Raw genomic sequence first — 72089 nt, forward strand, 5'->3', positions numbered from 1 at the left:
AGTTAAGGATTTAAAAATTAAACTGGATGTTATCAGAGAGAGAGACAAACCATGAGAGACTCTTAGGTATAGGGAACAAACTAAGGGTTGCTGGAGGGGTGGTGGGTGGGGGGTAACTGGGTGATGGGCATTAAGAAAGACACATGATGTGATGGGCATTAGGTGTTATATGCAACTGATCAATTATTGAACTCTACATCTGAAACTAATGATGTATGATATGTTGGCTGATTTAATTTGAATGAAAAAATAAGTCATGAATACTATTTGAGCCCTAAATATTTAATTTGTTTAGTCCTTTCTTGCTCTTTTCTCTATTTAATGATGGAAAATTTCAAACCAAAAGGTTAAAGAATTGTGTACTCACCACCTAGATTCCATAATTAATATTTTATTGTATTTGTTCTAATAAATATCTATCCACTTATCCATTCCTACATTTAATCCATCTTATTTTTATTCACTTTAAATTGCAGACATCAGAAAACATCACTCTTATAAATTTCATAATGTGGTGACAATATTTATTTACTAAGATAAAATCTAAATATAGTGAAATGTACAAATCTTAAGTGATCAATTTTGACAAATGGATGAACAATGGACGTCAATATACAGAAAATTACTATCAATGCAGAAAGTTGCCTCATACTTCTTCCCAGTCTATTCATGGCAACCACTGGCCTAATTTTTCTTAACAATAGATTTTTTTCCCTGTTCTTTAAAATCACATATATATAATGTACTTGTATGGACTATTTTGTGTTCATATTGAATATTATTATTCATCAGTATAATGTTTTTAAGGTTTTTCCATGTTGCTGCATATATCAGGAGTTTCCTCCTTTTTGTGGCTGAATTGCATGCCAAAGTTTGGGTACTGTTGCTGTTTCCAGGTGTTTGCTATTGTGTATAAGAAGCATGGATCAAAAGATGAGCCCCATCTGAAGATTCAAAGACCTGAATCAGAAAGAGTTTTAATGCTTCATTATCAAAATTCCCCATTCAGACATCTCTCATATTAGTGATTTTGGCAAGTTAGGTGGTAGGAAAACCCTTTGCAATTTAGACAAAGAGAGACCAGGATATCTAAAACTTGCATTGTATGCAGAAATGAAGGGCTAAGAATCCTTTTTTTTGTGAGAGAGAGAAAGAGGAGAGAGAGAGAGAGAGAGAGAGAGAGAGAATCGTTTTTGTCAGATTTTGTTCCTGATTAAAAAAAGCTGGTGGTATCCCTAACGGAATGAAATAATGATATATCTGGCAGATATTCTGTTTAAGAAAGGTATGTTGGCTACAAAGTCATGTTTTACTTCAGAAAAGTTTTTTTTTTAATATTTGACCATTCACATTTAGATCTGAAAGGCTTCAATAGTTGATTATTTTATATTATACAATATAGGGACCAACACACACACACACACACACACACACACACACACACACGTTTGTATATATTTTTCCGTACTGATCTAAGAACATTTTTTGAGTTTTTAAAGTGAGCTTTATTATTTTTATTTTTTAAATAAATTTATTTTTTATTGGTGTTCAATTTACCAACATACAGAATAACACCCAGTGCTCATCCCGTCAAGTGCCCCCCTCAGTGCCTGTCACACAGTCACCCCCATCCCCCGCCCTCCTCCCCTTCCACCACCCCTAGTTCATTTCCCAGAGTTAGGAGTCTTTATGTTCTGTCTCCTTTTCTGATATTTCCCACACATTTCTTCTCCCTTCCCTTATATTCCCTTTCACTATTATTTATATTCCCCAAATGAATGAGAACATACACTGTTTGTCCTTCTACGATTAACTTACTGCACTCAGCATAATACCCTCCAGTTCCATCCACGTTGAAGCAAATGGTGGGTATTTGTCGTTTCTAATGGCTGAGTAATATTCCATTGTATACATAGACCACATCTTTTTTATCCATTCATCTTTCGATGTTTATAGCAGCAATGGCCACAATAGCCAAACTGTGGAAGGAGCCTCAGTGTCTAAGAACATTTTTGAAATGACTATTTTACCATAGATGTACAGTATGTCATAATTCATGTGGTTTGGCTATATGTGTGGATCTATGTCTGTATTTTCTGTTTTTCCACTGGTTTTGTTTTGTTTTGTTTTTGAGTTTAGGGATGGAGTTAGGTGAATCCTTGAATGAAAAGTTTTTTTAAAGAGATTATTTATTTGACAGAGAGCAAAAGAGATAGAGCACAAGCAGGGGGAACAGCAAAGGGAGACAGAGAAGCAGGCTGCTTTTTCAGCAGGTAGCCCAATATGGGTCTTGATCCCAAGACTCTAGGATCATGACCTGAGACAAAGGCAAACAGAGGCTTAATCCACTGAGCCACTCAGGCACCTTTTGAGTGGAAAAGTTCATTTTTTAAAAAGGATTTTATTTATTTACTCATGAGAGACCCAAAGAGAGAGAGGGGGGGGGGCAGATACATAGGCAGAGGGAGAAGCAAGCTCCCCAGCAGAGAGCTCGATGTGGGGCTCGATGTGGGGCTTGATCCCAGGGACTCCAGGATCACTCCCTGGGCCAAAGACAGGCAATTAACCGCTGGGCCACCCAGGAGTCCATTAATTATGTATTTTAATTTCAATATCTAGTCTATTTATAGTTAATATAATTATTATTCTATCTGGGTTTCACTTGGTTTATAAATCTCTTTTTATGCTACATTAAAGTCAATCAAATATTTAGTCATTCAATATTTTACCCTCTAAAAATATTATATAGTATTATTTTACAATTCTTGACTATACAATGGATTACAAAATGCTCTTTTAACTTTATAAACTCCTCTCTTCTCCCTTCTTCATTACTTTTTTTGTATATTTTTTATTGGAGTTCGATTTGCCAACGTATAGCATAATACCCAGTGCTCATCCTGTCTAGTGCCCCTCTCAGTGCCCGCCACCCAGTCACCCCATACCCCTGCCCACCTCCCTTTCCACTACCCCTTGTTCATTTCCCAGAGTTAGGTGTCTCATGTTCTGTCACCCTTACTGATATTTCCCACTCATTTTTTCTCCTTTCCCCTTTATTCACCTTCACTATTATTTATATTCCCCAAATGAATGAGACCATATAATGTTTGGCCTTCCCCGATTGACTTATTTCACTCAGCATAATACCCTCCAGGTCCATCCACGTCGAAGCAAATGGTGGGTATTTGTCGTTTCTAATGGCTGAGTAATATTCCATTGTATACATAAACCACATCTTTATCCATTCATCTTTCGATGGACACCAAGGCTCCTTCCACAGTTTGGCTATTGTGGACATTGCTACTATAAACATCGGGGTGCAGGTGTCCCGCATTTCATTGCATCTGTATCTTTGGGGTAAATCCCAAGCAGTGCAATTGCTGGGTCGTAGAGCAAGTATATTTTTAACTCCTTGAGGAACCTCCACAGAAAGATGCAAAAATTCTCAACAAGATATTAGCCTATAGGATTGCCGGGATGCAAGGTTTTCCACACTCATAAAGCAATCAATGTGATAGATCATATCAACAAGTGAAAAAACAAGAGCCATATGATCCTCTCAATAGATGCAGAGAAAGCATTTGACAAAATACAGCATCCATTCCTGATCAAAACTCTTCAGAGGGCTATGGAAAGAGGAAACATTCTTCAGCATCTTAAAAGCCATCTACGAATAGTCCACAGCAAATATCATTCTCAATGGGGAAACACTGAGAGCCTTTCCCTTAAGATCAGGAACAAGACAGGGATGTCCACTCTCACCACTGCTATTCAACATAGTACTAGAAGTCCTAGCCTCAGCAATCAGGTAACAAAAAGAAATAAAAGGCATTCAAATTGGCAAAGAAGAAGTAAAACTCTCCCTCTTGGCAGATGACATGATACTGTACTTAAAAAACCCAAAAGACTCCACTCCAAGATCGCTAGAACTCATACAGCAATTTGGCAGTGTGGCAAGATACAAAATCAATGCCCAGAAATCAGTGGCATTTCTCTACACTAACAATGAGGCTGAAGACAGAGAAATTAAGGAGTCAATCCCATTTCATTTCTAATGGCTGAGTAATATTCCATTGTATACAAAGACCACATCTTTATCCATTCATCTATCCATGAACACCAAGGCTCCTTCCACAGTTTGGCTATTGTGGACATTATTGCTATAAACATTGGGGTGCAGATGTCCTGCCATTTCACTGCATCTGTATCTTTGGGGTAAATCCCCAGCAGTGCAATTGCTGGGCCGTAGGGCAGATCTATTTTTAACTCTTTGAGGAACCTCCACACAGTTTTCCAGAGTGGCTGTTCCAGTTCACATTCCCACCAACAGTGCAAGAGGGTTCCTCTTTCTCCACATCCTCTCCAACATTTGTGGTTTCCTGCCTTGTTAATTTTCCCCATTCTCACTGGTGTGAGGTGGTATCTCATTGTGGTTTTGATTTGTATTTCCGTGATGGCCAGTGATGCGGAGCATTTTCTCTTGTGCCTGTTGGCCATGTCTATGTCTTCCTCTGTGAGATTTCTGTTCCTGCCTTTTGCCCATTTTATGATTGGATTGTTTGTTTCTTTGCTGTTGAGTTTAATAAGTTCTTTATAGATCTTGGATACTAGCCCTTTATCTGATATGTCATTGGCAAATATCTTCTCCCATTCTGTAGGTTGTCTTTTAGTTTTGTTGACTTTTTCTTTTGCTGTGCAAAAAGCTTCTTATCTTGATGAAGTCCCAATAGTTCATTTTTGCCTTTGTTTCTCTTGCCTTCATGGATGTATCTTGCAAGAAGTTGCTGTGGCCAAGTTCAAAAAGGGTGTTGCCTGTGTTCTCCTCTAGGATTTTGATGGATTCTTGTCTCAGATTAAGATCTTTCATCCATTTTGAGTTTATCTTTGTGTGTGGTGTAAAAGAATGGTCCAGTTTCATTCTTCTGCATGTGGATGTCCAATTTTCCAGCACCATTTATTGAAGAGACTGTCTTTTTTTCCAGTGGACAGTATTTCCTCCTTTGTCGAATATTAGTTGACCATAAAGTTGAGGGTCCTCTTCTGGATTCTCTATTCTGTTCCACTGATCTATGTGTCTTTTTTTGTGCCAGTACCACACTGTCTTGATGACCACAGCTTTGTAGTACACCCTGAAATAAATCTCGCATTCTGATGCCCCAACCTATAGTTTTCTTTTGTAAAATTTCCCTGGCTATTTGGAGTCATTTCTGATTCCACACAAATCTTAAAATAATTTGTTCCAACTCTCTGAAGAAAGTGCATGGTATTTTGATAGGGATTGCATTAAATGTGTAAATTGCCCTGGGTAACATTGATATTTTCACAATATTAATTCTGCCAATCCATGAGCAAGGAATATTTTTCCATCTCTTTGTGTCCTCCTCAATTTCTTTCAGAAGTGTTCTGTAGTTTTTAGGGTATAGATCCTTCACCTATTTAGTTAGGTGTAATTGGTATCTTATGCTTTTGGGTGTAATTGTAAATGGGATTGACTACTTAATCTCTCTTTCTTCAGTCTCATTGTTAGTGTATAGAAATGCCACTGACTTCTGGGCATTGATTTTGTATCCTGCCACACTCCCAAATTGCTGTATGAGTTCTAGCAATCTTTGGGTAGAATCTTTTGGGTTTTCTATATAGAGTATCATGTCATCTGCCAAGAGGGAGAGTTTTACTTCTTCTTTGCCAATTTGAATGCCTTTTATTTCTTTTTGTTGCCTGATTGCTGAGGCTAGGACTTCTAGTACTATGTTGAATAGCAGTGGTGTGAGCGGACATCCCTGTCGTGTTCCTGATCTTAGGGGAAAGGCTCTCAGTGTTTCCCCTTTGAGAATGATATTTGCTCTGGGCTTTTCGTAGATGGCTTTTAAGATGCTGAGGAATATTCCCTCTATCCTTATACTCTGAAGAGTTTTGATCAGGAATGGATGCTGTATTTTGTCAAATGCTTTCTCTGCATCTATTGAGAGGATCTGATGGTTCTTGTTGTTTCTCTTGCTCATATGATCAATCACATTGATTGTTTTACGAGTCTCAGGCATTTTTCTACAATATTGCTTTCACCCCCAATTCTCTGTTCTACTTTAAATATTCTAATTCAAAATTGTTAGATATCTTCACTTTCTTCTACATGTCTCAAATATAAATGTTCAATTACCAAAAAAATAAATGTTCAATTACCTAATTTTGGTACTTATTTTTATATATTTACTATAAACATATGTTTGCTATTGGTCCATCTTCCTACTTTTTACTTGATCATTCAGACTGTTATACTATATATGTAGTTATTAATTTTAACTATGGCTTCTTTTATTTCTATAATTTTGGGGTGTTTTTCAAAATATTTTATTTATTTATTCATGAGAGACACAGAAAGAGAGAGAGAGATTGGCAGAGACACAGGCAGAGGGAGAAGCAGGCTCCTTGTCGGGATCCTGATGTGGGACTTGATCCCAGGACTCCAGTATCACACCCTGGGTCCATGGAAGGCCCTAAAGTGCTGAGCCACCCAGAGATCCCAATTTTTGGGTATTTTATGCATTCTTCACCCTTGAAAATGCTTCATAGTTTTACCTTTTATATTTATTTTCTATTTTAACAGACAGTAACAATCAAAATTAGAATTGAGAATATTAACTTACCAATGTCTTTGACATCTATAGAAAAAAAACTTGAGCAATTTAAAATATCATGCTGTACAGAAAAGTGCCAGTTAGAAGTGTCAACCATTTCAAAATTTCAATCATGAATGTAGCAAGTATAATGCTATTGAGATTATTTTATACAAAATACATAAGTAGCATTTTTCATACATATAAATATATACAGATAGAGATATAGATAAATATTTCAAAATACCAGTGAATGGTATTTTAAACAGATATGGCTAAGAAATAGACTGAGGCATCTGGGTGCACATCAAGAGTAATGTGCTTATGTCACTTTTTCAGTGTTCAGTAATCTTGAAAAAGGATGTCACAATGGGCTCATTCAAAATATCAATGTTTCTCCAAATTTTCAGGTTAATATAACTTTATGAGATAATGATCTAAGTTAGAGAGAAAACTATCTGCAAACACCTTCCTGGAGACAATCCGACCCATCTTTCTGGAAAGAGGCAAGACTGACTATGGGCAAAAATAGTGTTCATGTGGCAGACAAAATGCTGTATGGACTCTAATTAGGACCATGAGCTCTCCTGTTGTCCTTACCCATAAATGTCCTCCCATGTGTCTGTTTCCAAACTTGGTTTTTAGTAGTTAAATATGGACAAATAGATCTGAACACTGCTCTGAATGAACCACTTTTTAAAAACTCTGGTTACAGTTCTACATGTTTTGGCTGGTAAACGTGTGAATCACATAACATGTTCTCAGCAGCTTCCCCATCCCAAAGCCAGAAAGTGCTTCTAGGAATGAGCACATGGGATGAAGAGAAAGACTAACAGGACACAGTTTATACCGTAGGGCCAGTTCTTCATAAGGCATAGCCCTTTGTGTTCATGATAATTTGCTAATGGTTCTTATTTTTTCTCAGCCATTAGCTTACCCTTTTTTTCATGAAATTTTTAAACTTGCCAAATATCAGAATGTTTTTGTGTATACTAAAGGCACCTTGATCATGGATTGGCTTAATCCTTTCAAATCCCAATGATGTCGACAGGGAAACAGGTGGTAACAGTGAGTAAATGTTGAGCTATATTTTGTTCTATCTCCATAGCAACAAGATAGAAAAAGGTCTATAGGATACATTGTTTCCAGAAAGGAAGAAAAGAAAATGAGATGTTCCTTGCTTCTTTCCATGTGTCCTTAAGTCTCATTTCTAGCCTTTTCCTCTAGAAAAAAAAGTAAGGAACAAAGGTACAAAACAATCTATTTATTATACAAATAATGTCATGTAGGCTCTGTGAAGATATCTTAAGTTTAGGGTCTTTTTTATCATCTTCCTCTCATACGACAGAAGGTTGTATTATCAGTACCAATTCTTGATTATCACTTTCTTACTAGAATATTTTAATGCCCCATCCAATGTGCAGACATGTGACTTACCTTTAGAATTAAGCAGAAATTATGAATGCCACACCCATGCATAAATCTAAGAATCCTTACACGCTTCTGTGGTTGGTTTTGCTCCTCCTGTCACCAAATGGCATATCCTTCAACCAGATTCCTAGAATAAAGAACATGTGAAGAATTGCACATTACCCACATTAGACACAAAGCCACTATTTATGTGAAGAAGAAAATAATGTTTGTAATTATGAATACCAGAAACCTTGAAGTCATTTCTTACTATAGTAATAACTTAGTGAAAACTAGTGAACAAAGGAATAGGCATTAGTTATGGGGCCCTCCAGAACAAACAACTGAAAGATTCCTACCAGGTTAAAAAATAGGCAATTACACAGTTGCTACTAATGCCTAGAAAATGCAGTTAGCCTTAACTTTGGTTATTAATTGATTGATATACTTGGCAGCTCCCACATTTGGGGCATAAATACTCATGATTGTTAGGTCCTCTTGTTGGATAAATCCTTTAAGTATGATATAAGATTCTGCACAGCAAAAGAAAAAGTCAACAAAACTAAAAGACAACCTACAGAATGGGAGAAGATATTTGCAAATGACCTATCTGATAAAAGGCTAGTATCCAAGATCTATAAAGAACTTATTAAACTCAACAGCAAAGAAACAAACAATCCAATCATAAAATGGGCAGAAGACATGAATAGAAATCTCACAGAGGAAGACATAGACATGGCCAACAAGGACATGAGAAAATGCTCATCACTGGCCATCAGGGAAATACAAATCAAAACCACCATGAGATACCACCTCACACCAGTGAGAATGGGGAAAATTAACAAGGCAGGAAACCACAAATGTTGGAGAGGATGTGGAGAAAAGAGGAAACCTCTTGCACTGTTGGTGGGAATGTGAATTGGTACAGCCACTCTGGAAAACTGTGTGGAGGTTCCTCAAAGAGTTAAAAATAGATCTGCCCTATGACCCAGCAATTGCACTGCTGGGGATTTACCCTAAAGATACAGATGCAGTGAAACGCCGGGACACCTGCACCCTGATGTTTATAGCAGCAATGTCCACAATGGGCAAACTGTGGGAGGAGCCTCGATGTCCATTGAAAGATGAGTGGATAAAGAAGATGTGGTCTATGTATACAATGGAATATTACTCAGCTATTAGAAACAACAAATACCCACCATTTGCTTTGACGTAGATGGAACTGGAGGGTCTATGGTGAGTGAAATAAGTCAATCAGAGAAGGACAAACATATGGTCTCATTCATTTGGGGAATTTAAAAAATAGTGAAAGGGAATAAAGGGGAAAGGAGAGAAAATGAGTGGGAAATATCAGAGTGTGACAGAACATGAGAGACTCCTAATTCTGGGAAATGAACAAGGGGTGGTGGGAAGTGAGGTGGGTAGGGGGTTGGGGTGACTAGGTGACAGTCACTGAGGGGGGCACCTGATGGGATGAGCACTGGGTGTTATGGTATATGCTGGCAAACTGAACTCCAACAAAAAGAAATTAAAAAAAAGAAAATTCAGTAAGTCATGTTTTTATTGATAAAACATTTTCTAAAACTTTTGTGTGTGATAAACGTATATTTATAGGGTGTTATAAACGTATATGTTTAGGCAAAGAAAATTGGGATTGTAAAGCTAAGTAGCATACCTTGGCTATTGTTAGTTACTGTAGAAGATATAATATGAAAGAGAAAATTTCAGAAAATAAGCTGTGAATTTGCCAGCAAGATTGAAAGATGGAATTGTTTATCGTCTCTAAACAATGAAAGGTAAAACTGAAAAAGAAAGATCAAAACTAAGAGTTAAAGCAAAGACCAAATCAAGGGTATGGCCTCACACCCTTTGTTACAACCTCTGAAATGACGAAAGAGAATTTAGTCAACATTTTTAGTTGCAAAAACTCTCTCAGGTAACAAAAAAAGACTAAAAGTGTGACTCTTTTGGAAGCACTGATCACCTTAAATTACATCAATTTACTTCAGATTACTTTAAGCCACAGTGGAGTGTGTCTTGGAAAAACTGTGCGTGGTAGTTACTGGCACATTGGAATTATACAGAATAAAAGGTAAACGTGTTTACAAAGAACTTACTGTCAAAAAGCCAGCAGCCTGTATTAAAATACTCTGGCTATCTGAGACTTAAAATGATCTTTGGGCCCCCAATAATCTCCCTTCTCCAAAGAGGAAATATTTTTTAATGCCCTATGCCCTAATGCCCCTGGCAAGGGGGTTGATGAAGATTTGTGAACTTCTCAGAAGGTAGAACCAAGAGTCACAGACAATGGAAACCTGATTCAGGAGAGCAGACACTGGGACTTAATAAAAAAAGACTGTCTACCAATTAGCTAGTGGGGATAGAAAGATTTCAGAATCCCTACAATGAAAGCTGAGTGTGTTCCAATCTTCCCCTTTTGGAAGGAGAGCATTTACTGAGATGATCTGGCCCTGACATTTTATACTGATTGTATGCTGGGTAGATAGCTTATTTTTTAATATCTCTGGATAACAAAGAATCAATAAAGTCTAGAATGTTGCCATGTGATCCAGAACTTTGACTATGATAGCATGATTGGATGGCACTTTGGATATTAAAGGAGTGGGTGAATTCTGCACACTTGAGGGAAGGAAGTAATATTGTAATAAGGGTTGGATTGTGTTAGTTTCCATTGTTGTACTTAATTCTTCCTTCCCCACCTCCATGCAAAAGAGATACACACTATGCCCAATAGAAATTGGCTACTGCTCTGTCTTTGGTTTGTAAGTTGAGGTGAATGCTACATCCAACCAGATATTTCACTCATCCAAGGATGAATACCTTTATTTTTACTAGATAAATGTGACATGTATTTGAACTGGATCTTAGAAGATACATAAAGGAAAGCTGTAGTTGATCACTGTTGATATGTATATGAGCAAGATAAAATGTTTTTTATTTTAAGTTCAATGACATTTGGGGGGGTGTCTTTGATATTGCATAAAATGAAAGACAACTAATATAAGTGCTTTATACTTCATTTTTTCAGCTTTGTTTTCAGGAACAAAAATCTCAGAAAAAGGGACCTTAGCACTTCATTTTGTCATACAGCTCAAGTTTCAGACATCCCAGTCTTTCTCTGTGCAAATCAGCAAATCACATAGGTTTTAGTTTGCTTGTTTTCTTTCAGCCTTAAGGGGAAAAAAAAGGTGGTGAGAAATCCTGTATGATTTGTCCTATGTGAGGGGTAGCCCTGCATAATATATCTGAACTACAGGGGCCTGAGAAAGGAATGTGTGTATTAGGTCCTGGTAGGATATGAGTTCTGAACCAGATGAAAAGGCCACTATGGGAGAAAAAAAAATGTACCCACTAGGGAGAATGGTTACCTACTATAGACACATTAAGTGCATGCATTTTAAAGGATATTGGAAACCAGGATTTCACTCTTTGAGAATGGATTTTCACACATTCCACACCTGGTGCTGGACACTGTCCTTGGGTACTTTTTTCACCTTGTTGAGGCTCCCACACCCTGTACTGGATCACCACAACTGCTTCCAAAATTTAAGATGTTAATAATAGGGAAAACTGGATATGCAGTATTTGGGAATGTTCTATACTATTTTGGCAACTTTTCTATAAATTTAAAGCAAACAGTCACCTTTCCTCATCTTGCCTTCAATCAATCAGAGCAGGCAAGGTACAGCAAGAGGAAATGCTCCTGAAAAACCCTCCAAAATGAAGTGGCACCTCTTTCCACCCCGCTCAACTATAAAAGAGGCAAGGCAGAAAGAAGATGCTATAGTGCATCAAAAAGAGTGAGCAGGCAGCTTTTCAGAATTATAATTCCATGTATTTTTTCCCGAAAATATTTTTAAATCAAAATACACCAACTCAGAGTCTCTTTGCAATTGTCTGACATACACAGCCTGTTGTAAGCACTTTATTCCTGCCCCATGTGCAGATAGTGATTCTTAAAATTGACAGTAGGAACAATAGGTCATATCAAGAATTTACTCACAGTTTGTACACCTAAAGGAACTAAAAAAAGATGAACAAACAGAGCCAAAGTAAGTAGAAGGAAGGAAATCGTAAAGATCAGAGCAGACATATATGACAAAGAGATGAAAAAATAATGAAACAAAAAGCTGGTTCTTTTTTTAAAAGATTTTCTTTATTTATTCATGAGAGACAGAGAGAGAAAAAAGAGAGAGAGAGAGAGAGAGGCAGAGACACAGGCAGAGGAAGAAACAGGCTTCATGCAGGGAGCCTGACGTGGGATTCAATCCTGGGTCTCCGGGATGAGGCCCTGGACTGAAGGCGGCACTAAACCGTTGAGCCACCCAGGCTGCCCAAAGAGCTGGTTCTTTGAAAAAATAAACAAAATTGATAATCCATAGCCAGACTCATGAAGAAAAAATAGAGGAAGGACTCAAATAAGTGAAATCAGAAGTGAAAGACAAGTAACAATTGACACCACAGAAAAACAAAAATGATTATAAGACTACAGAAATTATAGAACAAATTGGATAATCTGGATGAAATGGATAAATTCCTATAAACATACAATCTTGCAAAACTGAATCAGAAAGAAATAGAAAATTTGAATAGATCAATTACTAGTAATAAAATTGAATTGGCAATGAAAAGCTATCAAAAAATAGTCCATGGGTACATGGATTCTCAGGCAAACTCTATCAAACATTTAAACAAAAGCTAATATCTAGTATCCTCAAAATATTCCAAAAAATAGAAGAGCAAGGGAAGCTTCCAAATTCATTCTATGAGGCCAGCATTACCCTGATACCAAAACTAGACAAAGACACCACAAGAAAACAAAACAAAACAAAAACAAAACCACAAAAAACAAATAAAACAACTATAAGCCAGTATCTCTGAGTAACAAAGAAACAAAAATCCTCAATAAAATATTAGCAAACCACATTCAACAATACATTAAAAAGGTCATTCAACACAATAATGTGGGATTTCTTCCAGGGATCCAAGGATGGTTAAACATTCACAAATCAGTCACTGTGACATACCTCATCAACAAAAAAGAGAATAAAAATTATATGGTCATTTCAATAGAGGAAGAAAAAGCATTTGACAAAATTCAGCATTCATTCATGATAAGAAGTCTAAACAAAGTAGTTTTTGAGATAACATACCTCAACATAATAAAGGTCACATATGAAAAATCCACAGCTGGCATAATACTCAAGAGGGACAAACTGATAGCTTTTCTTCTAATATCAGGAAAAAGACAAGGATGCCTACTCCCACCATTTTTATTTAACATAGTACTGGAAGTCCTAGCCAATGCAATTAGACAAGAAAAGAAATAAGAGGTATCCGTATTGATAAGGAAGAAGTTAATCTGTCACTATATGCAGATGGTATAATACTATACATAGCCCTAAAGACTCCTCTGAAAAACTATTAGAAGTAAAATAAATTCAATAACAATTCTTTTTTTAATAATAAATGTATTTTTTATTGGTGATAAATTTGCCAACATACAGAATAACACCCAGTGCTCATCCCATCAAGTGCCCCCCTCAGTGCCCGTCACCCATTCACCCCCACCCCCCCCCCGTCCTCCTTCCCTTGCACCACCCCTAGTTCATTTCCCAGAGTTAGGAGTCTTTATGTTCAATAACAATTCTGAATACAAAATCAGTACCCAGAAATTGTTGGCATTTTTCTACACTAATAATGAAAGAGCAGAAAGAGAAATTAAAACAAGAAACAATTCCATGTGCAATTAATAAAAAATAATAAAATACCTAGGAATAAACTTAACCAAGAAGGTGAAAGACCTGTACTCTGAAAACTATAAAACACTGATGAGAGAATTGAGGATTACCCAAATGGAAAAGTATTTCATGCTCATAGACTAGAAGAATTAATATTTTTTAAAATGTCCATACTAGCCAAAGAAATCTCCAGATTCAATGCAATTCCTATCAAAATATCGACAACTTTTTCACAGAACTAAAGCATAGTAATAGGGATGCCTGAGTGGCTCAGTGGTTCAGCAGCTGCCTTCAGCTCAGGGCATGATCCCAGAGTTCCAGGATCAAGTCCCACATTGAACTCCACACAGAGAGCTTATTTCTTTCTTTGCCTATGTCTCTGCCTCTCTTTGTGTGTCTCTCATGAATAAATAAATAAAATCTTAAAAAATCATAGTGATAAAGTTTTTATGCAATCACAAAAGACCTCAAAAAGTGAAAGCAATCTTGAGAAAGAAGCACAAAGCTGGAGGTATCATAAATCCAGATTTCAAGATATACTACAAAGCTATAGTAATCAAAAAGGTCTGGTACTTTTAGGGCATATCTATTTTTAACTCTTTGAGGAACCTCCACACAATTTTCCAGAGTGGCTGCACCAGTTCACATTCCCACCAACAGTGCAGGAGGGTTCCCCTCTCTCCACATCCCAGCAATTGCACTGCTGGGGATTTACCCCAAAGATACAGATGCAATGAAACGCCGGGACACCTGCACCCCGATGTTTATAGCAGCAATGTCCACAATAGCCAAACTGTGGAAGGAGCCTCGGTGTCCATCAAAAGATGAATGGATAAAGAAGATGTGGTCTATGTATACAATGGAATATTACTCAACCATTAGAAACGACAAATACCCACCATTTGCTTCAATGTAGATGGAACTGGAAGGTATTGTGCTGAGTGAAATAAGCCAATCGGAGAAGGACAAACATTATATGGTCTCATTCATTTGGGGAATATAAAAAATAGTGACAGGGAATAAAAGGGAAAGGAGAAAAAATGAGTGGGAAATATCAGAAAGGGAGACAGAACATGAAAGACTCCTAAATCTGGGAAACGAACTAGGGGTGGTGGAAGGGGAGGTGGGCAGGGGGTGGGGGTGACTGGGTGATGGGCACTGAGGGGGGCACTTGACGGGATGAGCACTGGGTGTTATTCTATATGTTGGCAAATTGAACACCAATAAAAATAAATTTATAAAAAAAAGGTCTGGTACTCACACAAAAATAGATGCATGGATCAATGGAACAGAAAAGACAGCCCAGAGATGAACTCATTATTATATGGTTAATTAATTTGACAAGAATTTGCAAGAATATACAATGGGAAAACAGTCTGTTCAATAAATGGTGCTAGGGAAACTCCTACATCCATGCAAAACAATGAAACCAGACTACTTTCTTATGTTATACACAAAAATAAAGTCAAAATGGCTTAAAGATCTAATAAGGAGTTCATATCCAAAACACAAGGATATCCAAAATATATATGGAAATTATGTGACTCAACACCAACAAAAGAAATAATCTGATTTAAAAATGGTTAGATGGGGCACCTGAGTGGCTAAGTTAGTTCAGCCTTTGACTTTGGTTTCAGCTCAGGTAATGATCTCAGGGTCATGGGATTCGTGCTCAGCAGTGAATTTGCTTGAAATCCTCTCTCCCTCTCCCTCTACCCTCCCCCCCACTCATGTTCCCTCCCTCTCTCTCAAATAAATAAATAAACAAAAACCTTAAAAATGGGCATATGACCTAAATATATTTTTACAAAAAACCCATACAAATGGCTAAGAAAATCATGAGAAGTTATCTCAACACCACTAATCAACAGGAAAATGTAAATCAAAACCATAATGAAATATCACCTTACATCTCTCAGAATGGCTAGTATCAAATAACAACAACCGCAACAAGAAAGGACAAGTATTTCCAAGGATGTGGAGAAAAATGAATCTTTGTGCACTGTTGGTGGAAATATAAATTGAAGGTCTTTCAAAAAATTAAAAATAGAAATATCATAGGAGGGATCCCTGGGTGGTGCAGCGGTTTAGCGCCTGCCTTTGGCCCAGGGCGCGATCCTGGAGACCCAGGATCGAATCCCATGTCGGGCTCCTGGTGCATGGAGCCTGCTTCTCCCTCTGCCTGTGTCTCTGCCTCTCTCTCTCTCTCTCTGTGACTATCATAAATAAATAAAAATTAAAAAAATAAATAAAGATTTAAAAAAAAAGAAATATCATAGGAGCCAATAATCCAACTCTTGGGCATTTACTCCAAGGAAATAAGAACACTAGTTTATATATATATATATGTATACACACACACACACACACACACACATATATATATGCATCCCTATGTTTATTGCAGAATTACTTACAATAGCCAACTTATGGAAGCAACCCAAGTGTCTATCAATAAACAAATGGAGGGCAGCCCAGGTGGCTCAGTGGTTTAGTGCTGCCTTTGGCCCAGGTTGTGATCCTGGAGACCCGGGATCGAGTCCCACATAAGGCTCCCTGCTTGGAGCCTGCTTCTCCCTCTGCCTGTGTCTCTGCCTCTCTCTCTCTCTTTCTCTCTCTCTCTCCCCCTCTCTCTGTCTCTCATGAATAAATAAATAAAATCTTAAAAAACAAAACAAAAAACAAATGGATAAGGAAGATGTGGTATATACACACAATTTAATATTAGTCATAAAAAAAGAATGAGGTCTTGCCATTCAAAACAACATGGATGGACCTAGAGGGTATAATGCTAAGTGAAATAAATCAGGCTGAGAAAGACATATACCATATGATTTCAATAATATGGGATAAAAAATCAAATGAATAAACAAATAGCAGAATCAGATCTGTAAATACAGAGAAAAATTGATGTTTGCCAGAGAGAAGGGGGATGGGAAGAAGGGCAAAATAGGTGAAAGGTAGTTGAAAATACGAGCTTTCATTTATGAAATGAATAAATCATAGGAATAGAAGACAGCATATGGATTATGATGAATGATATTGTAAAAGCATTGTATGGTGACAGATGGTAGCTAGATTTGTAGTGAGCATAGCATAAGGTAGGGAAAAGTGGGATCACTGTGTTGTGCACTTGAAACTAATGTAACATTGTATGTCAACTATACTCAAATAAAAAATAAGTTCTACAAATTCCAATAATGATAATTTTAAAAGATCTTGACTCCCAGTGTGATATCTGGACTTCCTTATGTCTGAATGACCTATAAATCTTTCAGGACAGCAAACAAGTACTTAGGCTGCAGGATGGCCTCCAGATCTCTCTCTCTCTCTCTCTCTCTCTCTCTCACACACACACACACACACACACACACACACACACACACACACACATATTTACCTGACAGGAATGGCTGTGACAAACAGCTTTTCTCTAGAGCAATTTAAGAAAACTGTGGATCCAATTTCAAGCATACTGCCTTGGGTTAGGATGAGTCATACACACTATCCCCTTGGCCTCTCATTTCTGCCTCTCCTTAGAGAAAAATATCTGGGCAGCAGCACGCTGAGATAAGGAACAGGGCCACTAGTGAGCAGAGTACAGATTTTGAAGGTGGGGTTTAGCTCTCCTGAAGGACTTTCTCCATTCAGTCCTCCTGAAATTTTATACCCACATGCCTGAAGTCAACCTTTATGAACGTGCAGCTGTCACACTCTCCCACATAATTTTTCATAGATTGTCAAGGTAAATTATTTTATCCTATATCTAAGCTATATCCCCCAACAAACTTCAACACCTGCAGTTATGTTTCATGTGTAAACGGAAATGTGAGGGACAGCTGAAGAATTAATTAGAAGTCATACATAGGACTCCACCTACAAAGACTAATTTTAAAAATGTCCTACTAATAAACATGAGCTCAAAAAGAGGAGGGGTCAGGCAGAGAAAGGAGACAAATGAACAGGCACTCTTCCTCTCTGTCCTTGCCTTCTATGAGTCAAAGGCAGACACAGATGCAGCACAGAGACCTCATATGACCATGCCAAACCTCTCTCTCTGTCTCTTTTCTGTATCTTTCTCTGTCTCTTTCCTTGCATTCTCAAAACCCCTAACCAACTTTCTCCAGCACTCATCTAAAACACAAAGCTGGTGCCCTGAAAGTTCTGATGCCAACCTTTGTTCATAATCTGATTAATCCAATTAAAACATCCTTGAATATTAGAGATATTGCATTTATTCTCTCCAAGTGCCCTGCATACATTGAAACCATCTGGGGCCTAGCCATATTCTATGGAGAATGTGGCCAATGTGGGCAGCCAACTCACTTGGAGTTCAAAATTATTCTTCTTCAGTTATAGCACCTTAAGTTTATTACTCATTCTCTTTGTGCCATTATAACTTATTACCTGGGTTTACTCATTCACTGGATTGCTACTTATGTGAGTTGTTCCCATGGCTCGTTCATGAGACAGGCAGTGGGTAGGCATATTGGGTATATCCTCTCATAAGAGTCAATTTGCTTGGTATATACTTACAGTGACAGTTTATCAGGAGCAAGGACCATGTAAGAGAAGGCAGTGCCAGTATCCCTCTATCCATTCTGTGCTATAATTTTCCTATTTCTTTTTTATTTTATTTTATTTTATTTTATTTTATTATTTTTTTAATAATAAATTTATTTTTTATTGGTGTTCAATTTGCCAACATACAGAATAACACTTTGACCCTTGTCTTCACATATTCCTCTAGCCCTCTGTTCTCAGTTAAGAATACAGTACTAAGAAAGCCCTCCAGCACATAAAGAATCTTCACACTTCAGAAGGATATCTCCAATGCAGAGCGGTCATCTCCCACAGCATGGTATAATTCTTATCCCTAAAATAAGCTCAATGCAAACATTCTGGTATATATTCAGTGAGTTCATAAGCCATATCCTAAGTGCCACATTCAGGAAACGGTACCAAAGGATGAAAATGAGAAATGGGACTGACAGTGAGCACAGCCTAGATTTCTGCTCTTAGTTTTCCTTCCTCTCTGTTTTTCTCTTTAATCAATTTCTTCACCCAACAAATTTTAAGGTCCCATTTATTAAATTGCAGTAATTATCATTCATTCTAAATCACGAGGGGGGAACTTGACGGGATGAGCTCTGGGTGTTATTCTGCATGTTGGTAAATTGAACACCAATAAAAAATTAATTTATTAAAAAATAAATAAATAAAATAAAAATACCAGAGCTTCTTCTTTTTTCTTTTTTTCTTTTTCTTTTTTTATTTTTATTGGTATTAAATTTGCCAACATATAGAATAACACCCAGTGCTCATCCCGTCAAGTGCCCCTCTCAGTGCCCGTCACCCAGTCACCCACATCTCCTGCCCACTTCCTTTCCTACCACCTCTTGTTCATTTCCCAGAGTTAGGAGTCTCTCATGTTCTGTCTCCCTTTCTGATATTTCCCACTCATTTTTCTCCTTTCCCCGTTACTCCCTTTCACTAGTTTTTATATTCCCCAAATGAATGAGACCATATAATGTTTGTCCTTCTCTGATTGACTTATTTCACTCAGCATAATACCCTCCAGGTCCATCCAGGTCGAAGCAAATGGTGGGTATTTGTCATTACCAGAGCTTCAACATGTTTATTCTATCAAAAAATTAGAGCCCTCATTGTCTATACCAAATTATACTATCCCACAGTTCACTCTTTTTTTTTTTTTCTAGCAGGAGAAGGCTGTTTGTGGGAACTCACGCTTATGATCATCTCTTTTGTGACACCTCGAACAAGCTGCATTAACACCCATAAAAGCAGAGACAGGGAGGGAAGGCAGGAATTGGCAAGCAAGGTGGTCTTGCACTCTCAATTAGTGTGTATGAGATGGGAGAAGATAAGAACCTTCAGTGCAAAAAGATTAAAAACAACCTTCCAACAAGCCTCCTAGACCAGAGGAACTACTGTTGCTTTCTCCTTAAATAGTAACACAGGATGTTCTTCACCAGCTTTGATTTTGCAGAGATGGGCTTGAAACCCTCAGAACCCCACTCTCAAAGATCAATTATTTTTTCAAAAACTAAAGTATAGGGGCAGCCCTGGTAGCCCAGTGGTTTAGAGCTGCCTTCAGCCCAGGGCATGATCCAGGATCGAGTCCCACGTCAGGCTCCCTGCATGTAGCCTGCTTCTCCCTCTGCCTCTGTCTCTGCCTCTCTCTCTCTGTGTCTCTCATGAATAAATAAATAAAATCTTTAAAAAAGTATATATTATATCCATTAAATACAAAATATTAACTAAACAGCTTAACAAAGTTTAACCTAAATGTGCAACCATGCAGTTAGCTATCTAGATAAAGATAAAGAGCAACTCCCAATTCTCAGGGAAGTCCCTTGGTGTCTGGCTGGTGGTCTTCTGAAGTTGAGCATTATTCTGACTTCTATTGCCTAGATTTGTTTTGAATGGTTTTGATCCTCCCATAAGTCATGAGGTATGTAGTCCTTTTCATTCAACATTTTTCCATCAGATTCATCTACAGTATTATGTGTATCTGTAGTTTTTTCATTGCTCTGTAGTAATCCATTGTGTGACTATCCCACAATTAATTGCTCCCTGTCTTTACTGATGAATAGCAGGATTATTTCTAATCTTTAGATATTATAAATGAAGTTGCTACACATTATTGTAAATGCTTTTTTGATGAACAATCATTTCTCTTGAGTATATAGTCAGGTCACAGGGCATATGTATACTTAGTTGTACCAGATACTGCCAAACATTTTCTCAAAGTGGTTGTAACACTTTTCAGACTGACTAGTAGAACACAAGAGTTTAATTTCCTCCACAGTTAGCATTGGCAATCCTTTTAATCATAGTTATTTAAGTGGATATATATATATAGATATATAGATATAGATATATCTTTATTTACATTTCTCTGATGACTAATAATGTTGCATATCTCATATGTTCATTGGCCTTTTCAGTATCATCATTTTGAACTCTCTGATCATACCTTTTGCTCATTTTAAATGTGGTTACCTGACTTTTTCTTATCGATTAGAAGGCATTTTTAAAAATAAGTTCTGGTGATAAGTCCTTTAGGGATACAAAGTTCTTAACTTCAAAAAAATTATTTATTTGAGAGAGAGCATGAGCAGGGGGAACAGAGAGGGAGAAGGAGAAGTAGTCTCCACTGAGCATGAAGCCCAATCTGGGGCTTGATCCCAGGACCCTGAGATAATGACCTGATCCAAAATTACATGCTTAACCAACTGAACCACCCAGGTGGCCCATAAAGTTATTAGTTTTAATAATGTCTAAGCTGTCAATCTTTAAAAGAAATTGTTGCCATAAAAATATTGTAAAATAAATATTTCCATAGCTCAATGTCATAGAGATGTTTTCTTAGTCCTCATTATACCTAGAAGTTTGGGTTTTGTTTGTTTGTTTGTTTTAGCTTTCACACCTAGAACCCTAAGACATTTGGATTTATTGTATATGGTATGACCTGAAGTGGGCAGATACATTTTATTTTCTTACCTGTATATTGATGTCTGTTAAAAGACCTTTAGTACCTCATTGCTATTCTCCTGCCAGACAAAGTTTCTTAAAATTGGCACTGAGTGGGGCACTTGATGGGATGAGCACTGGGTGTTATTCTATGTGTTGGCAAATTGAACACCAATAAAAAATAAATTTATAAAAAAATTAGAAGCAGAAATAAGGATTAAAGTAAATTCAAATCCTTTCCTCTAGGAGCTCCATTAAATTCTCAAAGTGAGAATCTCTGAAAGATCCACACTCATCCCTGATGGGAGTGGAGGGGAGGAATGCAACCATTGTGAAACACACGGAAAGCCCTCTCCATAGGATAGCTATTCTCCAGAGGGAAGGACTTTTTGAAAGCATGATTCTAAAACCTTATCCAAGCTAGGAACAGGGGATTATTCTCCTCTCCATCCCCCTCTAGCCTTTCTGTCCCACCTAAGATAAAAACAAAACAAAATGAAAACCATAGTCAACATCAGATTCACAGAAATAGATTTAAAATATCACTCATGTGGAATTTAAGAAATAAAACAGAAGATCATAGGGGACGGGAGGAAAAATAAAATAAGATGAATTCAGACAGGGGGAAAATAATAAAAGACTCTTAACAATAGGAAACAAACTGAGACTTGCTATAGAGGAGGTGGCTGGGGAGATGGGTAAATGGGTGATGGGCATTAAGGAGGGCAAAAGATGTACTGAGCAGTGACTATTATACGCAATGGATGAATAATGGAAATGTACATCTGAAACTAATGGTACATGATATGTTAACTAATTGGATTTAAATAAGTTAAACAATTTAAAAGAAAATGCCATAACTAACAAAAGGAGTACAAATTAGGTCACAGGATTGAGGGAATATTTGTGAAGGCCACAACTCTCAAACACAAGCAAACTGAAAGCTCAATATTTACTCAAGATCATAGAATATTTGCCCTCTTGCAGACCAAATGACCACAGCAAGGCAGTCCCAATATAATATTGTGGATTACTGCTGAAACAGCTGCAAGATACAAATGTTCTAAGTAGTAAGACACACGGAATTCCCAAAGCTAAAACAGGAGACAAAAACAAAGTCATAAAGGAATTTGAAGACTCTGGTACCTATAGCTACAGCAAACATTAACCTAAACACAACTTCTGGCCAAATTAACACCAATCCTTACACAAAGTCCCACTTACCTCAGTTCCTAATAGCTGATATACCATATCTAGTTTTCAAAACAAAATCCATGCTATAAGAAGAAAAAACACAGAATGCATAAATAATGTAATTATCTGAACCAGACTCAGATATGACACAGATGTTGAAATTATCAGACAAGGAATTTAAAATAGCTGTACTTAATATAGAATGCATTCTAATGGATAAATAGACAATATGCAAGAAGAGATGGTCAATGTAAGTAGGCACATGAAAATTCTAAGAAAAGAATCAAAAGAAAATACTAGATATAGCAAACACAGTAACAGATATGAAGAATGTCTTTGACAGGCTTTTGACATGGTTGAGGAAAGAATCAATGAACTCAAATGAAAGTTAACAGAAAATTTACAACTTAAATGCAAAGAGAAAAAAAGAATGAACAACAGAAAAGAAAACAGAATAGAACATTCAAGGACTATGTGACAGTAACAGAGGACATAATGATATGCACAGAAACAAAACTTCACCAAAACACTACTTGAATTACAAAAATGAATTCAGTAGAGTTACAGGATACAAAATCAATATGGAGAGAGAGAGAGAGAGAGAGAGAGAAAGAGATCTTTCATTACTATACATTAATAGAAAAGTAGCAGAAAGAAATTAAGAAAATAATCCCATTAATGATTGCATCAAAAATAATAAAAATAATAAAATATCTAAGGGGCACCTGGGTGGCTCAGTGGTTGAGGGTCTGCCTTTGGCTCAGGTCATGATCCTGGGATCCTGGGATCATGGGATCGAGTCCTGCATCAGGCTCCCCACAGGCAGCCTGCTTATCCCTCTGCCTATGTCTCTGCCTTTCTCTTTGTGTCTCTCATGAATAAATAAGTAAAATCTCTAATAATGATTTATCTTCAGCAAATGGGTTTTGGGACAACTGCACAGCCAAAGACAGAAACAGGATTCATTACAAAAGTAAACTGGAAAGGTTAAAGACCTAACTGTCAAACCTGAAACCATAAAATTCCTAAAAGAAAATACAGGAAGTAATCTATTGGATATCAGCTTTAGCAATGTTTTTCTGGATGTGTATCTCCAGTCTAGGAAAACAAAAGCAAAATAAACACTTGGGATGACATCAAAATAAAAAGATTTTTCACTCTGAAGAAATCTATTGACAAAATATAAAAGCAATCTACTAAATGGGAAATGGTATTTGCAAATGATATATCCCTTTCTCTGCCTCTCTCTCTCTCTCTCTCTCTCTCTCTCTATCTCTCTGTGTGTCTCTCATGAATAAATACATAAAATATTTTTAAAAAAGGAAAGAGGACCTGACTAGATATTTTTCCATAAAAGACGAATGTGGAACAGACACATGAAAAGATGTTCAACACTATTAATCATCCAGAAAATGCAAACCATTAAAACCACAATGATATATAACCTCAAACCACTCAGAATGGCTGTTAAAAAAAAAAACAAGACAGACAGACAGCAAGAATGGAAGGAAGGAAGGAAGGAAGGAAGGAAGGAAGGAAGGAAGGAAGGAAGGAAGGAAGAAGGAAGGAGGGAACAAAAGTGGAAAAATGGACAAGTACTGGTAAGGATGTGGAGAAAAAAACAACCATTTCTTGTGCATTGTTATTTAAAATATAAATTGGTGCAGCCACTATGGAAAATAATATGTAGGTATCTTAAAAAGTTAAAAATAGAAATGTCATATTACTCAGTAACTCCACTTTTGGAGAGTTATTCAAAGAAAATGAAAACAATTTGAGAGGTGTGTGTACCCTATGTTTAATGTAGTATTATTTACAATAGCCAAGATATAGGGTCAACCTAAGTATCCATTGATAGATGAATGGGTAAAGAAGATGTGGCATACATGTACAAAGAAATATTTTTCAGCCATAAAAATTAAATAATCCCTTTTGTAACAACATGGATGAGCCTAGAAATTATGCTAAGTGAAATAAGTCAGACTGAGAAAGAAGAATACTATGTGATTTAACTTAGATGTGGAATTAAAAAAATAAAAACAAAAAACAAAAAATGGACAAAGAAACAAACTCATAGAGAAAACATGGGCAGTTGCCAGAGGAAAGGGAATGGGAAGATAGGTGAAATGGGTGAAGGGGATTAAGGGGTACAAACTTTTAGTTCTAAAACAAATATTATATCACAAGGTTGAAAAGTAGTATAGCATAAAAATATATTTAAAAATGCTGTAATTGTATGGTGACAGAAGTTAACTGCACTTACTGTGACAGGCATTTTGTAATGTACATAATTGTCAAATCACTATGTTGTAAACCTGAAACTAACATAATACTATATGTAAACTATACTTCATTTAAAAAAATGAGAAATTGAATTCCAGGCTTTTAGTTATGGAATGAATAAGTCCACTGGAATAAAAGGTACAGCACAGCATTGTATGGTCACAGATATCAGTTACACTTGTAAACATAGTAGTATAATGTAAAGACTTGTCAAATCACTATGTTGAACATATAAAAGTAATGCAGCATTGTTTGTCAACTACTAAACTATTGTTTGTCAACTTCAAGTTTTGAAGTATAGTTTTAAAAATATAATTTATAAATATATATAATTTAAAAATTATGTGACAATATGAAAAAGAATAATATTTTTCTAATAATAAATTTTTTAAAATTTTTATTTATTTATGATAGTCACAGAGAGAGAGAGAGAGGCAGAGACACAGGCAGAGGGAGAAGCAGGCTCCATGCACTGGGAGCCCGACGTGGGACTCGATCCCAGGTCTCCAGGATCGCGCCCTGGGCCAAAGGCAGGCGCCAAACCGCTGCACCACCCAGGGATCCCTAATAAATTTATTTATTATTTAACACCAATAAAGGTGTTCAATTTGCCAACATACAGAATAACACCCAGTGCTCATCCCGTCAAGTGCCCCCCTCAGTGTCCGTCACCCATTCATCCCCACCCCCCGCCCTCCTCCCCTTCCACCACCCCTAGTTCGTTTCCCAGAGTGCGGAGTCTTCATATTCTGTCTCCCTTTCTGATATTTCCTACGAAAAAGAATAATCTACTCATAACTGGAATATCAGAATGATAAGAGAGGGAGAATAGAAAAGAATAAGTATTTGAATTAAAAAATAGTTAAGTATTTGAATTAAATAAAATCTTACCTAAAAAAGAACAAGGCTAGAAATTACAGTGGAAAACAACTGACTGCTTGTTTGCTTGTTTGTTTGAAAACCTCTGGCTAGGATAGCTAATAAAAAAAAGAAAGAATATACAAATAAAACAATATCACAGTTGAAAGAGAGGAAATCACTACTTCATGGCTATTAAAAGGATAATAAAGTCATACAATAAAGAATCCTATGCATCCATGTTTGATAGCTTAGATGAAATGGATTAGTTACTTGAAAGACAGAACTATGAAAACTTAACTTAGGGTAAACAGAAAACTTGAGTAGTCTTATATCTATTAAATGAAATGATATAATAATTAAAATATTACAAAAAAATTAGGAATAGACAGTTTTAGCAATGAATTCTAACAAATATTTAAAGAAGAAACAATACCAAAGTTTTACAATATTTTCCCCAAAATAGAACCAGTGGGAGCACTTCCCAGCTCATTTTATGAGGCCAGCATTTTACTAATATGAAAACCAGGAAAATATATTGTGAGAATAGAAAACTAAAAACGTATTTCTCACAAGCATAGATGCAAATATCCTTACAAAATGCTATCTAGCAATATATAAGAAAGATTATATAGCATTACCAGGGAAGATTAATTCAACATAACACGGGTTCAACATTTATAAATCAATTCATGTAATTCATCATATTAACAGCTAAATAAAAATTCAATCATATTAATAGAAGCATAAAACATATTTGACAAAATTCAACACCTATTCATAAAAAAACTCTAAAAAGAAAACTAGGAATAGAAGAATGTTTTTTAACCTATTAAAAGGTATATATGAAAAAAATCTACATCTAAAATATAAGTGTAAGTATAACATCATAATGGTGAAAGCTAAATGCTTTCCTCTTAAAATCAGGAGCAAGGCAAGTATGTCTCTATTATCACTCTTATTCAACATTGTATTGGCTATCCTAGCTAGCATAATAACACAAAAAGAAATAAGAGCATACAGATTGAAAAGGAATGAAAATATTTTTATTCACAGAGACATAATTGTGTAACAATTCTCAAAGAATTTACAAGAAAGCTTCTGATACTACTAAGTAATATAATAAGGTTTCAGGATACATTGCTTTCCTATAAATCAAAAATTAACTATTTGAACTTGAAATTTGAAAAATAATTTTACAATAACACAAAATGGAAGTATAGTCTTATGCTGATGAAGTAAGTCAATCGGAGAGGGACAAACAGTGTATGTTCTCATTCATTTGGGGAATATAAATAATAGTGAAAGGGAATATAGGGGAAGGGAGAAGAAATGTGTGGGAAATATCAGAAAGGGAGACAGAATATAAAGACTCCTAACTCTGGGAAATGAACTAGGGGTGATGGAAGGGGAGGAGGGCGTGGGGTGGGGGTGAATGGGTGATGGGCACTGAGGGGGGCACTTGACGGGATGAGCACTGGGTGTTATTCTGTATGTTGGCAAATTGAACACCAATAAAAAATAAATTTATTATTAAAAAAATAAAAATAAAATTAGCAATGCAAAAAAAAAAAACCAAAATGGAAGTATAAATATGTACAGGATTTCTATCTGCAAGATTAATGAAAGAAATCAAGGGAATCTAATTAAATGGAGAGGAATCCACTATTTATTGTTTGAAAGGTTCATATTGCTAAAATGTCAATTCTTCCCACTTGATCTATAGATTCAAAGAATTCCCAATCAAAATCCCAAGGAGCCATTTCATAGATATCAATCAAGTGATTACAAAATGCCTATGAAAACACATAGGATCTAGAATAGCCAATGTGAAACTGAAGAACAGGACTCACAGCACCAGATTCAAAACTTAATATAAATCTCAGTAATCAAGACAATGTGGTTCTGGCAAAATATCCACAAAAAACACTAAACGAAACAAAACAAACTAAACCAAAGAGTAAAAACAAAAATACATGAATATAACAGAATAGAGAGCACAGGAAAAGACCCATGCAGATACAGTTAACTGAAATCTGTCCCAAAGGCAATCCAATGGACAAAGAACAGTTTTCAACAAATAGTGCTGGAACAATTGAACATCCGTATGGTAAGAGATAAACCTATAAACTAGTCTTATACCACATAAGAATATATTCAAAATGGATCATAGATCTATTGCAAAACTATACAAATTACAAAATAATACATTAGAGAAAATCTAGGTGAGTTAGATTGGTGATAGTTTTAAATATATCAAAAGTATGCTTTATGAAATACAAAAATTGATAAAGTGGACTTTATTAAAATTTAAAACCACTTTGCAAAAAACACTAAGAGAATTACAAGTCAATTATAGTACTGGTAGAATATCTTCAAAACACATGTCACATATAATACTTAAAGCCAGAACATGTAGCAATCATTTAAAATTCAACAAGAATAAACCTAGTAACTCAAATAAAATAGGCAAAAGATTAAACAGACATCTCATCAAAAAGATTGGAAGATAGGATATAAGAATATAAAAAACACTTAATATCATTTGTCATTCAGGAATTGCAAATTAAAATAACAATGAGATACTATTACATTTATTACAATGGCTAAATTCCAAACAACTCAAAACCATTTGTGGGTGAAGATTCAGAGCACACGGTCACTCACTCATTGTCATGAAATCAGAACGTAGCAGCCATTTTCTAAAATAGTTTGGCAGTGTCTCACAAAGCTAGTCATAACATTCCCATGAAATTAATATATTTAGATATTTGACCAGTTGACTTGAAAACTGACATCCACAGAAATCCTGTACATTTTTTGTACAATTTTTTACATAGACTTTTCTCATAATCAGTAAAAACTGTAAGCAATCAAGATGTCCTTCAATAGGTGAATGACTAATGAAGCAGTGGTATATCCTTATAATGGAATATTATTCAGTGATAAAAAGAAATGGGCTGGGGCACCTGGGTGGCTCAGTCATTTGTTTGCCTTCTGCTCAGGTCATGATTCCAGGTCCTAGGATTAGCCCTGTTGGGGCTCCCAGCTCAACATGGAGTCTGCTTCTCCTTCCCCTTCTGCCTCCTCTTCCCCTGGCTTATGCAATTTCTCTCTCTCTCTCTCTCTCAAATAAATAAAATCTTTTTTAAAAATGGGCTAGCAAGCTCTGCAAAAACCGGAGAAACCTTAAATGTATTTAACCAAGAAAAAGAATCCAGTCTGAAAAGGCAACCTGTTGCATAATTCCATTTATATAACATTTTGGAAAAAGGCAAAAATATGAAGTAAACAGATCAGCAGTACCAGGGGTTGACCATTTGAATAGGTGATTTTTTTTAGGGAAGCACAACTATTCTGTATGACATTGTAATAGTGGACATATAACACTTTGCATTTATCAAAACCGATAGAACTGTACCACACAACCTTCTCAACACCCCACATTATAGTCAAAGCAGGAAGTTCAAGAAAGACCCTGTCCCTATGATCATTTTGTAATCTGGGGAAAATCACTCGCCAGATACAGACAATCCATACTCTTAAGCATGCTCACACTCTACCCTCCCCTGGAGGTACTATCATCATAGAAACATACACAGATTCCTCTTAAAGAGGCCCAGTGTAAACATTCATATATCTATAGGTGCTCAGCAACCCATTCCTACCCTCAGGCTGACAGAGCTACTGGGAATAAGAGGATTAAAGGAGGAGGGAAGTCAACAGGAGACAGTGCTCAAAATTATCCTCACTCCCGCATGCTTTCAATGATATTTTGAGAAATAACAGTTGTTCTTTTATTATGTATCATAATTCCAAGATGATGAGTTCTGTAAAGTGTTGAACTGTCTTGACATCTCAATTCAAGAGACGCAAACCCATTCCAAATCTCAGACCACTAGTTAAGTGAATACGACAGCGGATGCAAGAACTGTGCAATTCTGGTGAAGTGTTTACATCTGGAGCAATAAGTGAGAAATGCTTTATTAATAATCATGACACCAATAAGAGCCAAGGAGAAGGGAGCGAGAGAGACAAGGATTTGATGACAAATGCACAGCTTCCTCCCCTCTTCTGCACAAACACCCCTAACCTAGAGCCCAGGGCTGGCGCAAGAGCCTACCAGGCACTGCAATGCAGAGAGAGGAGTGCGCAAGCACATTCTAGGAAGACCCCTCCCAGCACTGAGAGACACAGGCCCCCCCCTTCCCCCCTCTGCTGCAGCAAACACAAGTGGTTTGTCAGCCAGGAGCTTTGTTCCCAGAAACACAGCATTTTACTCATGGGCCTGAAATCAGCTTTTACTAAAGAGTCCCAATTTCAAACATTCAAGCTTTACTACACTGATGAACATAGCAAATGTTTTTTTTTCTAGCTAACTAATCACTTTAGTCATCAAAAGGACAATAAAGAAATACCTGCATGGATATGACACTGGACTGAGCCAACCTACACCTACTGTGGCCTCTCCTTGGATAATTATGTAGAATAGCATTAGCACCCTGTATCAGTCCTGAGCTAGGCATGCTTCTGGGCATGGAGAGGTAAAGTGAGGGAAAGGTTTTCATTGAGCACAATTTGCATTTCTGATATTAGGGTCTCCTAAAGCTATGTTTTTTTTTCTTTTTCTTTTTTCTTTTGAGTTGTTCTTGAAGCCACCCTTGGCTCTATGAAGTTCTTAACTCACCTGGTGTTGAATTCCATCTGCCTTTTAATTCCACATCTTAAACCATAGAGGATCAGGACTTCTCCATTCAGCCACACCTGAATCGAAGACCCCCAATATTCCATCCCAAATGTCCACACCCACAGTTGCATTTGGATGGGGAGCAGATGGGCAGAAAAACAATTTATTTGGAGCCACTGAAGGCTGTCTTCATAGCAATAGAATAGAAAATGTCTGATGAATGGCTGTAAGCCTAAAGGAAAGAATGGCGGGTTAGAAGGGTAGGCAGAGCATTAGCCCTCTGTATTTCCCTACGATTCCCACCCCTGCTTCTGCTGTGACCCTAAAGGAGACACAAGCACAATGAAGGACTTGCCAGGCATCAAAGAGAGTGCAAGGCCGGAAGCCCCCTCCTCTCAACGGGAGGGCTCACCGCTTGCCCCTCCCTCCTGCACTGCTCCCTCCCAGCTGTCTGTCCACACGTTTGTTCTCAGAAACAAAGCTTTCACAGGCAGGGACCCGCACTCCAGATTTCCAGAGAATACCCTCAATCCTAAACATTCTGCTCAGTGTCTTGTCAAATAGTGGGATGTCACATCTAAAGTAAGTTATCTGCCTATTAGCAGCAACAATGTTGGCTCTGGGAAATGTGGAATCATAAACGTGGCTGTCACTATTTCAGAAATTTTGGTGGAGCTACCTGAAGTTTTAATTATTTATTCATTCAGGCTTCGCTGAGATTCCTCTCTCCTTTACATTCTTAATTTGTATTGTCCAGCCCCAGCTTTAAGAGATTTGCTGTCTGAAGCCAGAGACTCTCAAGGTTTTTGTTAACCTTTTATTAAACATAGGAACCAAAGATCCCTTTAGACCTTGTTATAGCTGATCAGCAAATTAAGGCAACTTAAGTGGAGGCAATTGAATTCGGAACAGTTGTAGAATATAAAACAGATGATTAGGGCTCTCGAGTCCAGGAAGAATAGGTGGGGAGGGATAGAATGGAGAAAGCACAGCCAGCATCTCCTCCCCCAACAATTTGTCCCTGTGAAAGGAAAAAAGAGCACAGGCAGAAAGAGGACCCATTGGTGTACAAAGCCCAGCAGGGAGACCCCTGATGCACAAAGGACACTTCCTCTTGTCTTCTTTCCCCACACCATACCCCATGCTTGCCAGCAGCTGCTTCTCATGCACAACCTCTCCAGACACACAGTCTGGACACCACATTCTCTGAAGTACCACAATTTAAAGCATTCTACAGTAGGTTTATTCATGTTGGGTATCTTTTGTATCCTACACAATCATTTTATCTACGACTGGAGTGTGAAATGAAGCTAATAGAGAAGTAGTGGACGTTTCTGAAGTGGAAGCGACATTTCCAAACTTAAAACTGTTGTGTTCTATTTCTGATATTGTTTCAATCCTCTGAACCATTACTACTTGGTTTGCATAATTTAAATCTCCTTTCCATTTCCAGTTTTACATGGTCTGTAACATATCTGTTCTAGGGGACTCAATTAACCCATGCTGGAACTCAGTACCCACAAATATCTGAAGATATTAACCAGAGAAACTGAGAGGGTCAGTTACTTGAGGCCAAATTCACGCTGCTCTGTATGAGACATACTACACAGTTTGTCTGTCAAAACCTCAAATTTAGAAGGAAGAAGAAGGGTGCAGTTATGGAAGTAGAACAAAAAACAAGCCCACATTCCCATACCTCTCTGTCCCACCCCCCACTTCTAGAGGGAACTGAGACAAAAGAAAAGCCAGTGCTCCTAGAAGGCTCTCCTGAGGTCAAAGGGTCCCCTTTTGTCCTCCTCTCCTCCCCTAGACTCTCCCTCTCAGCACTCTGACACTGGTAGCTTTGTCCTCAGAAATAGTGCCCATCCAGAATGTGCCAGTATACCAGATTTCCTTTGGATAGCCCTAATTTTAATCATTTTGCCTTGTACCTGGCCACATGATTGAATGTTAGTTCTATATCCATTCTCAATACCCTTGCAATAAGAAATGCAGCCAAGAGCACAAAGCACAAATTCATGAGGGTAAGGCATTGCTACCTGTTTTTCCCTTTAGTCTTTATGATGCCTTCTGATGCTGTCAAGCTCTTAACCCACTCCTTGTCAAAGCCCTACAGCCTTTTCATTCTGTGATAAACATCCGCCCGCCCACCCACCCACATACAGATACATGCATGCACACACACAGAATACAATGACTTAATCTTTCCCTCTACACATATATCAGTGATTTTAGTTGTCTATTTCAAATCCCAGGACCTGCAATTACATGTAGGAAGATCAGTGGGATGGCAGAATGAGGTAATTCCTGAGGAGTAAAGCTTAGGCTGGTCTCTTCAGTAAGACACACAAAAAAATGGCTCTTCAAATACAGGGAGCTCAGAGAAAGGGAGTGGCAGACAGCAAAGGTCAAGATCCATCAGTGCCATTGCTAATACTGTAGCTGAATACAAAATGCATTTGCACAGGGTGAGACTCCATATGGACGTGCAAAGAGATGATAGAGAGCTGTATCCCCCCAAATTCCCAGAGTTCAGAAGAGTGTGAGATATTTGAGTTATGACCAGGTAAAGTAGTCTTTGTTAAGCACCTGAGATGTTAAGTAAAGAAACCAGAAGGGGCATATACTTAACTATCCCTAGAATAAAGCTACTCTAGATCTGCCACAGCAAACTTTAAAGAAGCTACAAAAAGATCACACTGGTCCAATACATATTTTAATTGCTTGTCCAAACCACTTCAACCCTCTTTAAAAGATGATTTTAAAAATCCAGATTATCAACAGTGTAAAATCACAATGTTTAAAACCAACTAACTAACCAAAACCCCCACAACCTCCATGTGCAAAGAAGCAGGAGATCTATAACCAGGAGAAAAATCATTAAAAAATAGAGTTAGAAATTATAGGAGTAACTTTGGAAGGAGCCACTATGCCCTTCAACAGATAGATAAAGAAGATGTGGCATATATATATATATATATATATATATATATATATATATATACACACACACACAATGGAATATTACTCAGCCATCAGAAAGGACGAATACTTACCATTTGCTTCAATGTGGATGGAAATGGAAGGTATTATGCTGAGTGAAGTAAGTCAATCAGAGGACAATCATCATATGGTCTCACTCCTACAGGAAATATGATAAATAGTGAAAGGGATTATAAGAGAAATGAGGGAAACTGAGTGGGGAAAAAATAGAGGAAGACAAACCATGAGACTCCTAATTCTGGGAAACGAACAAAGGGTAGCAGAAGGGGAGGAAGGCAGGAAGATGGGGTAACTGGATCATGGGCACTGAGGAGGGCACTTGATGGGATGAGCACTGGGTGTTATACTATATGTTGGCAACTCGAACTTAAATAAAAACAGATGAAAACAATATAAAAATATTTTAAAAATAAAGGTAAATGAAAACAGGATAGGATTTAAAAATGGCACATATGTCTTATGCCACCTATTTATGAATGTTGCCCAAAAGATAGGAGTGAGTCTTCTTTTATTTTAACTTGTAATTTTTTTCATGTAAGAAAATGTGTATGCAGATATTCACATATGCTTTGTATCTTAGGTGTTTGTTTGCACCTTAATTAGAAAACTGAATTTGAATAAAATTAAGTACTTATTAAAAATTATAAGGGTGATGGAATTAGCAAACAATCAAATAACAAACCACATTTTAAACATATGTTGAAACTTGAACATAAAAAGTAGAACTTCTAGAGTTGAAAACTACAACTGAAATGAAAATCTCACAGAACAGGATGAATATTAAATATTGAAAAAATTATAAGAGAAATTAATGATATTACAATAAAAATTATCTGAATACAGGAATGGACATTAAAAAAGAAGAACAGAGACTTATGGCACTGTGAGTGAACAGACAACATACACGGGCGCCTGGGCGGATCAGTCAGTTAAGTGTCTGCTTTCGGCTCAAGTCATGATCTTGGGGTCCGAGGATCAAACCCTGTGTCAGGCTCCTTGTTTAGTGGGGAGCCTGCTTGTCTCCCTCCCTCTGCCACTCTCTCTGCTTGTGTTGGCTTGCTGTCTTTCTCTCTCTCTCTCTCTTTCTCTCTCTCTCTCATAAGTAAATAAAGTTTTTTTTTTTTAAGAAAAGACAACATACAGAAGGGAGGAAAGTATTTACAAACTATCTATCTAATAAGTACTTTATGTTAAGCAAAATAAGTCAGAGAAAGGCAAATATTGTGTGATATCACTTATATTTGAAATCTAAAACAATAACAAAAACAAAAACAACAAATCTCCCCCCCCCACCAAAAAAAATCATAGAAATAAAGAACATGTTAGAGGTTTCCATTATCTAAGACATTATGGGTATTTCAGGTTTCAAGATTTTTATTCTCTTCAGTAATAAGGGAAATTCCAATTAATGTTTAATAGCAAGCCAGTAATTTTTTTCTCAGATGGTTTTGATATACCACTGTGTCTGGAAATTTTCTGGTTCAAAATCCAACAATCACCTCTGGATGACACCTAATGGTTTTGCCATAAATTTTAGTCTGCATAAATGTGAATTAAAGCTGCATTTATATCATATCTGAGTGTAGGTCACAATGGCCTGAAAGCATTGCTTAAGCCACCATATTTTGCAATTTGAACATAATTTACCATTGTTCAGGGTCCCATTTAAACACTTCCTTCTGGGTAGGTTTATGGGTAGGAGTTAGCAATATCCTCAGATTAAAATAGGTGCCATCCAAAATCCTGATTAATTTGCTGGATGGGTATCCCTTGAGATTTGAAATCAGGTTGTTTTTTCTCTCTACTTTTTTTCCCCCATATATATTTTTTCTTTTGGTTCAAATTGGTATTTATGTTCTAGGTGGTTAACATAAACTATAATATTGGTTTCAGGAGTAAAATTTAATGATTCATCACTTATATATAACACCCAGTGCTCATCACAAGTGCCCTTGTTAAGACCCTTAACCCATTTAGCTCATCTTCCTCCTATCTCCTCTCCATCAACCTTCAGTTTGTTTTTTATTAGTTTGGAGTCTCTTTTGGTTTGTCCCCCTTTCTGTTTCTTTCTTTCCACTATGGTCATCTGTTTTATTTCTTAAATTCTTCATATGAATGTAATCATATAGTATTTGTCTTTCTCTGACTGACTTAGTTTGCTTAGCCTAATACACTCTAGCTCCAGCCACATCATTGCAAATGGCAAGATTTCATTCTTTTTAATGATTTTGATGAATATATACATATATATGTTTATTTTAAAAATATTTTAATCTATTTATTTATTTAGAGAGAGAATGTGGAAAGTGTGGGTGGGCAGAGGAGCAGAGAGAAATAGAGAATCCCAAGGTGACTCTGCTGCTGAGTGCAAAGCTCCACCTGGGGCTCTAACCCAAGTCAAAATCAAGAGTCAAATGCTTTACCAACTGAGCCATCCAAGTATACCCATACCACTTCTTTTTTTGTGTTTGTTTGTTTTAAGATTTTATTTATTTATTTCTGAGAATACACAGAGAGGAGAGAGAGAAGCAGAGACACAGGCAGAGGGAGAAGCAGGCAAGGAGCCTGACGTGGGACTCAATCCCAGTTCTCCAGCATCAGGCCCTGGGCCGAAGGCAGCGCTAAACCACTTGAGCCACCCAGGCTGCCCCCTTAACCACTTCTATATCCATTCATTAGTTGATAAACATGTAGGCTCTATCATTTGGTAACTGTTGATAATGCTACTATAAATGTCATGGGGCTGTATGTGCCCCCTTCAAATCCATATTTTATTCATGAGAGACACACACAGAGAGGCAGAGACATAGGCAGAGGGAAGAAGCAGACTCCATGTGGGGAGCCCGATGTGGGACTTGATCCCAGGATTCTTTCTTTTTTTACGATTTTATTTATTTATTCACAAGAGAGACACACAGAGAGAGAGGCAGAGACATAGACAGAGGGAGAAGCAGGCTCCATGCGGAGAGCCTCACAAGGGACTCAATCTTGGGTCTCCAGGATCAGGCCCTGGGCTGAAGGCGGCGCTAAACCGCTGAGCCATCTGGGCTGTCCTGATCCCAGGATTCTTGGATCATGACCTAAACCAAAGGCAGACGCTCAACCATTGAGCCACCCAGGTACCCCTCCAGTGATCCAATTTTTAAGGAGTTGGTTCTATCATTTCTAGATCCAATTTTTAAGGAGCTGGTTCTATCATTTCTAAATCCTTTTAGTAACATTTTCCTCTAGTAAGTAATCACAACAGAGCTGCTGTCTCATATTATGGGTGATCTGGTAGTCACTCATGCATCTAAGGTTTGCTATCCCTTGCTTATTTTGTACATCCTTTTCCCAAATAATGCTTCCACCATGTTTCATTGAGTCAGAGCCATTCTTGTGAATCTTTCCTTTACTGAAAACTGGAGAACTGGATTCCTGATACAACTCTCAGTCATGATTATTTACTAGGACTCACAGGACTCAGGAAAGTTATCATACTCACAATATGGCTTATTATAGGGAAAGGAAGCATTGAAATCAGAAAAAAGGAAAATGTTCATGGTGTAAAGTCCAAAATAAAACAGATGCAAACTTTCAGTTGTCCTCTCCTAGTAGAGTCATACAACAGCTTAATACTCCCAGCAACAACGTGTGATAATATGTGTGAAATGTTGTCAACATGAAAAGCTTGACTGAACCTTGTTATCCAGAGATTTTTTTGAAGGTCACTCAGGTAGGCATGTAGCTTCTGCATGACTAACCATAAGTACTCAAACTCTAGCAACCCAGAGCAAAATAAGGAATTCACCATAAATCACATTGTTAGCATAAACTATCTGATGAAACTGGTATTATGGGAGCCAAGGCTTCCATACAAAAAATTACTCTCATCAGATAGCATAACCCAAGGGCTTAGAGAGACCATCTCCCAGGACCAGGCCAAGGACTAGTCCTGAAGACATCTCTTGGAAATATTCAGGTATAAACAGCCCAGGACTACTAAGTTAGCTCTTAATTTTACACTCTTCAACTGATTTTATGAACCCTACTTACTGCTATATAAATTCCAAAATTATAGAAACATAAAAGCAAATAAAATTAAAATTAAATTTTCCTCATGAACATAGAAGAAAAAATATATTACAAAATATTAGAAATGGAAGTGGGTGGGGGGGAGATGGGTTAAATAGGCTACGGGGATTAAAGAGTGCACTTATTGTGATGAGCACCGGTTACAGTGTGGAAGTGTTGAATCACAATATTATACACCAGAAACTAATATTACTCTATATGTCAACTAATTGGAATTTAAAGAAAAATATATTAGCAAATTGAATCCAGAAATAGTTAAAGTGTCTAATACATAAGGAACAAGTAGAATTTATCCCTGAAATGTAAGCTTGATTGCACACATAACAATCAATCAATGTAATTTACCATGTAAATATAAGAAATGAGAAAAATTACATAATCATCTCAGTAAATGAAGGAAATTCATATGCCTAATCAGACCCATCTATGATAAAACTTGTCAAAAATCTAGTAATAGAAGAGAACTTTTTCAACCTGATAAAAAGCATCTTTGAAAACCTGCACACAGAATCATACTTAATAGGTGCTAATTGGATGCTTTTCAGTGCTTAAGATGCTTAAGATGAAAAACACAGCAAGGATGTATTCTCTTACCACTTCTAGTCAATGGTGTATTCTAGGCCCTAATCACTGCAATCAAGCAGGATAAATGAATACAATCTGTGCAGATTAGAATTTAACAGGTAAAACTGCTTTTTTTTAAAGTAGATGCAATGTTTATCTCTGTAGAGAGCCTTCTAAGTAATCTACAAAAACTACTAGAATTAGTAAGTGGGCTTAGCGAAGATTCCATGATCAAAACCTATACAAAAAATATTTTTATATCTATATACCAACATTAAAAATTTGAAAGGCATAATTTAAAATAATATGTAGAATGACATTAATGTATCTTTTTAAATCTTAGTAAAAATAATAAATATTAAATAAATATTTAACAAAATATGTGCAAGGATTCTATATCTAAACCTACAATTCATTGCTTGGCTAAATTCAAGATTACCTAGATAAGTTCATGAATTGGAAGACTCAGTTTAACTACGATGTCAGTTCTGTGAAATAGATCTATAGTTTCAACATAATCTAAAATAAATCTTAGTGAATTCTTTTGAGGGAGCAAATTTTCAAGCTATTTCTAAAATCCATGTGAAAGTACTAATTTATATGGAATAGCTAAACATATTTGGAAAAAGATAAAGTAAAATACTATAGTAATTGAGTTTGTTACATGCCTAAGGTAGATACACAGATTTTAATAAGTCAGAAAAATAGACATTTGACAAATGTGCCAAGTTAACTCAATAGAGTAAGAATAATCTTTTCAACAAATTATTTTAGAAAAACAGCAACAGATAAATCTCAAACCTTTTTCTTTCACCATACACAAGTAACTTTAGATAAATCCGAGCCCTAATTGTTAGAAATAAAACTATAAAATTTGGAGAAGTCAGAGAAATAAATCAACAGGCAGGAAAAAAATATGATGTAACATTACCTCACCCTCCATGTCCACCAGTAAATCAAACCCAGAAGGGGCCCCACAGCTTGAAGGACATGCATGCTTAGAGCTTGCAAATTCCTGGCAAACCTTTACTGCACAGTGCTGCTCCTTCTCACATTCCATCAGCTTGGGCCCACTATAACCTAGAAATAAAGTTTTCACAGATGGACTTGGATAACATTTCTTCGGAGAATCTTAGTTTTAAAGTGAATAGTATCAACCCCAAAAGATTGGTCCAAGTCCTGACCTCCTAGTACCTGTGAATGTGACCTTACTTGGAAATAGGGTTTTTGCAGATGTAATTGAGTTAAAGTATTGGTGTAAGATAATCCTGGATAAGATTTTTAAAAAGCCTGCAATTTAAAAAGCACTCCTGTGCTTACATGCTAAAGGTGAAATGATATTTAAGACACATAAATACACAAAAAAGAATGCAATGTGAAGATAGAAGCAGAGATTGTAGTACTTAGAGCTAAAAGCCAAGGAAAGCAAGGATTGCTGGCAACAACCAGAAGTTAGGAGAGGGACAAAAGAGGATTATACCCCAGAACCTCTGGAAGGAAACTACCTTGCCTACATATTAACTTGAGAAATTTGATCTACAGAACTATGAGAGGATAAATTTCTGTTGTTTTTGCAGTTTGTTGCAATTTGCTATACAGATCTAAAAATTAATATTTATAAATTTATTCCCATTAAATTTATATGGATTTCCAGAAAACTGCTTACTTTATAAAGAATTTTTAGCATCATTAGATTCCAACCTCTTTTTCACTATAGGTCTCAATTAATGTTTAATAAGATGGTGTTGGATCTTGAGTTTGTTATGATCTTTACATATTTAAGTTCTTTATATACTAACCCTTTATCAGATATGTCATTTGGAACTATCTTCTCCCATTCCAAAAGTAGCCTTTTAATTTTGTTGATTATTTCCTTTGCTGTTCAGAGGCTTTTCAACTCGGTGAAGTCTCAATAGTTAATTTTTGCTTTTGTTTTCCTTGCCTTGGAGACATATCCAAAAAGAAGGTGCTGCAGCAAATGTCAAAGAGGTTACTGCCTGTGTTCTCTTGGGATTTTAATGATTTCCTGTCTCACATTTCAGCCTTTAATCCACTTTGATTTTGTTTTTTTGGTTGGTATAAAAAGGTGGTTCACTTTCATTCTTTTGCATGTTACTGTCCAGTTTTCCTAACAGCATTTGTTGAAAAAACTGTTTTTTTTCATTGGCTATTCTTTACTAATCTGTTGAAGATTAATTGACCACATAGTTGTGGATTCATTTCTGGGTTTTCTATTCTATTCTTTTGATCTATGTGTCTACTTTTCAGTAGACATATAATTTGTCAGTATCATATAATTTTATCATATAATTTGATCACTACAGACCTAAAATATAAATAATCCAGTTAAAAAATGGCAGAAGACATGAACTGAAATGTTTTCAAAGAAGACAACAGATGGCCAACATATACATGAAAAGATGCTCAACATTGCTGATCATCAGGGAAATATAAATTGAAACTACAATGAGATATTACCTCACCCCTGTCAAAATGGATAATATTTACAACCCAGGAAACAACAGGTATTGCCAAGGATGCAGAGACAGGGGAACTCTCTTACACTGTTAGAGGGAATGCAAACTGTTCCAGCAATTCTCAAAAACATTGTGGAAGTTTCTCAAAAAGTTAAAACTAGAACTACCCTACAATCCAGGAATTGCATTACTGGGTATTTAACCAAAGGATAAAAAAAATACTAATTCAAAGAGATACATGCACCCTATGTTTACAACAGCTTTATCAACAATAGTCAAATGATGGGAAAAGCCAAAATGTCTGTCTACTAATGAATGGATAAAGAATAAGTGAAATAAGTTATATATATAACTCAGCCATCAAAAATAATGAAATCTTAACATTTGCGGTGGTGTAGAATGAACATCGGAGGAAAAAGAGAGAAAATCCAAGAAACAGGCCCTTATTTTCTTTAAAGATATTATTTACTTATTCATGAAAGGCACAGAGAGAGAGAGAGAGAGACATAGGCAGAGGGAGAAGCAGGCTTCATGCAGGGAGCCCGATTAGGAACTCAATCCCAAGACTCCAGGATAACGCCCTGAGCATGAAGGCAGGCACTTAACGGTTAGTCACCCAGGCATCCCCAAGAAACAGACTTTTTTGTATATTTTATTGGAGTTTGATTTGCCACATATAGTACAACATCCACTGCTCATCCCATCAAGTGCCCCCCTCAGTGCCCATCACCCAGTCACCCCATCCCCCTGCCCACATCCCCTTCCACTACTCTGTTCGTTTCCCAGAGTTAGAAGTCTGTCATGTTCTGTCTCACTAGACTCTTAACTATAGAGAACAAAGTGTTGGTTACCACAGGAGAGTTGGGTACAGGGATGGGTTAAATGATGGGGATTAAGTAGTGTCCTTGTGATGAGCAGTGGATGTTGTATTTAAGTGTTGAATCACTAAATTCTACACCTGAAACTAATATTAAACTGTATGTTAACTGGAATTTAAATGAAAACTTGACTCACATTTAGATCTTTCATCCATTTTGAGTTTATCTTTGTGTATGGTGTAAGAGAATGGTCTAGTTTCATTCTTCTGCATGTGGATGTCCAATTTTCCCAACACCATTTATTGAAAAGACGATCTTTTTTCCAGTGGATAGTCTTTCCTGCTTTGTCGAATATCACTTGACCATAAAGTTGAGGGTCCACTTCTGGATTCTCTATTCTGATCCATTTATCTATGTGTCTATTTTTGTGCCAGTACGGCACTGTCTTGATGACCACAGCTTTGTAGTACAACCTGAAAACTGGCATTATGATGCCCCAAGCTATGTTTTTTTTTTCTTAATATTCCTCTGGCTATTCTGGGTCTTTTCTGATTTCACACAAATCTTAAGATGAAAAAAGTCCATGGTATTTTGATAGATATTGCATTAAATGTGTCATTTGCCCTGGGGAACATTGACATTTTCACAATATTAATTCTTCCAAACCATGAGCATGGAAGATTTTTCCATCTCTTTGTGTCTTCCTCAATTTCTTTCAGAAGTGTTCTGCAGTTTTTAGGGTATAGATCCTTTACCTCTTTGATTCCATCAAAATCCTACAAGAGAACACAGGCAAAACCCTTTTTGAACTTGGCCACAGAAACTTCTTGCAAAATACATACAGGAAAGCAAGAGAATCAAAAGCAAAAATGAATTATTGGGATTTCATCAAGATAAGAAGCTTCTGCACAGCAAAAAAAAAAAAAAAAACAGTCAACAAAACTAAAAGACAACCTACAGAATGGGAGAAGATATTTGCAAATGATGTATCAGATAAAGAGCTAGTTTCCAAGATCTATAAAGAATTTATTAAACTCAACACCAAAGATACAAACAATCCAATCATGAAATGGGCAAAAGACATGAACAGAAATTTCACCAAAGAAGACATAGACATGGCCAACAAGCACATGAGAAAATGTTCCGCATCACTGGGCATCAGGAAACTACAAATCAAAACCACAATGAGATACCACCTCACACCAGTGAGAATGGGGAATATTAACAAGAGAGGAAACAACAAATGTTGGAGAGGATGTGGAGAAAGGGGAATCCTCTTGTACTGTTGGTGGGAATGTGCAATGGTGCAGCCACTCTGGAAAACTGTGTGGAGGTTCATCAAAGAGTTAAAAATCGATCTTCCCTATAACCCAGCAATTGCACTGTTGGGGATTTATCCCAAAGATACAGATACAATGAAATGCCGGGACACCTGCAGCCCGATGCTTCTAGCAGCAATGTCCACAATAGCCAAACTGTGGAAGGAACCTTGGTGTCCATAAAAAGATGAATGGATAAGAAGATGTGGTATATGTATACAATGAAATATTACTCAGCCATTAGAAACGACAAATACCCACTATTTGCTTCGACATGGAGGGACCTGGAGGGTATTGTGCTGAGTGAAATAAGTCAAAGGAAAAGGACAAACATTATATGGTCTCATTCATTTGGGGAATATAAAAATTAGTGAAAGGAAATAAAGGGAAAGGAGAGAAAATGAGTGAAAATATCAGTGAGGGTGAGAAAACATGAGAGATATCTAACTCTGGGAAATGAACAAAGGGTAGTGGAAAGGGAGGTGGGTGGGGGGTTGGGGTGACTGGGTGATGGCGAATTACAGACCAATATCCCTGATGAACATGGATGCAAGAATTCTCAACAAGATACTAGCCAATAGGATCCAATAGTACATTAAGAAAATTATTCACCATGACCAAGTAGGATTTATTTCTGGGACACAAGGCTGGTTCAACACCTATAAACAATCAATGTGATACATCATATCAGCAAGAGAAAAACCAAGAACCATATTATCCTCTCATTAGATGCAGAGAAAGCATTTGACAAAATACAGCATCCATTCCAGAACAAAACTCTTCAGAGTATAGGGATAGAGGGAACATTCCTCAACACCTTAAAAGCCATCTACGAAAAGCCCACAGCAAATATCATTCTCAATGGGGAAGCACTGGGAGCCTTTCCCCTAAGATTACGAACAAGACAGGGATGTCCACTCTCACCACTGCTATTCAACATAGTACTAGAAGCCATAGCCGCAACAATCAGACAACAAAAAGGCATTAAAGGCATTCAAATTGGCAAAGAAGAAGTCAAACTCTATCTCTTCGCCGATGACATGATACTCTACATAGAAAACCCAAAAGCCTCACCCCAAGATTGCTAGAACTCATACAGCAATTTGGTAGCGTGGCAGGATACAAAATCAATGCCCAGAAATCAGTGGCATTTCTATACACTAACAATGAGACTGAAGAAAGAGAAATTAAGGAGCCAATCCCATTTACAATTGCACCCAAAAGCATAATACCTAGGAATAAACCTAACCAAAGAGGTAAAGGATCTATCCCCTAAAAAATATGGAACACTTCTGAGGGAAATTGAGGAAGACACAAAGAGATGGAAAAATATTCCTTGCTCATGGACTGGCAGAATTAATATTGTGAAAATGTCAATGTTACCCAGGGCAATTTATGCATTTAATGCAATACCTATCAAAATACCATGGACATTCTTCAGAGCGTTAGAACAAATTATTTTAAGATTTGTGTGAAAAAAAAAAAAAAAGATTTGTGTGGAATCAGAAAAGACCCCGAATAGCCAGGGGAATTTTAAGAAAGAAAACCATATCTGGGGGCATCACAATGCCAGATTTCAGGTTGTACTACAAAGCTGTGGTCAACAAGACAGTGTGGTACTGGCACAAAAACAGACACATAGATCAGTGGAACAGAATAGAAAACCCAGAAATGGACCCTGAACTTTATGGTCAACTAATATTTGATAAAGGAGGAAAGACTATCCATTGGAAGAAAGACAGTCTCTTCCATAAATGGTGCTGGGAAAATTGGACATCCACATGCAGAAGAATGACACTAGACCACTCTCTTTCACCATACACAAAGATAAACTCAAAACAGATGAAAGATCTAAATGTGAGACAAGAATCCATCAAAATCCTAGAGAAGAACACAGGCAACACCCTTTTTGAACTCGGCCACAGTAACTTCTTGCAAGATACATCCAGGAAGGCAAAAGAAACAAAAGCAAAAATGAACTATTGGGACTTCATCAAGATAAGAAGCTTTTGCACAGCAAAAGAAACAGTCAACAAAACTAAAAGACAACCTACAGAATGGGAGAAGATATTTGCAAATGACATATCAGATAAAGGGCTAGTTTCCAAGATCTATAAAGAACTTATAAAACTCAACACCAAAGATACAAACAATCCAATCATGAAATGGGCAAAAGACATGAACAGAAATCTCACAGAGGAAGACATAGACATGGCCAACACGCACATGAGAAAATGCTCTGCATCACTTGCCATCAGGGAAATACAAATCAAAACCACAATGAGATACTGCCTCACACCAGTGAGAATGGGGAAAATTAACAAGGCAGGAAACCACAAATGTTGGAGAGGATGTGGAGAAAAGGGAACCCTCTTACACTGTGGGAATGTGAACTGGTGCAGCCACTCTGGAAAACTGTGTGGAGGTTCCTCAAAGAGTTAAAAATAGACCTGCCCTACGACCCAGCAATTGCACTGTTGGGAATTTACCCCAAAGATACAGATGCAGTGAAAAGCCGAGACACCTGCACCCCGATGTTTACAGCAGCAATGGCCACACTAGCCAAACTGTGGAAGGAGCCTTGGTGTCCATCGAAAGATGAATGGATAAAGAAGATGTGCTTTATGTATACAATGGAATATTACTCAGCCATTAGAAATGATAAATACCCACCATTCGCTTCGAAGTGGATGGAACTGGAGGGTATTATGCTGAGTGAAATAAGTCAATAGGAGAAGGGCAAACATATGTTCTCATTCATTTGGGGATATAAATAATATGAAAGGGAATATAAGGGAAGGGAGAAGAAATGTGTGGGAAATATCAGAAAAGGAGACAGAACATAAAGACTCCGCATTCTGGGAAACAAACTAGGGGTGGTGGAAGGGGAGGAGGGCGGGAGTGGGAGTGAATGGGTGATGGGCACTTAAGGGGGCACTTGACGGGATGAGCACTGGGTGTTATTCTGTATGTTGGCAAATTGAACACCAATAAAAAAATAAATTTATTATTATAAATAAATAAATAAATAAATAAGTAAGTAAATAAATAAAAATAAAAACTTGAGAAAAAAGAAAGAAAAAACCCTAACTGTTGTATATCCTGAATTAACATAATAATTTCTGCTACCTTCAGTTTTTTTCTTCCTTATGATATTTGTAATATTTACTTTACTCTAGCTTACTTTACCATAAAACAGCATATAATACTCAAAATAGACAAAATATGTGTTAACTGTTTATCAGTAAGGCTTCTAGTCAATAGTAGGTTATTAGTAGTTACATTTTTGGAGAATCAAACTTATATGTGGATTTTTGACTGAATGAGGGTTCAGTGTCTTTAACCTCCATGCTATTCAAGGGAAAAATCTAGTGCAAAGCTAGAATCCTTATAAATTGCTGATGAAAATATAAAGTGGCACTGCCACACTGGAAAGCAATATGACAGTACCTAAAAAAGTTAAACCTAAATTTACCATGTGACTTACCAATTCCACTTCTAGGTATATGCCCCAAAGAATTTAAAACTTGCACTGAAATAAATACTTGTACAAAATGTTCATAGAAGCACTCACTATTCACAGGGCACGTGGGTGGCTCAGTAGTTGAGCATCTGCCTTTGATCATGTTGCGATCTTGGGGCCTTGGGATCAAGTCCCACATCAGGATCCCTGCAGAGATCCTACTTCTCTCTTTGCCTTTGTCTCTGTTTCTATCTCTGTCTCTCATGAATAAACAAAATCTTAAAAAAAGAAAGCACTATTCACAACAGCCAAAAGGTGGAAATAACTCAAATATATATCAACTGAGAAATACAAAAGAAGACATGGTATGGCCTAACCATATAATGGAATATCCTTTGGCAGAAAAAAATACTTTCTTCAGAGAGTTGGAACAAATAATTTTAAGATTTGTGGAATCTGAAAAGACCCCCAATAGCCAGGGGAATATTGAAAAAGAAAACCAGAGCTGGGGGCATCACAATGCCGGATTTCAAGCTGTGCTACAAAGCTGTGATCATCTAGACAGTGTGGTACTGGCACAAAAACAGACACATAGATCAATGAAAAAGAATAGAGAACCCAGAAATGGGCCCTCAACGCTATGGTCAACTAATATTCAACAAAGCAGGAAAGACTATGCACTGGAAGGACAGTGTCTTCAATAAATGGTGCTGGGAAAATTGGACAGCCATGTGCAGAAGAATGAAACTGGACCATTCTCTTACACCACACACAAAGATAAACTCAAAATGGATGAACGATCTAAATGTGAGACAAGAATCCATCAAAATCCTAGAGGAGAACACAGGCAACACCCTTTTTGAACTTGGCCACAGCAACTTCTTGCAAGATACATTCATGAAGGCAAGGGAAACAAAAGCAAAAATGAATTACTGGGACTTAAGATAAAAAGCTTCCGCACAGCAAAAGAAACAGTCAACAAAACTAAAAGACAACCTACAGAATGGGAGAAGATATTTGCCAATGACGTATCAGATAAAGGGCTAGTATCCAAGATCTATGAAGAATTATTAAGCTCGACAGCAAAGAAACAAACAATCCAATCATGAAATGGGCAAAAGACATGAACAGAAATTTCACCAAAGAAGACATAGACATGGCCAACAAGCACATGAGAAAATGTTCTGCATCACTGGCCATCAGGCAAATACAATTCAAAACCACAATTAGATACCATCTAACACCAGTGAGAATGGGGAAAATTAACAAGGCAGGAAACAACAAATGTTGGAGAGGATGTGGAGAAAGGGGAACCCTCTTGCACTGTTAGTGGGAATATGAACTGGTGCGGCTACTCTGGAAAACTGTGTGGAGGTTTCTCAAAGAGTTAAAAATAGAGCTACCCTACGACCCAGCAATTGCACTACTGGAGATTTACCCCAAAGATACAGATGCAGTGAAAAGCCAAGACACCTGCACCCCAATGTTTCTAGCAGCAATGTCCACAATAGCCAAATTGTGGAAGGAGACTTGGTGTCCATCGACAGACGAATGGATAAAGAAGATATGGTAAACATATACAATGGAATGTTACTCATACTGGAGGGTATTATGCTGAGTGAAGTAAGTCAATTGGAGAAGGACAATCATCATATGGTTTCACCCATATGGGGAATATAAAAAGTACTGCAAGGGATTACAGGGGAAGGAGAGAAAATGAATGGGATAAATCAGAGAGGGTGGCAAAACATGAGAAACTCCTAACTCTGGGAAAGAATAAGGAGTAGTGGAAATGGAGGTGGGTTGGGGATGGGGTGGCTGGGTGGGCACTGAGGGGGGCACTTCTTGGGATGAGCACTGGGTGTTATACTATATGTTGGCAAACCTATCTCCAATAAAAATTATACATATAAAAAGAGGAATGAAGTATAAAATATTGATACATGTTACAACATTATAAATGAATCTTGAAAACATTGTGCTACCCTTAATATGGTAGACACAAAATAAACAAAAAGCCACATATTGTGATTCCATTTATCTAAAATGACCAGAATATGCAAACCCTATAGGTAAAAAGCAGATCAGTGGTTGCCAGTGTTCTTGATGTTTTAGGGAATAAATCATGACTGGTAATAGATATGTAGTTTATTTTAGGGGTAACAAAATATGCTGGAGTTGGATAGTAATGTTGGTAGCAAGATCTTGCTGAGACACTAAACAATACTGAATTCTACACTTTAAAATAATAAATTTTATGATATGTGAGTTATATCTTGATAAACAAGAGTGTGTGATTTTGCAGAGAGACACATTGGTTAATTGAAGAGCATATAGAACTTAGAAACACACTTCCTCATAAATATGGTCATCTGATTTTTAACAAAGTAACAAAAACAATTCAATGAATAAATAAGTCTTTTCAACTAACAGTACTAGAGGAATTGAATATCCATAGACAAAACAATCAACCTTGAGCTTTCATACCTTATCCAAAATATTACTTCAAAATGGATCACAGACATAAACGTAAAGCTTACACATAAAATGTTAAAAAATGCATACAAGATAAATTTCCAGATATAAAACAAAGGTAACAAAAAGTTATTAGATTAAAAATAAAATCCATAACAGGAGAAGTTAATGAGCTGGACCTTATTAAAATTACTGTTATAATTTTTTTCTCTGTGAAAGATCCTGTTAAGATCATTAAAAAAATACTGGGAAGAAATATTTGTAAACCACATTTGGTAAAGGTCTCATACCTAGAATATTTAGATAACTCTTGGAATCCTATAGGGAAGAAAAAGCTAAAAAGACTGGGCAATAGAAATAAAGAAGGATTTAATGGGAGAAGATATGCAGATGGCAAATACGTACGTGAAAATATGGTCAACATTATAAGCAGTTAGGAAAATGCAAATTAACTACACAATGATATATACATGTCAGAATACATAATTTTTTAAAAAAAGGACAACATGGGGGATCCCTGGGTGGCTCAGCGATTTAGCACCTGCCTTTGGCCCAGAGTCTGATCCTGGAGTCCTAGGATCGAGTCGGGTCCCACATCAGGCTCCCTGCCTGGAGCCTGCTTCTCCCTCTGCCTGTGTCTTTGCTTCTCTCTCTCTCGCTGTGTCTCTCATGAATGAATGGATAAAATATTTTAAAAAAGGACAACATGAGATGGTGCTAATATGCAGAGAAACTGGATCATTCATACTTAGCTGGTGGAAATCCGAAATTATATAGCCACTCTAGAAATAGGCAGTTTATTTAAAATGTAAACATATAACTACTATACTCATCAGAAATTGAACTCCCCCCCCCAAAAAAAATGAGAATGTGTGTTTACACAAAACCTATATATTAATGTTTATAACATATTTATTTATAATAAGTTAACAGCTGGAAAAAATCTAGGTACCCTTCAACAAACACCTTATTAAACGTAGTTAATTTGCATTTTCCTAACTGCTTATAATGTTGACCATGCATCTATATCATGGAATACTACTAAGAAAAAAAATAAAATAAATACATTTTTAGGAGTTTAGTTAAATTCCAGTTAGTAAAAATAGACTGTAATATTAGTGTCAAGTGTACAATATAGTGATTCAGCTTTTCCATACAACACCTAATGCTCATCACAAGTGCCCTACTTAATTCCCAGCACCTATTTAACCAACACTCCCACCCAAGGCCTCTCCTTTTTTTAAGATTTTATTTATTTATTCATGAGAGACACAGAGAGAGAGAGAGAGAGAGAGAGAGAGAGGAGGCAGAGACACAGGCATAGGGAGAAGCAGGCTCCATGCAGGGAGCCTGATGCGGGACTCGATCCTGGGACTCCAGGATCATGCCCTGGGCCGAAGGTGCTGCTAAACCACTGAGCCACCCAGGGATCCCCCTAAGGTCCCTCTTGTAGTCTATAGTTGAGTCTGTTTTTTGACTTCTTTTAGCATAATACTCTCTAGCTCCATCCATGTCATTGCAAATGGCAATATTTCATTCTTTTTATTGCTAATATTCCATTATATAATACCACTTCTTTATTCATTCATCAGTTTATGCACACTTGGGCTGTTTCCATAATTTGCCTATTATAGATGTTGCTGCTCTAAATATTGGGATGTATGTATCCCTCTGAAAAAAGTATTTTTGTATCCTTTGGGTAAATAACCATTAATGCAATTGTTAAATCATAGAGTAGTTCTATTTTTAACTTTTTGAGTAACCTCCATACTGTTTTCCAGAATGGCTGCACCGGTTTACCCTCTTACTATCAGTACAGGAAGATTCCTCTTTCTCTACATCCTCATCAACACTTCCTATTTCTTGTATTGTTGATTTTAGCCATTACGACAAGTGTGAAGTTGTATCTCATTGTAGCTTTTTTTCCTTACTTGTATTTCCCTGATGATCAGTGATGTTGTGCATCTTTTCACCTGTCTTTTGTCATGTGTATGACTTCTTTGGAAAATGTTTATTCATGAATTCTTCCTATTTTTTAAATTTGTTTATTTGTTTTTTTTTTTGGGTTGTACAAGTTCTTTGTAGATTTTGGATACTAACTCTTTATCAGATATATCATTTGAAAATATATTCTCCCACTCCATAGTTGCCTTTTAGTTTTGTTGTTACCTTCACTGTGCAAAATATTTTTATTTTTATGAAGTCCCACTAGTTTATTTTTGCTTTTATTTCCTTTGCCTCAGGAGACATACCTAAAAAGAAGTTGCCAATGCCAAAGAGGCTACTGCCAGCGTTTTCCTCTGGGATTTTGATTGCTTTTTTTGTCTCATATTTAGGTCTTTAATCCATTTTGAATTTGTTTGGAATATAATGTAAGAAAGTGGTCCACTTACATTCTTTCCCATGTTGCTGTCCAGTTTACCCAACACCATCTGTGGAAGAGACTGTCTTTTTTGCATTGGCTATGATTTCCTGCTTTGTCATTGACTAATTGACCATATAGTTGTGGGTTTATTTCTGGGATTTCTTTTCTGTTGTAGTGATCTACTTTTATATTTCTGTGCTAGTACCATACTGTTTTGATTACTACAGCTTTGTAAAATAACTTGAAGTCTACAACTGTGATGCCTCCATCTTTTCTTTTCCTCTTCAAGGTTATTTGGGCTATTCTGGGTTTTTGTGGTTCCATACAAATTTTAGGATTGTTTGTTCTAGCTCTGTGAAAAATATCATTGGTATTTGGATAAGGATTGCATTAACTGTGAAGATTGCTTTTGGTAGTATAGACATGTTAAAAATATTTTTTCTTCCAATCCATAAGGTTGGAATGTCTTTTTTTAATACTTTATTTATTAATGAGAGACACAGAGGCAGAGACACAAGCAGAGGGAGAGGCAGGCTCCATGCAAGGAGCCTGATGTGGGACTCAATCCCGGGTCTCCAGGATCAGGCTCTGGACTGAAGGCAGCGCTAAACCGCTGAGCCACCGGGGCTGCCCAGAATGTCTTTCCAATTACTTAATGCTGTCTTCAATTTCTTTCACCAGTATTTTAGTTTTCTGAGTACAAGTCCTTATCTCTTTGGTTAGATTTATTCCTAGATATAGTATGGCTTTTGGTGCAATTGTAAATGAGATTGATTCCTTAATTTCTATTTCTACTCCTTAATTATTAATTGAATATTTCTGAATATTGACTTTATATCCTAGAATTGTACTGGATTGATTTGTCAGTTCTAGCTGTTTTCTGGTGGAGTCTTTAAATTTTTCTATAGAGTATTGTGTTATTTGCATATAACAAATCTTTTTACTTTGTCCTTGCTGATTTAGATGCCTTTTTATTTCTTTTTGTTGTCTGATTGTTGTGTTGATACTTCCAGTACTATGTTAAATAACAGTGGTGAATGGTGGACATCCCTATATTGCTCCTGACCATTGAGGATAAGTTCTCAGTTTCTTCCTATTAAGGATGATATTACCTATGGTAGTTTTGTATACAGCATTTATTATGTTGAAGTATGTCCCTCTATCCCTACTTTGTTGAGGGTTTTTATCATGAATGGATATTGTACTTTTTCAGATGCTTTTTCTGCCTCCATTGAGAGGATCATATGGTTCTTATCCTTACTTTTATTAATGTAGTGTACCATGTTGATTGATTTGCAAATATTGAACCATGCTTGTGACATGGAGTAAATCCCACATGATACTGGTGAATAATTCCTTTAATGTATTGTTGGATTTAGTTTGCTAGTATTTTATTGTGAATTTTTGCATCTATGTTCATCAGGGATATTAACTTGTAGTTCTCTTTTATAGTAGAGTCTTTATCTAGTTTTGGCATCAGAGTAATGCTGACTTCCTGGAATGAATTTGGACATTTTCCTCCTTTTCCATTTTTTTAATAGTATGAGAAGAATAGGAGTTGACTCTTCTTTACATGCTTGGTAGAATTCTCCTGTGAAATGATCTGTCCCTGCACATATGTTTATTGGAAGTTTTTGATTAATGATTCATTTTATTTGTTGGTTATCAGTCTGTTCAAGTTTTCTATTTTCTATTTCTATTTCTATCTGTCCTGTCCTCTTTTGGTTTTGGTTATTTATATGTTTCTAAAAATTTTTTTTCTGTTTCTAAGAATTTATCCATTTCTTTCAGGTTGTCCAATTTGTTGGCATATAGTTTTTCATAAAGTCCTCTAATCATTGTTTGTATTTCTGTGGTGTTGGTTTTTATTCCCCCCCCCTCATTTGTGATTTTATTTATTTGGGACCTTTCTCTTCTTTTTTGATAAGTCTGGCTAGGGGTTTATCAATTTTTTTTTGAAGAACCCACATCCTGGTTTCATTGATCTACTGTATTTTTTTAGTCTATCATTTATTACTGCACTAATATTTAGTATTCCCATCCTTCTGCTAGCTTATGTTTCATGTGTTGTTCTATTTCTAGTTCCTTTAGGTATAATATTAGGTTGTTTATTTAGATTTTTCTTGCTTCTTAAGTAGTCCTTCACAACTGCTTTGACAGGATGAACACTGGGTGTTATTCTGTATGTTGGCAAATTGAACACCAATAAAAAATAAATTTATTATTAAAAAAAAAGAACTGCTTTGCAGCATCCCAGAGCTTTTGGATGACTGTGCTTTCATTTTCATTTGTTGCCATGAGGTTTTTTTTTTTTTTTTTTTTAGTTCTTATTTGGTTTCCTTGTTATCCCATTCATTTTTGTAGCATGTTGTTTAACTGTCATGTATTTGTGGTTTTCCAGGTTTTTTCTTGTGCTTGTCTTCTAGTTTCTTTGCATTGTAGTCAGAAAAGGTGCATGGTATGAATTCAATCATTTTATATTTGTTCAGGCCTGTTTTGTGACCTAGTATGTGATCTATTCTGAATGTCCCATGTGCACCTGAAAATAATGTGTATTTTTCTGGATGGAATGTTCTGAGTTTATTTCTTAAACCCATCTGGTCAAGTGTGTTATTCAAAAACATTATGTCCTTGTTTATTTTCTGTTTTGATGATCTGTCCATTAATGTAAATGGAGTGTTGAAGTCCCTACAATTATTGTATTATTATCAATTAGTTCTTTTATGTTTGTTTTTAATTGTTTTATATATTTGGGTGCTCCAGTGATGGGTGCATAAACATGTAGAATTGTTATATATTCTTATTGGATTGTCCCCTTTTTATTATACAGTACTCTTCTTTGTCTTGTTATAGTTTTTGTTTTAAAGTATACTTTGTTCAATATATGTATTGTTACTCTGGCTTTCTCTTGCCATCCATGCATGATAATTTTTTTCCATATTCTCCCTTACAATCTGCAGTTGTCTTTAGGTCTAAATTGAGTTTCATAAAATAAAATTAAGCAAAATAAAATAAAATAAAATAAAATAAAATAAAATAAAATAAAATAAAAAAACAATATATAGGGTGGCCCGGGTGGCTCAGTGGTTTAGTGCCGCCTTCGGCCCAGGGTGGGATCCTGAGGACCCGGAATTGGGTCCTACTTCAGGCTCTCTGCATGGGGTCTGCTTCTCCCTCTGCCTGTGTCTTTGACTCTCTGTGTGTGTCTCTCATGCATAAATAAATAAAATCTTTAAAAAAAATAAAAAAGATAATAAAATAAAAAATAGTTTCTTGTAGGCAGCATGCATATGGATTTTTTTTTACCCATTCTGACTCCCTATGTCTTTTGATTGTTGCATTTAGTCCATTTACATTCAAATTGATTATTGATAGATACATATTTGTGCCATTTTATTACTCCTTTGTTTCTGGAAATTTTTTCTGTTCATTTTTTTTCTCTTTGTCACTTTTGGTTTCTCCTTTCCAGACAAAGAGTCCACTTTAACATATCTTGAAAGGCTGGTTAAGTGGTCTTGAATTCCTTTAGTTTTTGTTTGTCTGGAAAACTTTTTATCTCTCTATTCTGAATGATAGCCTTGCTAAATAGAATATTCTGGGCTGTAGATTTTTCCCATTCAGCAATTTGAATATATCATGGCACTCCCTTCTAGTTTGCCACGATTCAGTTGAGAAATCTCCAGACAGCTTTATGGGTTTTCCCCTGTAAGTAATGGATTTCTTTTATCTTAATCCTTTAATATTTCTCTTTATCAGTATAGTTTGAAAATTTTGGTGTTGGCCTGTTAGTTTTTATTTTTATGGGAATTCTCTGTATCTCCTGGATCTGGATGTTTGTTTCCTTCTCCAGATTAGGAAAGTTTAAGCTCATATTTCTTCAAATAAATTTTCTGTGCCCTTTTCTCTCTTCTTCTTCTTCTGGGACTCCTATAATTTGAATGATGTTATGTTTGATGGAGTCGTTGAGTTCCCTAAGTCTATTTCATGTTCTATATTTCTGCTTTCACATTTTTGTTCAGCTTCATTACTTTCCATTGCTTTGTATTCTAGGTCACCAAATCATTCCTCTGCTTCCTCTGGCCTGCTGTTCTTTGCATGTTTTTTTAAGATTTTATTTATTTATTCATGAGATACATAGAAGGGGGGGAGAGAGAGAAGCAGAGACACAGGCAGAGGGAGAAGCAGGCTCTATGCAGGGAACCTGACTTCAGACTAGATCCTGGGTCTCCAGGATCAGGCCCTGGGCTGAAGGTGGCACTAAACTGCTGAGCCACCCAGACTGCCCTCTTTGCAATTACTCATTTAATTTATTGCAATCTTCATTTCCAACTGTTTCTTTCATCTATTTTGTCTCTGTTACAATAGTCTCACTGATGTCTTCTATGTTTTTCTCAAGCCCAGTGTATATTCTTATGATTGTTGATTTAAATAAAAAAAACAGGCATGTTATTTATATCTGGGGTTTTTTGTATATTTTTTATTGAAGTTTGATTTGCCAATATATAGTATAACACCCAGCGCTCATCCCGTCAAGTGCTCTTCTCAGTGCCTGTCACCCAGTCACCCCATCTCCCTGCCTACCTACCCTTCCACTAACCCCTTGTCCATTTCCCAAAGGTAGGAGTCTCATGATTTATCACCCTCTCTGATTTTTCCCACTCATTTTCTCTCCTTTCCCCTAATAATCCCTTTAACTATTTTTTTTATTCCCCATATGAGTGAAAACGTATAATGATTATCCTCCAATTGACTCACTTCACTCAGCTTAATACCTGTTTTATTTAGATCTTGATCCATGGCCTTATCTTGTTCTTTCATTTGGGATAATTGCTCCATCTTGGCATTTTGTCTAAGTCTCTGTAACCTTCTCTGTGTTTGAAAACCCAATTATATCTCTTGCTCCTGAAAATAATGGCCTTATGAAAAAGAGGTCTTTAGTGTGTAGGGTGTGGCATTTCAGGAAGAGTCTCTTGATGGTGCTGTTTTTGCTCTGTTGTGTTGGCTACTCCATTCTTCAGGCCAGTCATTTGTGGAAGCTCTCATTGCCCGCAGTGGGAAGCGTTTGGTCCCTGGCCTGAATGTGGTGAGTTTTAACTAGGTGCACGTGCTTGCGAAATGAGGCATGCCAGAACTCTCTGCCTAGGGGTCATGGTATGGGCATGAGTTTGTGCTGGCCTTCTGAGGGAGGAGTCAGCCTACCACACTGGGACTGAGGAAAATGTGACAAGATGAGAAGTCCCACCAGAACACAGTGGTGTGGGGCTTGGTGTATGCATGTTATGCACTCTTTATTGGCGCTGCTCAACTTCCCATAGATGGCTCTGTGTTATGCTGAAGGGCAAGAGAAATGGTGCCAGGCAGGGGCTTTGTTCCCAGAGGTGTCTCTGTGAATACTATCTCGGGGACATGTTATGAGAAGAGCAAATAATTTTCCCACTGTGTGCTCCAGGTGCTTTTCAGATTGTTGTTTCCATGCTGTCTGCTCCTGAGTTGTTTGCCAACTTTCTCTTCAGGACACAGTGCAGTGTCCTCTGGGGTATGTCCCAGAAAAGACCACTAGTTTTTTTTTTTTGATGATTTTTTAAATTGGAGTTCAATTTGCCAACATATAGCATAACACCCACTGCTCATCCCGCCAAGTGCCCCTCTCAGTGCCCATCACCCAGTCACCCCAACCCCTGCCCACCTCCCTTTCCACTACCCCTTGTTCATTTCCCAGAGTTAGGTGTCTCTCACGTTTTGTCAACCTCACTGATATTTTCACTCATTTTCTCTCCTTTCCTCTTTATTCACTTTCACTAATTTTTATATTCCCCAAATGAATGAGACCATATAATGTTTGTCCTTCTCCGATTGACTTATTTCACTCAGCATAATACCCTCCAGTTCCGACCACTGGCTTTTAAAACTACAGGTTTTAAGCTCTGCTGGTTGTAAGAACTCAGGAAATTCAGCCCCTCTCATTTTCCAAGCCAATGCCTTTGGGAACACGTTTTTGTTGTGTGCTCTGTGTGAGTTCCTCTCTCTCTTACCCTTCTCTGTGACTATGGTCCTTCCCCTCCACAGCAACTGTGATTGATTTCTCCTCTATACCAGTGCCCAACACTTCCTATCTTTTTCAGTATGGTCTCTTCTCTCCCTTTAGTTGTGGAGTTTGTTCTACCTGTCTTCAGGTTGATTTCTGGAATTTTTAGGATGATTTGATAATTATCTTGTGCTTGTGGGATGAGATGAGCCTAGGGTCTTCTTACTCTGCAGTCATCTTCCTCTCCTCTACTAAGTGCTAAGTATTTTTTTTTTATGATAGGCACACAGTGAGAGAGAGAGAGAGGCAGAGACACAGGCAGAGGGAGAAGCAGGCTCCATGCACCGGGAGCCTAACGTGGGATTCGATCCTGGGTCTCCAGGATCGCACCCTGGGCCAAAGGCAGGCGCCAAACCGCTGAGCCACCCAGGGATCCCATAAGTGCTAAGTATTAATATGCACAATAAACTAGGTGTGTCTCCAGAGGATTATGCTGAGTGAAAAAACTTCAAACTCAAAGGGTTAGATATTTATAATTCCTTTTATATAAAATTCTTTAGATAACAAAAACTAAAGAAATGGAGAACATATTAGTGGTTACCAATGGTTAAGGATGGGGATGGGAAAGTAGGTAATGAAAGTTATAAAAAGAGGCATGCCTGGGTGGCTCAGCGGTTAAGCATCTGCCTTCAGCCCAGGGTGTGATCCTGGAGACCTGTGATCGAGTCCCACATCGGGCTCCCTGCATGGAGCCAGCTTCTCCCTCTGCCTGTGTCTCTGCCTCTCTCTCTGTGTCTCTCATGAATAAATAAATAAAATCTTTTAAAAAAGAGAAAGTTATAAAAAGGAAATATGAGAGATCCCTGTGGTGGTGGAAATGTTTTGTATCTTGACTGTGTCTTATACCTTGGTTTTGATGTTGTAGTATAATTATTTAAGGTGCTGTCATTAGGGGAAACTGAGTATATGACTAGGATATCTATGTATTATTTCTTATAACTTTTTGTAAATATACACTTACCTCAACAGTTCTAATTAAAATTACTTGTACATCTATATAGTAGCAACAGAAAATTGAAAATAAAATAAATCTCCCTTATGACAGTACCCACGAATATACAATATTTAGGGATACATTTAACAAAACACAGGCAAAGTCATCAGTCAGATCATGACAAAACATCCATACTATTTCTGGGCAAAATATACAGCAGGTCTTTGTCAGCCTGTCCAGGTCGCTAGATACATGCATTCTTCTAGGCATCAGAGGAAGTAAGTAGAGTTGATAGTTCTGAGATCATGATGATGCTTCTGTGGGGCCTATCCTCATGAAGCTTGTTACTTATGACTTATTCTATTCCATTCCTGATGCATCTCTAGGACTCTTTTTCACTCAACATTGCATTTTTCTCTTACTTGCATCCCACTCCAAGGACCTTAGAGCACATTCTAAGACTAAAATCCTGCTTTTATTTATACAAATTATCCCCACTAGCATTTACCTTTGAAATCACCATATCCCAGAGCATGATGTTCTGTATTTCATTCAATAAAAAATTTAAGTATCCTTCTCTGAGTCATGAACAACAGTAAAGAAAAATAAATAAAATATATTTATCCTTTAGTTGGTCACACTGCTAAAGATGCACTAATTCATTTAAGAAAACTAAAAATCAGCTTCTCTGAAATATATACCTGTCTCTGATATTTTATGTGGCACTTAAGCAGGAAAGACAAAATAAAACCTAGATGTGGTGCCTATTGACTGCTGGCTTTGTGAAATACCATTTGTTCAAGGAATCTCAGAAAAGAGTGTCTTTCTCAGTGGTATAATTTCATTTATCATAGGAAGACACAAGGACAGGGTCTCTCATAAGGTACCTGACTGGGCAGAAAGTATAGATTCAGTACAAAGAAATCATAAGTGACCCAGAACCCATGATCCTGCTGTTACTCTCGTTTACTGCCTTTTTTTCATAATGGGACCAAATAATGTTAGGGAAGAACCTCCACAATATTTTCCATAGTGTGATGCCCCATTCTACATTCCCAAAAATGCTCTATAACAGTTCTAATTTTTTCACATTCCTCACCAATACTTGATATCTTTGTGGTGGTTGTTTATAGTAACCAAACTAACAAGTGTGAGGTGATATCAAATTATGGTTTTGATCTACATTTCCCTGATGATTAGCTATGTAGAGGATCTTTTCATATACCCAGTGGTCATGTGTATGTCTTCTTTGGGGAAAATGTGAATTTTAAAACCTTCATTTATCTTTAAAAATGTTATTAAATTTGTTTGTTTATTTATTTATTTATTTATTTATTTATTTATTTATTTATTTATTTATTTTTGCTACTGAGTTGTAGGAAAGTCTTCTATATTTTGGATATTAACATTTTGCCATGCAGGTGATTTGCAAATATCTTCTACCATTCCTAATTTTTTTGTTTTATTCCCCACTCAGTTGATTGTTTGCTCTGCAGATGCTTCTTTAGTTTGATATAGTCCCACTTAATTTTTTTATTTACTTCATATATGTTAGGTATCAAATCCCTGAGATCATTGCCAAGGCCAATGTCGATGTTTTCTCCTGTTTATTTTTTACTCAAAATTTTTTATAGCTTCAGGTCTTACATTTAGTATTTAATCCATTTTGTGTTGATTTGTGTTTATGGTGTAAGATAGGGGTCTAATTTCATTCTATGGCACGTGGATATCTAATTTTCCCAGCATCATTTGTTGAAGATCCTTTCCCCTGTTAGTTTTTGATATCCTTGTTGAAACTTAGCTGACGATGTATGTGTGTTTCTTTTTCTAGTTTCTCTATTCTATTCCATTGGTTTTTATGTTTTTGTATGCCAGTAACATGCTGTTTTAACTGATATAACTTTGTAATGTATTTTGAAGTTAGAAAGTGTGATGTCTCTAGCGTTGTTCTTTTTTTCACAAAATTGTTTGGCTATTCAGGATCATTTGTGGCTACTTACGAGTTTTAGGATTTTTTTAAATTTCTGCAAAAATTGTCATTGGGATTTTGATAGAGATGGCTCTGAATTTGTAAATCTCTTTATATATTATGCGCATTTTAGTTATATTAATTCTTCCAATCCATAAGCATGGGTGTATTTCCATTTATTTGTGTCCCCCTTAATTTATTTCTTCAGTGTTTTACAGCTTCCAGTGTACAAGTCTTTCACCAACTTGTGTAAGTTTATTTCCAAATATTTTGTTATTTTTGATAGCATTGTAGATGGCATTGTTTTCTTTTCTTTACGTCCTTTGCAGATTGTTCATTGTTTATATATATAACTACCTATCACAAGATCCAGAAATTCCATTATGGTTTTATATCCAGAAAATATAATAAAAATAATTGAAATCAAGATCTGAAAGAAAAATTTGCAACCCCTTTTCCATCCAGCATTATACACAATAACTAAGGTGTAAAGGTGAACCAAATTTTCATTATCAGGTAAATGGATATAGAAAATGTGGTATATACATACAATGGAATATTATTAAAAAAGGAAATCTTGTCATTTGCACCAACATGGATGAATCTAGAAGACATTATTCTTTGTGAAATGTGCCAGTCACATAAAGACAATTACTACATAATTCCAATTTTATAGGTTATATAAGATAGTCAAGCTCTTAGAAGCAAAGAATAGAATGGTGACCAGGAACTGAGGGTAGGGGTAAATATGGAGTTGTTCAATGATTAAAGTCTTAAGTGTACAAAATCAATAAGTTCTAGAGACCTACTGCATAGTACTTATAATTGACATTATGATACAGTCAACAAAACTAAAAGACAACCTATAGAATGGGAGAAGATATTTGCAAATGACGTATCAGATAAAGGGCTAGTTTCCAAGATCTATAAAGAACTTATTAAACTCAACAGCAAAGAAACAAACAATTGAATCATGAAATGGGCAAAAGACATGAACAGAAATCTCACAGAGGAAGACATAGACATGGCCAACACGCACATGAGAAAATGCTCTGCATCACTTTCCATCAGGGAAATACAAATCAAAACCACAATGAGATACCACCTGACACCACTGAGAATGGGGAAAATTAACAAGGCAGGAAACAACAAATGTTGGAGTTGGAGAGGATGTGGAGAAAGAGGAACCCTCTTGCACTGTTGGTGGGAATGTGAACTGGTGCAGCCACTCTGGAAAACTGTGTGGAGGTTCCTCAAAGAGTTAAAAATAGACCTGCCCTACCACCCAGCAATTGCACTGCTGGGGATTTAGCCCAAAGATACAGATGCAATGAAACGCCGGGACACCTGCACCCCGATGTTTATAGCAGCAATGTCCACAATAGGCAAACTGTGGAAGGAGCCTCGGTGTCCATCGAAAGATGAATGGATAAAGAAGATGTGGTTTATGTATACAATGGAATATTACTCAGCCATTAGAAACGACAAATACCCACCATTTGCTTCGACGTGGATGGAACTGGAGGGTATTATGCTGAGTGAAATAAGTCAATCGGAGAAGGACAAACATGTATGTTCTCATTCATTTGGGGAATATAAATAGTAGTGAAAGGGAATATAAGGGAAGGGAGAAGAAATGTGTGGGAAATAACAGAAAGGGAGACAGAACATAAAGACTCCTAACTCTGGGAAATGAACTAGGGGTGGTGGAAGGGGAAGGAGGGCGGGGGGTGAGGGAGAATGGGTGACAGGCACTAAGGGGGGCACTTGACGGGATGAGCACTGGGTGTTATTCTGTATGTTGGCAAATTGAACACCAATAAAAAATAAATTTATTATAAAAAAATAAATTTTAGCTGGAGACAAAAAAAAAAACAACAACAACAACAACAACAACAAAAAAAAAAAAACCCGAAAACTTTAAAATATGTTAGGAGGATAAATCTCATGTTAAGTGTTCTTACCAAGGACAAACATTATATGTTTTCATTCATTTGAGGAATATAAATAATAGTGAAAGGGAATAGAATGGAAGGGAAAAGAAATGGGTAGGAAATATCAGAAAGGGAGACAGTACATAAAGACTCCTAACTCGGGGATCCCTGGGTGGTGCCTGCCTTTGGCCCAGGGCGTGATCCTGGAGACCCGGGATCGAATCCCACGTCGGGCTCCCGGTGCATGGAGCCTGCTTCTCCCTCTGCCTGTGTCTCTGCCTCTCTCTCCCTCTCTCTGTGTGACTATCATAAATAAATAAAAATTTATAAAAAAAAAAGACTCCTAACTCTGGGAAACGAACTAGGGGTGGTGGAAGGGGAGGAGGGCGGAGGAGGGCGGGGAGAATGGGTGACAGGCACTGAGGTGGGCACTTGACGGGATGAGCACTGGGTGTTATTCTGTATGTTGGCAAATTGAACATCAATAAAAAATAAATTTATTATTTAAAAAAAGGAAAAAAAGTGTTCTTACCATATGTGTCTGCAGACATACACACAAACACGTGCAGAAACTACAAAAGGACACATGGAAAATTTTTGGAGGTAATGGATATGTTTATATATTGATTGTGGTGATATTATTATGGTTGTATGCATATGTCCCAAATCATCAAGATGTATACATCCATGTGTGCTTTTTTTGTTTCTCAATTATACCTCAATAAAACTCCTAAAAGATGGTAAGGAACTTCTAAAAAGGAAAAAGAATATATGAATCTCAGCACACTAAATGGCATTAAAGTCTACATGGGGAAAAAGAAAGAAGTAAGTCCATCATCTTCAACAATGACAGAACAATAGAAACAAGAAGAAACTTTGCAAGAAATATTACAGAGACATTGTTGCTTTCTCCATTAATCAAATGTTCATTAGTTCCTAGTGAGTACTAGGCAGTAATAAAAGGAAGTAATAATTAATCAAATCATGTGAATAGTTATGCTTCAAATTACACACATGCACAGAGTGAAATGTAGATAATTTGAGCCTTGTTAATAATTAAAGCAAAGATTACAATTTATAATCATTAAATTATGAAAAAATTTGATTCCTTAAATGTAAAATTGGTTTAAGAGATAATTTGTGATTCATCTCTTGTATCAAAATGACATAATAATATATAACATGGACTAGTGGAGTAGAACCATTACATTTGGAAAGCAGCTGACAGCATTATCAACCATAAAATATTTTCTCTTTTCTTCACTGACATGGTTCCATGGAATTTATCTTACAATGAAATCAGTCAAAAGTAAGGAAAATAACAGTGCATACCCAGACACCAATGTAACATCATTTAAAACAACCCTGAATAATTAGAAACAACCTGTTTCCAACAACAGTGTATAACAATTAATTGAGTAATATGTTTTTTTCACTCATGCATCCACATGTTGTCTAGAAAAATAATTAGTGTTCTCTCACAGTCAGGAAAGGGCTTGTGAAATTACTGCTAGGTGAAAATCAGAATAAAAATTACACACTGCTATAATTTCAACTACTGAAAAAACATTTATTCATATGCAAAAAAGGACTAACCAGTCACACAGACAATATTATAACAAGTATTATGAGTGTGACATTGAAATTCATTTGACGGGGAAGATACAATAATAGGAAGGGTTGAGGAGCAAGGGAAGAAAATCAGTCCTTAGGCAATAAGTAGAGAGGAAACTGTTGCCAGGGAGACTGGTTACTATGCTCTTGAAATAGTGTAAATGAGAGTTGATGAAATTCTAAACCAAAGCAGAGGCTGCGGGGATAAAGGGAAAGGAAATATTGAGGTTACTTTTTTTTTTTTTTTAAGAAAGACCATATCATAAAGAAAAATATTTTTTCTTCAGGATAAAAGCAGAAAATAAATGTTAAATGGGCATTCTGACTATTATAATGGATTGAAATGTTAGTTATTGTTTGTTAATTGCCTAATCAGTTCCAGGCAATTACCTCTTATTATCTTTTCATGTAGCCTATGTTGTTTCCATCAGTATCATCATTTTAAAGAGGAGACAAATAAGGTGGACCAAGTTAAGTGCCTTGTACCACATCATATAGCCAGTGATTAGGAAATATACAATTCCTACCAGATATCAGAGCATACTTCAGACTTTGAACTACATGTCTAGTTCCTGGACAATGGTAGTTGGATATGGACCTGCACCAATCCTGAAAGTCATCCACTTCTCTCTCTCTCTGATTCTTACTTTTCTCTTCCTTTTTAAAAAAGATTTTATTCATGAGAGACACACAGAGAAAGAGGCAGAGACATAGGCTGAGGGAGAAGCAGGCTCCCCGTGGTTATTCTGACGCAGGACTCAATCCCAGGAGCCCAGGACCATGACCTGAGCCAAAGGCAGATGCTCAACTACTGAGCCACCCAGGTGCCCCTGTTTCTTATTTTCCAATTCTTCTTTTGCTAACCTTGTTGCTATTATCCTTTATCTTCTTCATATTTGTTACTTTGCTATTCTGGAGATTGAGGTTTGCAGCATTTGCCTCATTGCAGAAGATGAATAGTTAACAGGCTTACAGGGATGAAGGCTTATGAGTTGCCTCTCAAGTTAAAGTAAAAAAGAGAAGGGAAAACAAGGTCACCCTTCAAGTAATTGTTGGGGATGGGTGAGGGGGTTGAGGAGTATGGGAAGGCAATGGTGGATCTAAAGAAATTACTAAGGTGCTTCTGGTCCCTTTCCCATCATAATGGGAAAATAGGAAGTCCTGGGCCTCTTTGTGGCCCATATCTGGGTAGAGAGCGATAGGAAGGAGAGCTGGATGAATGTGTTATTTTGTAGATTAAAAAAGGGTGCAGAGAGCAGAGGCTGCACTGCAGTGAATAATGTGCGATGAGCCATCAGCAATGAAAAAAAAAAACAATAACAAAAAACAGAGAGGCACTGCAGCCCACAAAAACATTGCAAAGATGACTGCATGAGAATTCTTCAAAATTCAAAGTGCTTAGATTAGAGCCATAAGGTTATAAGAATTTTTTTCTTTTCTATTTTATTCATAACTTGTGATAAAATTTATACTATTTATATAAAAATGAATTAAGACCCAGTGAAAGGGCACCAACGTGGCTCAGTGATTGAGTGTCTGTCTGCCTTTGGCTCAGATCATGATCCCAGGGTCCTGGAATCCAGTCCTGCATCAGGCTTCCTGGAGGGACCCTGCTTCTTTCTCTGCCTTCTCAGCCTCTCTCTGTGTGTCTCTCATGAATAAATAAATAAATAACATCTTTAAAAAACAATGAACTTAGTTGTTTAATTCTGTAAGCTCTTCCTGGGACAAAATCAAAGCATTTCTTTGGTCCCCATGTTCACTCGAGACCATACTTGTTTCCTTTGAACTGTTAATCTGGGCACTGCTTCCTCTGCTCAATGTTTTTGTTTTTTGTTTTTTTAATGTTTGGAGTACATGCCCTTACCAGGTACTAACCAAGGTTCTTTCCTAAGAATATTACTTCTAGGCCAGAATATTGCCCAAAATGTTTGTGACTGGCTTAACTGTATATCCAAGATGAGACTACATCTTAGATAAGCCAAACTATATATGAAAGAGTAGAATGACTCACAGCAAGGGGCTGATGTTTTACAACTGTTGCTGTACACAAGAAAGAGTAATAAGGTTAACAGGAAAAAAAGCATATTTGCCTCATATGTGGTTAACAAATAGGTTATTTCTTGATCTTATCAATAAGTAAAAGACAAGAAAATGATAGAAACATCCTTTAAAAAGTAATTTAGAAACAGCCAGTATTGAAAACAATAGGGATGCTCCTCAAAAAATTGAAAATAGGAATACCACACAACCCAATATTTCCCCTGTTAGGTATATACTTGAAGGAGAAAAAAAAAAAACAGGTGTTGCCTGTGTTCTCCTCTAGGATTTTGATGGAATCTTGTCTCACATTTAGATCTTTCATCCATTTTGAGTTTATCTTTGTGTATGGTGCAAGGGAGTGGTCTAGTGTCATTCTTCTGCATGTGAATGTCCAATTTTCCCAGCACCATTTATTGAACTATTGGGACTTCATCTAAAGAGAAGAAGCTTTTGCACAGCAAAAGAAACAGTCAACAAAACTAAAAGACAATATACAGAATGGGAGAAGATATTTGCAAATGACGTATCAGATAAAGGGCTAGTTTCCAAGATCTATAAAGAACTTATTAAACTCAACACCAAAGAAACAAACAATCCAATCATGAAATGGGCAAAAGACATGAACAGAAATCTCACAGAGGAAGACATAGACATGGCCAACACGCACATGAGAAAATGCTCTGCATCACTTGCCATCAAGGAAATACAAATCAAAACCACAATGAGATACCACCTCACACCAGTGAGAATGGGGAAAATTAACAAGGCAGGAAACCACACATGTTGGAGAGGATGTGGAGAAAGAGGGAACCCTCTTGCACTGTTGGTGGGAATGTGAACTGGTGCAGCCACTCTGGAAAACTGTGTGGAGGTTCCTCAAAGAGTTAAAAGTAGATCTGCCCTAAGACCCAGCAATTGTACTACTGGGGGTTTACCCCAAAGATACAGATGCAATGAAACGCCAGGACACCTGCACCCCGATGTTTATAGCAGCAATGTCCACATTAGCCAAACTGTGGAAGGAACCTCAGTGTCCATTGAAAGATGAATGGATAAAGAAGATGTGGTTTATGTATACAATGGAATATTACTCAGCCATTAGAAACGACAAATACCCACCATTTGCTTCGACGTGGATGGAACTGGAGGGTATTATGCTGAGTGAAATAAGTCAATCGGAGAAGGACAAAAATTATGGTCTCATTCATTTGGGGAATATAAAAAATAGTGAAAGGGAATTAGGGGAAAGGAAAAAAATAAGTGGGAAATAACAGAAAGGGGGACAGAACATGAAAGACTCCTAACTCTGGGAAACGAACTAGCGGTGGTGGAAGGGGAGGAGGGCGGGGGGTGGGGGTGACTGGATGGCGGGCACTGAGGGGGGCACTAGACGGGATGAGCACTGGGTATAAATCTGTATGTTGACAAATTGAACACCAATAAAAAATAAATTTATTTTAAAAAAAAGAAATAATAAACCAGTGACTACAGGAGATGAAGTGGGTGACAGGGATGGGAAATAAGTGAAGAAGATTAAGAAGTGCAAACATCCAGTTATAAAATATATAAACCACAGGATAAAACACACAACATAGGGAATTATAGTCAATATTGTAATAACTTTGTATGGTGAGGAGTAGCAAACAAAGTTTACTGTGATGAGCAATTTTAATATATATAATTGTCAAATCACTATGTTGTACTCCTGAAACTAATATAAAATGCTTATCAATTATATTTAAAATTAAAAACTAGATAAAAAGGGGCAACTGAGTGGCGGTCCTGATCCTGGGGTCCTGGGATCAAGTCTCACATCAGGCTCCTCATAGGGAGCCTGCTTCTCCCTCTGTCTATGTCTCTGCCTCTCTCTGTGTCTCTCATGAATAAATAACTAAAATCTTTAAAAATTAAAAATAGATAAACAAAATTTAAAGAGAAAAGATAATTCAGAAAGACATTTTCCATTATAGAATGGTCAGTCTTATCAACCTAAGTATTATCAAATACATTTATTTTTTTTTAATTTTTTTTAAATTTTTTTTTATTTATGATAGGCACACAGTGAGAGAGAGAGAGAGAGGCAGAGACACAGGCAGAGGGAGAAGCAGGCTCCATGCACCGGGAGCCTGACGTGGGACTTGATCCTGGGTCTCCAGGATCATGCCCTGGGCCAAAGGCAGGCGCTAAACCTCTGCACCACCCAGGGATCCCTATCAAATACATTTAAATTGAAAAGCTGAGTTATCAGTATACAATATTAATGTGTGTGTGTAGAGATGGACATCGGTGGACTCTTGGGGTGTTCCATACTTGTGAAGTGTATGTGAAGGCAAAGTGTATGTGAAGGCAATTTGGAATGTGCAACAAAATATAATTATATTTCTTAATACATCATTCTTATTTCTTAAAGTATGTAGATTAAGTACTCAAAAATAAGAGTAAATATTTGGGTAATTAATACTAGCAAAAATCCTAAGAGTTTTTCCACAAGAAAAAATAAAAAGGGGCACTTAGGTGGCTCAGTGGTTGACCATCTGCCTTCGGCTCAAGGCATGATCCTGGGGTCCTGGGATTGAGTCCCACCGCAGGCTCCCTGTAGGAGCCTGCTTCTTCCTCTGCCTATGTTTCTTCCTCTCTCTGTCTCTCATAAATAAATTTTTTAATTAAAAAATATTCTATGCTTAATTAATAGAATATTGAGTATTCCTTAGAGTGTATGAGATATTCAAATGGAAATATACTCAACTGAAAAGTAGCATAAAAAAAAAATATATATATATATATATTACCCCATATATTACAAGTAGCATAATACTCTCTAGCTCCATCCACATTATTGCAAAAAGCAAATTTCATTCTTTTTTATGGCTGAGTAATATTCCATTTCTTTTCTATCCATTTATCAGTTGAAAGACATTTGGATTCTTTCTAACATTTCACTATTGTTGATAATGCTGCTATGAACATCGGGGTGCATGTATCCCTAAAAATCAGCATTTTTCCTTAAAAAAGAGAGAGCCAAATAAGAAAACAGACTCTTAACTATAGAAAACAAACTGAGGGTTGCTGGAGGAGAAGTGGGTGGGAGGGAATGGGTTAAATGGATAATGGGTATTAAGGATGGTACTTCTTGTGATGAGCACTGGGTGTTGTTTGTAAGTGATGAATCACTAAATTCTACACTTGAAACTAATAATATACTTCATATTAACTACCTGGAATTTAAATAAAAACTTAGAAAAAATAGAAGTGGAATTACTAGAGTATTTTCTCCTTACATATGTCTATGTTGTTTTCATGATTTACACATTAAATTAATACATTTTATTTTTAAACACATTTTAAATGTATAAGCATAATACAAAATTTTACTTTGAAAAAAATAAAAAATATCAAGAACTTTAAAATGGGGAAAGACAGAAACAATTCACAACAGATATAAAAAAAATGTATGCATAGGAAAATGTTTGACCTTCCAAATAACTAAACAGATTCAGTATCCCAGAATGTCATACCATTTCTACATCTCCCATATATGTTTAAGAGAAATATATATGTACTATAAAGTTGATGAGACAACATAATATCCTTTTGCATCACTGGGAATCAATTAGGCAAACCATAGAAAATACACTGAAAATGTCATATCTTCTTTATCTGAGAAATTCCACATTTAGGGGTCAGTATGAAGAAAATAAAATTAGACAATAATTTCTTCAAAAGACATTAATTATAAGGGCACCTAGATGGGTCAGTTGGTTAAGCATCCAAATCTTGGTTTCAGCTTGGGACATGGTCTGAGGGTCATGAGATCTAGCCCTGAGTTGAGCTCCATGCTCAGTGAGAAGTCCACTTGAGATTCTCTTTCTCCCTCTGCCCCCTCCCCTTACTCTCTCTCTCTTCTCCTTCTCTTCTCTCTCAAATAAATAAATAAATCCCTAAAAAATAATAACATTTACCATATTTCACTTAAGAATCATTTGAAATAAAAAATAAAGAAAATGGGTTAATAGAGTTGTATAATAATCAAAAAGGATGTTCCTGTAGATTTTTTTGTTGGCAAGGTCTAACAACATAGATAGTATCAAAATTTTAGTGTGTTAAACATGGAAAATGGTGCATAAAATTTCCTGGGAATGAAGAGAGTAGTCAAAATGAGAAGAATTAACACTATTTTTGTATTTTACATTGATAATTCTTTAATAATATAAACAATTTACTTAGGAACTCCTTGCTCTGTGACATATTTGGATCACAAAATGAATGATGTAAAATATGATATAATATACACAACACATGCAGGGGAAAGCACAATTGATGTTTTATGACGTGCTGAAGTTTAAGCAAACAAAAATCCAATATAGAGCGCTATATATTTAAATGTTATATAAACCCTCATGGTAGCCACAAATTGAAAGCCTATAATAGATACACAAAGAAATAAAGATAAAGGAATCCAAATATAACACTAAAGGAAGACATGAATCACAAGGAAGAACACAAAAGAGGAAGAAAAGAAGAGAAAAAAGCAGGAAAAAAACACAAAATAATTACCAAATTTGTAATAAGCATATAATTTTTAATAATTACTTTAAATGTAGTCTAAATGCCTTAATTGAATGATATAAGATGACTGAGTGCACACACAAAAGACATAACTATTTGTTGCCTACAAAAGACTTACATCAGACCTAAATATTCATACAGACTGATGGGATGGAAAAATGATACTCCATGCAAATTAAAGTTAAAAAAAGCTAAGGTAGCAATACTTATATGAGATAAAATAGGTGTTAAAACAAAAATTTTAATAAGAGACAAAGAAAAGCATTACATAATGATAAAAGGATTGAAGCAATAAGAGAATATAATTGTCAACATATATGCATTTAACATGGTAGCACCAAAATACATAAAGCAAATATCAACATACATAAAAGGAGAAGTTGACAGCAATACAACAATATTAAAGAATTTTAATATCCCATTTACATTAATGAATAGATCATCTAGTCAGAAAATCAATCAGGATACAGAGACTCAGAATGACCCATCAAACCATATAGACTTAACTGACATGTACAGAACATTAAAAAACAGAAGAATAAGAGACTCTTAACTACAGGAAACACACTGAGGGTCGTGGGAGGGGAGGTAAGTGGAGGAGGGGGTAACTGAGTGACGGGCATTTAAAGAGAGCACTTGAAGTAATGAGCACTGGGTATTATATGCAACTGGTGAATCACTAAATTCTATCTCTAAAACTAACAATACGGTATATGTTCATTATAATTTAAATAAAAATAATTTTAAAATAGAATACACATTCTTTTCAAGTGCACGTGGATGATTCTTGGGATAGATTGCATATTAAGCCAGAAAACAAGCCTAAATTTAAGAATTAAATTATATCAAGCACCATTTTCTGACCACATACTATGAAACTAAAAACCAATTATGAGGAAAAAATTGGAAAAAAACCCCAGAAATACATGGATACTAAACATAATGTTACCAAACAATCAATGGGCCAAGAAAGAAACCAAAGACAAAAAATGTCTGGAGACTAATAAAAATGGAAAAACAATGGTTCAAAATATTTGAGACACAGCAAAAACAGTTCTAAAAGGAAAGTTTATAGCAATATAGCCCTACCTCAAAAAAAAAAAAAAAAAAAAAACAAGAAAAATCTCAAATGAACAATTTAACCTTAAACCTAATGGAACAACAGAAAGATCAACAACAAAGGACTAAAAACCTAAAATTAGCTGTTGGAAGGAAATAATAAAGATCAGAACAGAAATCAATTAAACAAAGACACACTGACACAGACACACACACTAGAAAAGATCAACAAAGCAAAAGGACTGTTCTTTGAGAAGATAAAATTGATAAGTCATTAACCAGACTGATCAAGAAAAAAAGTAGAGGACTCAAATAAATAAAGTCTTGATTAAAAGAAAAGTAACACCACCACAGAAATATAAATAATTATAAGTAATTACTTCAAAAACTGCAGGTTAACACACTGGTTTTATGTTTAACACATTGGACAACCTAGAAGAAATAGGTAAATTTCTAGAAACACAATCTTCTGAAACTGAATAAAAAAGAAATACAAAATTTGAGTAGACCAATTACTGGTAATAAAATTAAATCTGTAATTTAAAAAATTTGAAAAGAAAAAAACTATCAACACAAAAAGTCTAGAAAATGATGGCTTTATAGGTGAATTCCCCAAAATATTTAAGGACCCTTCCCAAAATATTCGAAAAGCAGGGGGAGGCATAGAGGAAGAGGAGGCGGGAAATATTCCAAATTCATTTTATGAGGTCAGCATTATGTTAATACCAAAACCAGACAAAAACAATACAAAAAAGCCCCTTCAATTGGATATACTGATGAACACAGTGTAAACGTCTTCAACAAAATAGTAGCAAACCAATCCAACAATCAGGTGGAATTAAAAGGATAATTCACCACAGTCAGGTGGGATTTATTGTGGGGAAATAAGGATGGTCCAATATTTGCAAATCAATCAGCATCATATACTACATTAATAAAATGAAGAATAAACACCATGTAATCATATTAATAGATCCAGAAAAATATTTGGCAAAGTTCAACATCCATTCATGACAAACTCT

Source organism: Canis lupus, chromosome 3 (genome assembly GCF_011100685.1).
Source record: "Canis lupus familiaris isolate Mischka breed German Shepherd chromosome 3, alternate assembly UU_Cfam_GSD_1.0, whole genome shotgun sequence".
NCBI classification, from domain to species: domain Eukaryota; kingdom Metazoa; phylum Chordata; class Mammalia; order Carnivora; family Canidae; genus Canis; species Canis lupus.